Below are 72,089 nucleotides of genomic sequence, written 5' to 3' on the forward strand. Positions count from 1 at the left end.
AAAAATCATCAAAATGTACATTTTAAATGGGTAAAATGTAGCATACATGACCTATATCTCAAAAAAGGCGTTAAAAATATGGTATGATCAAGTATCATTTATATCAGTAGTGCAAAGTTGGTTAACCATCATAAATACATTAATGAAATTTCATCATATTAGCTGGCTAAAGTGGAAAGATTTACATAATCCATCAGTTGATATAGAAGCAGAATTGGTAAGCTTACCAAGTATGATGAAAGATCATTAAAAAATTAAGAGAGGGGTCAGCCCCATTGCTGAGTGGTTAAGTTCACATGCTCCAGTCCAGTGGCCCAGGGTTTCACTGGTTCAGATCCTGGACACGGAAATGGCATCGCTTATCAGGCCATGTTGAGGCAGTATCCCACATGCCACAACTAGGAGGACCCACAGCTAAAAAAATATACAACTATGTGTTGGGGGGATTTGGGGAGAAAAAGTAAAATGAAATTGGCAACAGCTGATAGCTCAGGTGCCAATCTTTAAAAAAAATCTAGGAGAAAGAAGAGAAAATTTTAACTTGTTAAAACTTACCTATTCAACATCATATAGAATTTTAAAATCTTTCAAAGAATTTCTCTTAAGGCTAAGAACAAGGCAAGCCTTCTGCTCTTACAGCTAGAATTCAACAGAATCCTAGAAGTACTAAAATGATAAAAAGAAATAAAAGATAGAAATTTTGGAATGGAATAGACAAAATTTTCACTACTCACAAGTGATATGATTGTTTACATAAAATTACAGTGAATCAATAGAACTATTAAAATAACAAGAAAGTTAATCAACTATATTGGTAAATTATCTAATTATCTATTTATATGGTCTTTATTCTGTGCATACACATGCCTGACGGTTCTCTTCTTGTGTCCAAATTTCCTCTACTTATCAGACACCAATCAGATTGGACTAGGGCCCACCTTAACAGCCTCATTTTAAATTAATCACCTCTTTAAAGGCTCTATCTCAAAATACAGTCACGTTATGAGGTACTGGGTATTAGGGCTTCAACCCATAAGTTTTAGGGGACACAGTTCTGCCAATAACAAGGTCATACAAGGAGGGAAAAGTAGATGAAATCTAAGAACTACACAAGGTGAGAATCTAAAAGGAGATCTCCCTCCCCAACCCATAAAGCTAGAATCTTAAAGAATTAAATGTTCAGTGTAAGTGTGAACAATTTAGAGATCTGTGAAGGTTTAGCAAGACAGATTACCTGTTTTACCTTTGTCACTGGCGAAAGGAACCTTAAAATTACACTACCTATGTGATCTTAAAAAATTCAAGCAAAGAATTTAAAGTACTCTGAAATGGGCAGCTTCCTCACAGACTGTTGAAAGAAAATGTGAATAACTAGAAAGAACACAAACATTCATCGTTATTAGGATAAAAAAATAAATTATGGTGTTATATAATAGAATATTATACAGCAAAAAATGAACTGCTGTTACATACAACAGCATGAACAAATCTCACAGACATAATGATATCAAACCTGAAGTGAGTTTGTTCACCCGTTGCACAGCAAGCCAATCTCTTACACTGGATGTGGTAGAAGAAAGTAGGAATTTTATTATTGCACAGCACTGAGAAAGGAGAGAGGGCAGCTAATGCTCAAATCCCAAACTCCCTAAAAAGCTAAAAGGAAGGGTTTTTATTTGGGGTTTTAGGTAGGGGAGGGGGAGCATATGGCCTTGCTGGTCGGAGCTTTCCCACCAGCCTGTGTTTGGCCTTGAGACACTTGCAGAGAGGAGGGAGCCCGTGACCTTGCTGGTCAGCAGCTTTCCCACCAGCCTGTAACTCTCTGTGGGGATGAGATAATGAATCCAGGTGCTTGTCCTTGGCTGTGTCTGTCTCCATGGAGGATAGTGGATTCTGGAGGCAGGAAGCCAGAGAGTAAGCAGGGAATGAGTGCTTTGGTTTTAACCCCGTATATGCTGGGTTTAATGTAGGGAAACTGATATCAGGGTCGGTATCAATAATGCTGAGCAAAAGAAGCCTTTACATAGTCTGTAAAATTTCATTTATATAAAAGTCAAGAACCAGAAAAACTAATCTACCGCAATAAAAGTTTGAACCTTGCTTATCTTTAGTGGTGGGATGTTGAGTAGTAAGAGACAATACGGAGCCTACTGGAGGACAGAAAATGTTCTACATGTATGCATTTGTTGTTAGTGCTGTGGAGTTGATTCTGACTCCTAGCTATTCTGTGTACAGCAGAGTGGAACCCTGCTGGTTCTTTTTGCAGTGCTCCACTGCTATTCATAGGGTTGTCATGGCCATTTTTTCAGAAGTGGGTGTCCAAGTTCTTCTTCCTAGTCTGTCTAGTCTGGAAACTCTGGTGAAATCTGTCCACCATGGGTGACCCTGCCAATATTTAAAATACGAATGCCATAGCTTTCAGCATCCCACAACACATAGCCACCACAGTATGACAAACAATAGATGGGTGGTGTAGTTCCTTGACTGGGAAACAAACCCAGGCCATGGGCCTTGATGGTGAGAGCACTGAATCTTAACCACTGGGCCACCAGGGCTGACTACATGCATGTATACACAAGTAAAAATTTGATGAGTTGTATACTTAAGATTTCTATAGTTTGTTGTATGTAATTCTTTTAAAAAGCAAATGCAAATCTCTAAGAGGAAATGCAACTTAAAAGGACTCAAAAATGTAACACAAAGTTCCAAGAAACATGATCTCACATTCAGAAATCATAATCAGAAACAATGGATAGCAGAATAAGTTCCCCAAAGATTTTAGTTACTGAAATAATCAGAGTCAAACTATACAAGAAATATGTATATTCTGTTCACAGAATAAAATTAAAGTTACAAATCATAAACATGTATCAAAAAATCAAAGACAATTAAACAGAATTGAAAAGTAACTAGATATCCTAGGAAGGAAAATTATGAGTATTTAAATTAAAAGAATCAATGTGCTTTCTTGAGAAAACTTCTAGTTCTGACCAGGATGGAGTATTTTATGTTTTACCAGCCCTGTTTCATATAAAACATACGTGTGTGTGCGTGCACATGTGTGTAATAAACAGCTTATATAAAGCAAAAGTTTAAAGGCATTGGAGAGCAACCGATGGAGTCAGGAGTTGAGGGACTATGATTCTTGTGAGAAGAAAAGCATATAAGGAGAGATTCATATTTATCCTGACCTATTTCTTGAGGGCTTTTTCCAAGATGTGGGACTGTATTCAAAGTATAAAGTATAGTCATTAGGAATGAGGAGGCAGAGATTAAAGTTCAGAGATCCCAAGTGGCTAGGACTTAGGAAAATTCCCAGAGAGAAAGAAACCATAGAGAAAGGAGTCCAGCTATAAATTCACCTCAAATCATTGGCTAAATCCTTAGCTGCACATACAAGGAGCAGGAAATTTAGTAGATCCAGCAGATAACAGCATCTGGGAGGTTGACAAACTGAGCAAAAGTTTTAGCAGCCATGTTTTACTAATGAGACAGATGAGGTTAGAGTTCAAAGCTTGCCAGCTGAGGGGGTTTGGGTAAACATTCAGGCTTTCAGTTGAGATACCAAAATGGCCACATCCTAAGAATATGGACCATGCCCTAGAAGTAATAATAAAACTGAAATGGCCTAGTCCTAACAAAGTCTCAAACTTACCTTCTACAAAATGGTTCATTGGTACTCCATCTGCTTGCCAGAAGAAAACTTAATTCTTTAAATTTTTTTTATGCACAACCTCCAGCATCTGGTAAAAAATTATGGGACACTCTATAAAATAAGAACAAGTAACAGAAACAAAGAATGAAAATATACAAAATATACAATAAAACAGACCTGGAAATGATTCAGATTTACAGTATATTTTAAAGTATGATTAATAGACACATAGGTATAAATTTAAAAATGGATAAAAGATTTAAATTTAAAAATTTACTAGAGATATAGATATCAAAAGAGTAAAATGGAAGTTCTAAAACAGACAACTACTAAAATTAAAAGTAAGAGTTTGATAGATTGGTAAAATACTTTATTAGACATTATTGTACAGAGGATTAGTGAACTGGAAAATAGGAAAGAAGAAAATATCCAGAATAAGCACACAGAGACAAAAGGATAGGAAATGTTAAATAGAGCATAAGAGACATATGGGACACTTGATAAAAGCTCTAACATAAGTGTAATTGGAGTACAGAAAGGTGCAGAGGGAGTGAAAGAGAGAAAGAGGGAAATTGAGAAGCAATATTTAAAGAAATATTCGTGAAGAATTTTCCAAAGTCAATTAAATCAAAATACAGATTCAAGAAGCTCTATAAATCCTAAATAAATTAAATACAAAGAAAACTACACCTATGAACTAAACTTTAAAATTCACTTATCATTTCTTCTGCAACATTTAATCGTCCATTAATGCAAGCCAGTGTATTTTTCCATTTCAGCACTGTAGCTTTCCTTTCTGGAAAATTTTATTTGGATCTTTTTTTATATCTTCCATGTCTTAACTTTGAATATATGGTACATAGTGATAATATTTGTATTAATATTCTTCTTTGCTAATTCTAATATCTGAGTCAGTTTTGCTTGAGTACTTTCATTATGGATCATATATTACTGCCTCTTCATATGTCTTGTAATCTTGGATTGAATTCTAACATGTGACTTTTACTTTGTTGGGTACTGGATATTTTTGTATTGCTATTCATTTTCTTGAATTATGTTCTGGAATACAGTTATTTTACTTGGAAACAGTTTGATACTTGCAGGTCTTGCTTTTATGATTTATTAGGTAGATCTGGAGTGTAGTATTATTCTATACAACACCTAGGAAATATGAGTTTTTCCAGTTCAGATGTGGGAACAGGCACTGTTTCCAGCCCTGTGTGAGCATCAGGTACTATTCCCTCTGCTCCTTTTGGATCATTCTTTCTCCAGCTTCTGATTGTTTCCTTACAAGTACGTACTTATCAGTACTCTGCTGAATACTTATGAGGGACTGTTTGCAGATCTCTGGGGGATCTCCTTCTATGCAGTTCTTTCCTCTCTCTAATAGTCTATTCTATCAACTCTAGCTACCTTGTTTCCTGAACTTTCAGCTCCATCTTCTCAACTCAGCTAGTTTACCATTCTTTGCCTCAGTTCTCTCTCCCTGAGCTGTGTGATCTGGAAACTCTCTCAAAGCAATAATCTGAGGCAACTGTAAGGCTTACTTCATTTATTTCCCATTTTCAAGAATCACTGTCAGTTACAAACTGAATGTTTGTGTCCCCTAAAATTCATATGTTGAAACACCCCTCCACCCATATAGTGATATTAGGAGGTGGGGCCTTTGGGAGGTAATTAGGGTTAGAAGAAACCATAAGGGTGGAGTCCTCATGAGTGAGATTAGTGCCCTTACATGAGTCAAGAGAGCGCTTGTTCCTCTCTGCCATGTAATGATACAATGAGAAGTCAATAGCCTGAAACCCAGAAGAGGGTCCTCACCAGACTCTGACCATACTGTCACCCTGATCTTGGACTTCCAACTTTGAGAAACGTGAGAAATAAATTTACGTTTACCCATTTTATGGTATTTTGTTATAGCAACCAGAGCTGACTAAGACACTGTACTTCATTGCCTGATTCCAATGTCTTGAAAAGTGTTATTTCATGTATTTTTGTCTGGTTGCTGTTATTGTTCTTGCTCCAAGTAGGACGGTAAATCCTATCCTACTCTAACTTGTCCAGAACTGACTTTACAAAGGTTGTTGATTATCTTTGCAGTCAGTTCTGATATAACATGACATACACTTTCCTAAAAATCATCACCCTATGCAAAATTATACAATAAAAACCCATTATGCCCACAGGAAAATGAGATTAGGAGCACAACACCAAAAAACTCTGATGCATTAAATAAAAAGATAGGAACCAAATAAAAAAATGAAAGGACAGGTTTTAACACATTAAACGGTTAATACATACATAAATACTATAATAAACATGGCTCTTTACCTTGTAAAATACCTGAAATTTATTTGTGGAAGTTATGTCCCTTCTCCTGCCAGCCTGCACAGCTCCCACCCCCACCATGCTGCGTGTATGAGAAAAAGAATAAAAGAGAGATTTTTTAAAAAGTGAAAGAAATGGGAATAAAGAGAGAAAAATAATGGAGAATATAAAGAAAAGAGTACAAATAGCCTGGCAGGAAACCAAGGAATATTAAAGAGAACGTATGGGGTTAAGAAGCCAAGATGGCCATCTGAAGGGCTACAACTTGTGAATTATTGTTAAGTGGTGGAAGGAGGGCTATCTGAAATAAGGTAGAAAGTTGTAACACCAGATGTGGATCTGTGTAGCTCATTGTCCTTGAGGTGTGTGGGAGAGTGTGTTTTATGTCTTAAGCTTTTCAGTACAGTCTTTTGCATTCACCTAGTGTTTCTTAGGTTCAAAGTTGTGCTTAAGGAAATATAAAATTCACATAGTGCTCAAATTCTTCTGTAATATATATACTGCATGGGAACAAATCGTGTTTTCAAAACAAGCATTATAGAGAACAAACTGCACAACTCTTATTTTTTTCAGTATTTCCTGGAATTTCTTTTCTCATTAGTTTTGTATTTAATCAAAAATATTTTTAATGTATGTCAGAGGGAAAATCTTTATGAGGCTTTGTATGTCATATTAAGTGACAATTTTCCTGGATATAAGTTTCTTGGTTATTTTGGGAAATTTTGCAAAAATTTTGAAATGGAAAAAAAGATGACCAGTGTTCTTTCACTGGAATGCTGGACATTATCCAGAAGATGAGGGTTATCAGATTCTATAGGGTCTGCACTTCCATTATCTTGGGTCAATTTTTCAACTCTTTAGTAATAGAAGTTAACTTGTAGAGGGCTGATGGTGATGATGCAAATGGTTCTTCTTCATGGAAATGCAAATGAATTTTGTATGGTCAAGATGCAATTGATTCCACACCCCTCCTTAAACTTCTATGGAAGAGATGATTTCAAATATTATGTTTTGTTTTATTTCCCTGTTGATATTGACCAATTTTACATCTATTATTAAATTCACTTAAGTATTCTCCATTGCTTAAATAGATACCTGTTCTTGGGATTCTGTTTTGAAGCCATTTTAACATCCTAGTGGTTCCCTCATTAATTAATGAGTTAAATGAAACCATTAATATATATTCATTTAATTTTGCATGAGAGTCATAATTTTACCTTTTTTCAATCATCCTTTAAAAGTTCAAAATTCCATTATATTTTTTCTGTTCTGTTCTGTTGAAATATTTGATACCAATATCATTTTTTTAATGCTTGCTCATTGTGGGAGGCAGACTCTAAGATGGCCTCCAATGGTCCCCATCTCCAAGTATTCATGCTTTAGTGTAATCATCTCTTTTTGAGTGTAGGCTGGCTTAGTGACTTTCTTCTAACCAACAGAAGTCATCAAAGATGATGGGATATCACTTCTGTGTTTAGGTTACATAAGATTATGACCTCCATTTTGGTAGTAGACTCTCTTCCTTGTTGACTTTGATAAAGCAAGCTGCCAAATTGGGGAGGCCCTGAGAACTGCAGAACTGTCAGCACACAAAGACTCCATCCAAACCTCTGCAGTAAGAAACCATCAAACTCTAGCACGAGTTCTAGCAGCATAAGGCTGTGGCCCAAGGATGACCTTAGGCCCCCATTGAAATGCCTGCCTAAGAAAGCTCAATACTGCCAGAATTCACTGTTTATTTTAACCAATACCTAATGATAGGCCCCTGACCTCCCTTTCTTAGAGCATTTACTCAAAAGGGCTTACAATTATGAATCATTCCTCTGTTCCTTGGAGATGTATATGTATCTCTTACAGCTAAGATGTGTCTTTCTCAAGGACATGAAAGTCATTGCTTTGAAATGTAATCATCAGGGAGGATAGAGCACTTGTCTTCCAGTCTCGATGGGAGAATAGAATCCTAACTTTGATAATTGCTAGCTAGCAGACACAACTGGCCTAACAGCATTTATACTGACCACTTTGAATTTTTCACTTCTCTAACTCTACCTGAGCTCCCACTCACCTCTCCCTCATTCTCCCTTTAAAACACTCAATCACTTCTCCACAAATGAGGGTGGACCTCAGCTCTTTCTCTTACTGTCAGTAGTTACTGAAGAAAATCTGGTTTTGCCACTTTAACTAATGTCCAGCTGTGTTTATCTTTGACAGCCCACACAGCAAGGAACTGAGAGCAACTTCTGGCAAAATAACCAGCAAGAAAGTGAGGCCCTCAGTCCAACAGCTGCAAAGAACTGAATTCTGCCAACAACCCAAGAGCTTGAATTTGAATCCTTGCTCAGTTGGGCATTCAGACAAGACCCAAGCCCTGGCCAACACCTTAATTACAGCCTTGTAAGAGACCTTAAAGCAGGTGACTCAGCTAAGCTGTGCCTGGACTTTGACCCACAAAAACTGTGAGATAAGAAAAGTGTGGCTTTTTTTTTTTTAGCTACTATACTTGTGGTAATTTGTTATGCAGCACTATATAACTACTAGATTCTTTCTCTCTGGAAGCTTTGAAAACTTTCTTTTAGATATTCTTAATTTTCACTACTTTTAGGCATTTTTTTTCTTAGCTCCCCTACTCATTGCTTTATGGCTCTTTTTGTCTGACATCTTTCTACTTTCTTTAATCCTGGAAAAAATAGTTTTTATTTAAAAAAATATTTGTTTTTATTTTTCGCCTTCGGTAACTCCTATTATTCAGATATGGGCACTTCTACTTCTATCTTACACAAATATTAATTTTTCTTTTTATATTTGCTTTCTTTTATATTTCCTTTATTACTGTCTTCCAACATTTTCCTCAATCTGTTCTCTCAGTTCCTTCAGTTTTTGTTTAGCTGTATGCATTGTACTATTTATCTCATCTAGCCTGTTTTTTATTTTAACTCATGTATTTCAGACCTAATATGTTCGTTTTGTTCTTTTTTGTAATTTTCCTTGATAGGGTTTCCTATTACTTGAATTTTCCTTATAATCTTAACTTGATTGATAATGCATATTTAAAATTTTGGTTTTAGTAGCTCTTCTTCAGATTGTATTGTGTTTCAGTCATTCCATTTGTTTTCTTCTGAGATGGTTGTACTCTGTAAGTTTTAAATTACTCTGGTTTGTGATGTCATATTCTCCTTGGTTTTGGCTGCTTTACCTATAATACATTACCTGCATTACTGGTAATGTGTTTTGGGCAAGGGCCAAAGGCCTGACCCTTATCTATGTAATTTTCCATTAAAATTAAGGAGGGGTAGTGTAGGTTGAGCTCTGGGACACAGAACTGTAGGTATCCCCAAACCAGTTGATCATTTCCACTTGCCACCCCCTCAAAAACCAATTCCTACAGTCAGGGTTTCATTGGACTTCAAGAAGGTGGAGTTTTGGAGGAGGCTGTACCCCTAGACTGTAATCTATAAGCCTTAAGATTTTGAGAAAGAGAGAGATGGAGAAATGAGTCTAAGCCTCATAAACCTAACCTATTTTCTTCAACTCCTCACTTTAGCAGTGCTCTTTTGCTGGCCTGATATTACCATCATGAGCAGTTTCACCAGGGATCTGGACTATTTCTTTAAATTTCTTCTGAGTGGCCGCACATTGATTGTACCAAGGCAACGTGGGAAAGAGACAACAGGAATAACTTAAAACTCCATTTCTCCAACCTCTTCTTTCACTATGTCCTCTAGCTGCTCCTCTCCAAACTGCAGCTACCTTCTTCCATTGCCACACATATTCATCATTTTAAGACAGTCTTTGGCTGCCTCAGTTTTCAAAATTTGTGTTTCCCTTTTATAATTTAAAGAACCAGCAGCTCATGGTAGTTCATCACTGTAGCAGAATCCAGCAAGTGCTGAATCATAATTGCTCATAATACTTGCAAAGAAAAATCTCTGCTGTATTAATAGTTATTTTCCCCCTTTTCAGTCTGTATTTTGCTCACTTGTATCTTCTTTTCTTCTTAATCAATCTTGATAGAGGTCTATCTTTATTATTGATCTTATCAAAGAACCAGTTTATGCCTTTTTTCATTTACTGCATCATTTTTGTTGTTGCGTGCTTCACTTATTTATTCTTATTCTTGTTTCTTTTGATTTTCTGTTGCTTTTTTCAATACTTCTCAAATTGAATGCTTAACTCATTTCTTTTTAACATTCTTACTTTATAACAAATGTATTTAAGTCTCTTAGTTTCTATTATTTCCTCTTTAATCCAAGAGTAATTTAGTAATAGGTTATTTAGTTTCTAAATGTCTTAAAGGTATTATTTATTATCTGAATAGCTCATTTAATCAATTTATATTTAGAAAACACAGTCTGTTTAGTATCAGTTCTCTGGAGTCATCAGTGTTTTCCTTATAGTCTCTTATATGGTTTACTTTGATACATATTCTGTGCATGCTCAAAAGTAATCTTAAGTACTTAATGAGTGGAGAGTTATCTACATATCTAATAGCTTGATCTCGTTTATTATATTGTTTAGAAATTTGATGTATATGCCTATTTTTTGTCTACTTCAACTATTAATTTCTCAGAGATGTGTAAAATCACACTCTACATTTATTGACTTACTAATCTACTCATTTCTGTCAGTTGTTTCTTAAATTTGTCACTCTTTTAGCTAACAAGATCTATATTTTAATATGCTCTAATTTCTTTTTGGTATCACTGTCATCTCCTTATCCATGCTGTTATGTTATTCTCTGTGCATCAGTTTCTTCATCATATGTAATAACTTTTACTGGTCGTTAAGAGTAAATGAGTTAATATTTGTAAAGCACTTAGAATAGGACTTGGCACATAGTATTACATAAATGTTTGATTTGTATGATGGGTAGAGGTGGTAATTGAAGCCATGGGCATGGTTGAAATCAATTAAAGAGACAGGACAGTTTGAGAAAATAAGAGGATCAATGACCAAGATTTAAGAAACTTTTTATTTAATTGCTGAGAAGAGAGGAATAAACTTTCAAAAGAGACTGAGAAGGAGTAGACAAAAAGGTAGTAGGAAAACCAAAAAAGTATATCGCCAATGGCATCAAGAGCAAAGGACTAGTACTAGTGCTGCTGAGTAAGGAACTGAATGAATGTGAGATAAACAGCATCAATTGCAACAGCTGAATGAGTGATTTAATGTGGACAGTGGATGCTGTGATGCCGATCTCCCTTGAGGAATGAAGGTCTTATTCCACCAGTTGTTGGGACTGCTGCCAGCAGTCATGCATTAGCTATCAGCCTCCTTGAATAGTTGCCTTAGCTAAAGAGATACCCTGTGCCTCAGGTCATACACCCTTCCTTGGCAAAGCTTGGATCCCCACTGGGGAAAACTTTGAACGTTCTTATCAGTTTTAGAGATGTGGGATAGGATGTGCTGAGACTGGGCATTAAAACCTAACTTCTCCGTCTGCCCAATTTTGCTTCCTTTCCTTCCCTTCCACAGATACATACTGATCCCTAATAAACTTCCTCATACCAAAATCCATTGCAAGAGTCTTGCTTCCCAGGGAAATCAACCTGTGACAACTTTAATTTATAGCAAGTGCTGATGGATATGAGAAGCTAGACTGCAGAAGGTAAGAAACGAATGGTGAGAAAATGGAACAACCAAGAGTGGGCAACTTGTTCAAGCAATTTTGCTTTCAGATAGGAGGATGCCAAAACCAAGACAGCATTAAGGGCTCACCACTCCACCCCCTCTTTAGTATGGCAGATATCTGACTGAAAGATAAATGCCAGTTACACATACAGGATTCTATATCGTTGAAATTAACCTTCAACAAAGAGTGAACAGTAGTTAAAAAGTATCTCTATTCGTTAATGTATTAGGACATTAAGTTCTTTAACCAGTACTAGCTCATTGAGGAATTGAGGGAATGAGTAACCCGCATTTTGAAAAGACCAACGTAAACCTTTAAATAGGTTCCCTTACATAAGTCTCCTAAATTCGAACACTGTGAGCCAGTTTACACAGGTACTGTCTATACCTGACAAAACTGGGTCTTCTAAACCACTCATTCCACAGGTTCCTCCTAGCCCCAGCTGAACTAGAATGTCTACCCCTTAACCAGAGACTGAACCTGTTTCTCGGATAAGTGACTTAACAGCAGGACAAAGAGACTTCTGAAAAGCTTTTCTCTGGAGATCCAAATAAAGATGCCAAAAAAAAAAAAAAAAATTTACGTGGGGACTGAAACTTATAGAGAATGAATGAACTAACTACATGACAATGATACTTTCGACCAAGGCATGAGAGTAGGGTGGAGACAGAGGTTAGGTTAGAGACAAAGTTTCAATAAAGAGGAAAACAACGATAAAATCCTCAGGAAGTAATAATACGGCGCTGTCAACAGGCAGACGTCTAAAATTTTCTCGAACCACGACTTCATGACGACTCCAAAAGACCGGAGGGAGAGGAAAACGTACACCAGCGGCGAACACAAATGCAGAAAATTTTCGATTGACCCCGGAAACATTTTATTTTGCGTAGGTATCCAGAAAATTTTCTTTTGCGATTCGTTACTTGATCCGGAAGAAAAGACAGCAAACATCCCTTGCGATTGGAGTGTACCATAAGGGCGGGGCTTTAGCGAACCAGTCACCTTGGCAACCGGATGTGACGATCCCGGAAGCCGCCGGCGGCTTCGGTGGGCGGGGTCGGCCGAGCCTGTGTGGCGCGGTGTTCACCGCTGACCCGGCACTGCTGGGGGCGGCGCCATGAAGGCCACGCCTCTCGCGCCGACTCTGGCGGCTCTGGAGCTATGTCGTAGGCTCTGAGGGGCGGAGCGTTGGACCGATTCTCTCAGCCTACGGCTGAGCGGGCGTCGTCAGCCGCTTCGGTTCTTCCGGTTTCTGGTGGCTGCGCCACCTCCCTCCGAAGCCTGTGGATACGCCCTCTCGAGAGCTCGCCGTCGCCCTCCTTTCAGGATCGAACCCCTCAGAGTTGCTCCGGGGCAGCTGCAGCCCAAGATTCTCTCGCTGTGGTCTCGCCCCTTGGAGGATCTCGGCCCCACACTGCCCACTTTCCTGGATGTGGTGGCCCCTCCCACCCCTCTAAAATGTCCAATAACCTACAGAGGGTCTTCCTGAAACCCGCAGAGGAAAAGTCAGGCAACGCCTCGCATTGGTAAGTACCGGTTTCGACTCTCCTTCGACACACCCGCCCCTCGCCCGTCTCTTAGCAGGAAGTGGAGTCGGCCGTCGTTTCCTGACGTTCTGCAATTCAGATGAGTTTGACCCTGCGGCCGGAGCCGCTCCGGGGGAAGTGCTCGTCCCTTTGGCACTTAGAGCCCTTAGAGCGCGTCCCTCTTGGAAACGTAAAACCTCCTCAGAGCCTCTGCGCTGGCTCCGCGGGACTCCAGCGTCTCAAGTTTCCTAGGCGGACAGAGTAGATCTCCACGGGAGAGGAAAAGCAACATGGCCGACGCTCCTGTGTGACCAAAGGCTTCTGGAAGATTCTCGCGTACTCGCAGAAAAACACGCAGCAGTCAGCGCGGATTAGGAAGTGCAGCCCAGGTGGCGCTGGACCTTCAGTGAAGATAGCTCTAATTCCAGAGTTAGTGAGAAAGGAAGGATCTATTTTTGTGCAGTTAATAGGAGTATATGAATTAAGAAGCTGAAAATTTATTCTAGGATAAGGGAATCGAATTTTTTAAAGTTTCAAATGATAGTCCTTATGAAGAGAAAGAAAAGTAAAAATAGAGGAATTCTCATGTAAAAATCAATCCTCTGGAACAGCTTATTTGAAGCGAGTGTAATGAGAATCCCGTCTCTAATTGGCTGTAGAGGAACGATCTTTGAAGTGGTGAAAGACCAACATTTCTTAGAAATGCGTACTTATTTGTTAATTTAGAAAATAGCTTATCAGTAACTCAGTCGTTTTTTCCTAGGCTTATATTAGTCAAGATGAAATGGGAACAAAACTGTTAGCCGCGGTAGAATATTTTGAGTTGTGTTCTCCATGGTTAGTGGATGGCTAGTAAGTGGTGAGAAAACAGTCACTGGGTCCCCGCACAAGGAAAATGTGAAGAAGAAAGCATGGAAATTAAGACGTAAAAGTCATGGAAGAGGATTTATGTTTGAAGAAAATCAGGTTGCCTAGTTTTAATCCTAGCTTTGCCAGTAACTGTTTTGAGGCCAAGTGCCTCGGTTTCCAGTCCCGTAAATAAGAGCATCTAGATGTATTTTAAGGATTAAAAGAATGAATATACATCAAATACTTAGTGTAGGAAAAATAGAAAAACACTATTTAAGTGTTAACTATTATTATAACGATACAACTTTACTTGTATACCAATTTTAGCTCAGGAAGTAGGTTTATTTTTATTACAAGTAGATACAAAACCTAATTGTAACCGACTTTTTTAAAAGCATGCACAATGTTCTAAAAAGAAATGGTCACTCAACGCGGTGAGCTAAAGCAATGTTGAAGAACTGCCAAGAAAGAACCGTTGTGTTTCAAATCATAAAACGAGCCGGCTGCTGTCTATCTGTGTGGTTTCTTGGTTTATTTGTGATGGACTTTGGGATGAGAAGCAAAGATGGTGCCCAGTATAGATATGCAAAAGTAGAAATACTTTTTAATAATCGTTCATTTCTGCTATGTTGTTTTAGTACCTGAATGTTTGATGACATTTGACTTACTCTGACCTAACACAATTTGTTTTAGGATTGCATTCTTTTTCAACATCAGAAATAAGATAGAGTAAGAACTTTACATTTTTATTTACTGTGTGCTTTAACTCTTTTATCCAGTTTCTAATCCTTTCAGACATCTATATTTGGCATTTTTTAAAACATTACAAATTAAATTGTTTTGATTACGCTAATAAGTCGTTTGGAGTTCATTAATTCATTGGTTTATGCATTGTTTTCATCGTCTTCAAATGTATGTATTTATTCAGATCACTGAGGCCTTACATCATATATCTGGGACATTTACCAGATGCCTTTGTGAAGCTATTTGAATGATTTGGGTTATCGATTGCATATTTGATTCTATTTTGTTTTCTAAGTAACAATCCGCATGACATCCACATCTAATTTTGTAATTCATTTGATTGATATCAGCTCTTTAGTTTATTGGAAGCTTAGTCGTCTTATTTATTATTCTGACATAGTTTTGGTGGTACTAAATCATTTATTTCTTCATAAACCTAAAATGACTATATGATTTTCTTATTTTCTATAGATACTTGAATTTTTCGTGAGTTACTGCTTTTGTAAAATTTTTCAGTAATGCGATACAGAATGTTTATTGTTCAGTGTCTAATTCATCAGGGTATAAAATGCAAAACCCAAATTTAATCTTATAGTACAAAGGAAAAATCTGGAAAATATTTGTGATAGTAGGCATTAAGTTTATTTAGATTTGGGCTTTGTTAGTGAAGAGCAAAGCAGGAGTCAGTATATTGCAATAGGAAGAAGATAAGCTTTGGAGTTACAGAGACCTAGGTTCATATCCTAGTTCACCAGTTATTATCAGTATAGTTCAATCATTTGGTTAAGAAATATTCACTGTTGCCTAAACCATGTGATAGACTGTGCTAAATGGAGAGACTGACTAAAGAATAGAATATGGGTCATGCCCATGAAAAACCTTAGAGTCTAGGGAGGAGATGGTGTAGCGCATTTTTTAATGGTATTATGCACAGGGTGCTGTGAGAGCATAGAGAATGGGAATTATAGGAAAGGTTTCTAGAGCAGCTGAATTGGGAAATGTAAGTATTACCTATCCAATTAAAGATTAATGCAGGCTATGGCTAGGCAGAGGGAATTGGTACGTAAAACACCAGTATGGCTTCTTACCAGCAATTGGTACTTATTGTTTGATCTCTGCTACAAACAAGCAGGATAAATAGATAGCTCTTAAGAGTTTGGTTTGCCCTGCTGAAGAAGTTAGACTTCATCTATTGCAGACGAGAGGATTTTAAGAAAAGGACTGTCATGGTCAGGTGCACATTTTAAGTAGGTGATGATAGTGTGGATTTGGGGGTGAGGGATCAGGCATATAAGGATTCTATTTCAGTTGTACCTTCAGAGATTCTAAGGACCTAAACTAGCTAATATTGAGTAAAGTTTGGATTCAGAGAATTAAGGAAAGGAAAAATAGGCAGACCTTGTCAGTGAATTGGCCCAAAGAAAAGGGGAGCAATTATGATGCCAGTTTTCTGCATAGATATTGGTAAATTAATTGAGATGAAGAACACACCAAGAAAGCAATCAGAGAGAGATTTGAAACTCAGGAAGGGCCAGAGCTGAAAATAGAGACTTGTGAGTCATCAGCTTAGAGCTGTTATAATAAAAACCTGTGACAATACAGCCCACAATAGTAGGAAGTAGTATGTCATGTGATTGGCAGTTGGCTTCTATCCACTCTTAACCGTTTGTTCTTATATGAGTGTTTTTGCAGGGGGCTTGGTTTGGTTAGAAAAATTATGTTTCGTTGTCACTTCAGTGTGCCTTTAGTTTTGTATAGTGTAAGTGTTGTTATCTTTATTTTTGTGATTTGTCTGTGTGTGTAAGAGAAAAAGAGAGACAGGCATACATACCATACAGGCTAAATGAAATCTGTTTCTCATTAATCTCTCAGTTTATGCAATTTAATTTTTTGGACCTTGTTATGTTGGAGTAATGCTAAAGTAAATACAAGAAAGTGGACGGCATTGCCTAAGAGAGCATGTAATTCTGAATAAGTTATTTAATATTACTAAACCTCCTTTTTCTCGACTATAAAATAGGAATGGCAGTACCTACCTTGCTAGGCTGTTTATTAGGATTAGAGCTAATGACAACTATTTATAATAATGTATCTGTTATGAATATAATGTTATATGGTATATATTATAGTATATATTATTACATTATGTACTTATGCATATTATGTATGTACATAATGTTAAATAATAGATAGTAAGATGGAAAAAGGTCTTCTGGAAGTTGAAAAAATATATTTTGCAAAAATATCTACAAAATGTTCATTAGCCTGCAAAATTTTTCATTCTGTTTCTGTGAATGCTTTATATCAATATTAGAATAGTCAAAAATGTCAGAAGTTATACAAAATTAAAAGTGTGTTTAATATACCTTTTATTGAAGTTTTCATACCTTTTTATTGAAGTTCTTACAAGAGTACCTGATTCATTTACTTATTCTTGGACACCAATTGTATATTTTAATGAAAGATGATAATTAGTATATATTGGGAGCTTATCATAATCCCAACCAGTTATTTCATTTACTACTCAGAGGAAGCCATATTATCCCCATTTAACAAATGAGGAAACAGAAATTCAAAGAGGATAAGTAAATTTACCTTAGTCAATCAACTAATAATTAGAAGACCAGGATTAGAAGCCGATAATTTTTCTAATATAGTCCTCTTTTCTCTTAAAGTCTTAAACTGTATTATTTTTCCAATGTAGTGTTTCATTTCAGACACCAGCTAGTTTAAAGTAATTAGCATGTTGATGAGGATTCTTTTTAAGTGACCAAACCAGAGCACAGGATACAGAATCTGGTTCTAGTTTTAGTTCTAACATTAGCTGGCAGAGTATGATCTTTAAGAAAACAGAATGTTTATCAGCTTTTAGTTAATCTCTTAAATGGAAGGTAACATCTAGATCTGAAAACAATATATATTTGTTGAAGAAATATGAATCTCACCCTAATTTATCACATCTCTCCTTAGCGTTCTGCTTTTCAGTTTAATTTTTAGAACTGATTCCATTTGTTACTAGGAAATCATGGTTTTGGTTTTTTTTATTATAGCTTATAAGATTCAGTTCAGTCAACAGTATTGTCTACAGTGTACCAGTTGCCCTGTTATGTGTAGAGGATAAAGATATGGATAGGATAACCTATCCTTAAGGAACTTATGATCTCTGGTAGATTATGTGACTTTCTACTGATATACTGACATAGAAGAAGTTGTATTTTCCTTCTCTTTTTGGAGGGGAAATGGAGAAGAGAAGAATCAATGATTAGATTTGAAAATAATTTGTGTGATATTCATAAATTTTTTTGTAAAGCAGAAATGTAGAGGTCGGGGCTGGCCCAGAGACATAGTGATTAAGTTCACATGCTCCACTTTGGTGGCCCGGGGTTCATGGGTTCAGATCCCAGGCATGGACCTACACACCACTCATCAAGCCATGCTGTGGTGGTGTCCCACATACAAAATAGAGGAAGATTGACACAGATATTAGCTCAGCGACAATCTTCCTTACCAAAAAACCCCACGAAAAACAAAAAAACAGAAAGAAATGTACAGGTTGTATAATGAAGTATGTGAATGAAATATCAGAAGCCTATGTGATTTGTTTAAATATTTTGCCAATTAAAGCATGCTTGTCCCTACACAAATAATTATGAAAGCATATGTTCTGGTCTGTTGAAGTTTCTCATCTGTTAGCCAGATGTTACTGACAAATGAAGTACATAAATAAACCAAATGAGACTAAACAATAAAAGGTATTGAGACAGTTCACTTGAAGTGGAGATTCAAAAGAGCTGCATTATTTTTTCTGTAACTTTTTGATGGCCTACTGTGCTTGGTATTGGAAGAACAATTATAAAATAAATGATATAGTCTCTGACCGTAAGGAGTTTTGATCTCATTGAGCAAAACCATGCTCACTTTTTAAAATTAGCTAATAGATCAAGGCCAATATAGAAGGCATTATATAGCTCCTAGCATTGGTGGCACCAGTGGGAGTGCTTTAGAGATTTCAAGTTGGAAGAAATTGATGTGACCTTGAATGACTAGCAGATATTTCATGGAGAAGATGGAATTGATCCTCAATTTATAACTATGTTTTAAATTGTTGGAGAAGAAAAAAAAACTTGAAGAATACTTAGAGTAAATAATGTACATGGGATATTCTAGAATAGCGAAGAGTTCGCTGGTAAGACTGAAGATTTTATGCTGAAAAGTTATAGGTGGTACTGTAGTAGAGATTGGTTGGGGCTGATTGTAGATAATTTTCATGTCAAGCTGAACTGGCAATGATGAATTATTGAAACTTTGAGTAAGTAGGTGATAGGATGAAAACAATGATTTTATCTGCCAGAGATAATAATAATATTGGCTACAGTCAGAAAAAGTAGTTTAAAAATCCGAGCAAAAATATAAGGATGAGATAATGAGGACTAGACACAAAGTGACGAAGGTCTGATCTAGACAATAGAAGAAAGAGAAAATGAGTAAGAGCTGTAAAAAGAAAAAAACCGTATATACTCGGTGATTCATTGTTTACATTTATTGAATGTTTACCCTTTGTAAGCATCTATACAAGGTGCTGTGAGTGAGTCAAAGGTGAATAAGAAGGATGGTAAAAATAAGTCAGAGGTGACTAGGTGGTTTAAAACCTAGGTGACTTGGAAAATAATAGTCCTGACACATGACTGGATGGTAGGATAAACTAGTTTTCAGTAGAGAGTAATTTTAACTTTAATGTGATGGTATTAAAATGAAAATGTTTGGTAAGACATCACAATTGTGGAACTGAGGTCAATATTAGGAGATAGAAGTAAAGGATATGACTTTGAGAGTCATTACTGCAAAGGAGATAGTTGAAGGAAATAGTTGAAGCCATGAAAATTGCTTCAGTCTTTAAGGAAGAAGTCTTGATGGAGAAACAGGACGGAGAACCGTGCTTTGGGGAATAGTTATAGTTGGATGTTTAAAATGCAGAAAATGAATAAGAAAGGGGACGTTAAGATAGACAAAAGAAACAAATTGTGCATGGTGGAAATCATGATAGGAAAAAGTTTGAGATGGATAATTAGCTAGCAGTGTCAGTTTCAGCAGAGAGCACCTAGGGAATGAGAATAGAGTAAAGACATTTAACTGTGGGTACGTATTTGATAATCTTTGAGAATGAGATGGGGTAGAATAATGGGAAAGAAAACAGACTGCAGGAGAGAGTGGGCTTTGAGACAACTTTCTGGCATATTGCTGACAGGAAGTTGATAGGTGGTCTTAATTGTGGTTCATTAATGCTGTCTACCAAGTTCCTCTCACTGAACTTGGCGCCTGGATCACCATCTTCTCTCTAATTCTACAGGACTTTAACACCTATATGGATAACCTCTTTGTCAGCTGGTCTTTCAGTCCAAAGATCTTTTTCTCCAGTGCTCTTATTCTCCAGTCTGTCACCAGCCGTCTACTTCTGTAATTGTTGTTATCAGATGAAGTAGCTGCCTCTACAGAATTCTTGGTTTAGGCATCCTGCTTTCTAATCACTAGTTCCTATATTTCTAACTTAACTTGTTTAAGCACTCCCACTCCAACTGTTCTTTATCTGGCCCTCCAGTCCAATAACCCTTTATTTTCTCCTTATACTTTAGCTTTTTATATTCTCATTTCCTTCCCATCTAGTTTAGATTCTGTTTCATCATTTTAATAATTTTTATCAATATCTTAACCTCTTTTGCTCCTTTTTGATTTATGTTGTACCCTTCTTCTGAAGCCACCCCAACTCTGGATGAACTCCATGATTTGCTTTCTCTTTGCCTATAACTGGTGAAATAAAGAAAATCTCACAAGAGTGCAGATTGATATCACTATAAATTCATAATCACTCCCTATCTTTTGGGCCATCAACACTGCTTGATGATTGTAATATTTTCTGAGGTCAGCTTATTCTCTCACAAAGACTGTTTCAGTTCTTTTTGATTATCCTTAAATTTCCCCCTATTTTTGCTCTTAGCAGGTGATGTCACATCCTTTTTCATAGAGAAAATAAAAGTCATTAGATCAGAATTACCTCAACCCTCTAACACCAGACCTATAAACTTACCTGCAAACGCACCTAACCCCTGCCAGCTCCAATGAAAGGAGATATTTCTCCAGCTCTCTTTAAGGTTCAATCCCTCCTCCTGTCTTCTGGATCCCATTTCCTATCTCCTTATCAACCCTTACACTTAATTATCCCTATTTCTCCTTTACTACAAATCTCTTCCTCTTAATGACTCACATGAGTATTTACCTACGCTGTGGTTCATCTAACCTTAAAAAAAAAAAGGAAAAAAGCAAGATCTCTTCTTTGACCTCATTTAGCCTCCAGCTACTTGTCAGTGTTCCTCTTCCCCTTTATAGTCAAGGTTCATAAAAGAGTTGTCTGTACTTGCTGTCTTCATATCCTTTCTTCATATTCACTCCTCAGCAACATCTTTCCCCACCAAACTGCTCTTTTAAAGCCATCATTGACCCTCATGCCATTCATTCCAGTGTACATTTTTAATCTGTATCCTACTTCGCTTCTCAGAAACTTTTGCTGGAATTGCCCAATTTCCTTGAAACTCTCTCTTCCTTTGCCTTCCATTGCATCAGAATCTCTTGGTTTTATTTCTCCTGCTCGAAGAAAATGGGGAGCCATTGAAATGTTTCAAGCAGGGAAGGGCCTGCTTTAGTATGCTGCATGATTTGGAGGGGAGAGGATATGACTGAAGAAAAGAAGACTCGTTATGAAGCTACTCTAAAAGTCCAAGCCAGAGATGATATTTGCTTGGACTAGAGAGGAGACAGTTGATTTGGAAAGAAATGAACAGATCAAGGGAAATTTAGGAGATTACATCAATAGGATTTTGTGATAGATTGAATATAGATTGTAAGAAAGCAGGAATTGTTCTGACTTAGGCATCCAAGATAGATGGGATGTCATTTACCAAAGGAAAAAACAGTGGAAAAGGCCTTTCTGAATGGAAATGTCATGAGGGAAGTTGGATATATAAGCCTGAATCTCAAAAGAGCTAAGATATAAATATTCGAATTGTTGATTTATAAATGGTAACTTAATTGAAGTCATGCATGTACAAAAAGTCCTCTAGGGAAAGCTAGTAGAAAGAAAATTCAGTTTAAGCTTTGGTGAATTCCAATATTTGAAGGTTGATTCAAGTAAGACTGAGGAGTTACTACAGAGGTAGGAGAATGTCCCATCTAGGAACCCTTGGAAAGAGAATGTTTTAAGAAAAAGAGTAAGCATTGTTGTATTCATACAAATACATCATTTATGTCACTTAATGATAATTGCACATTAATATGTCCATGTATCCAGTGGTTTAAGTTATTTTAGGGATTGTGTGTTGAACTGGCTTGGAGGTGAGCAAACATTTTCTGTAAAGGGCCTGATAGTAAATATTTTAGGCTTTCCAGGCTATATGATCTCTGCCGTAACTACTCAACTCTGCTTTTGTAGCACGAAAACACACATATACAATACATAAAAAATGAGTGCGACTGTGTACTAATAAAACTTTATGGACAGCGGAATTTAAACCTCATATAATTTTCACGTATCACAAAATATTATTATTGTGATTTTTAAAAAATCATTTAAAAATAATAAAACCAGTCTTAGCTTGTGGGCTGCACAAAAACAAGGAGGGGGCCAGATTTGGCCCACAGGCTGTAGTTTATTGGCCCTTTCCCCATAACTGAGCCTGGTGCCTGAACCGTAACAGACACTCAGTAAATTTTTGTTTAATAAAATTAAAGTTGAATAAGTTCTGATCCAGTTTATATGTGCTTCTTAGGGGGTAGAGAGGTGATGATGGTGGGTTTTTCTCTTTAAGCCCTGAGAGCAAAAATTGAATTTTTGGCTTTGATTTTTATTAATACCTGGGGTTTTAAAAACACCTGTAGGCTGTAACACACCTTTAAACTGTTGAGAATTCTAATTATTATTGTATTTTGCTCTTAAATTTTTTTCTTCATTTTTAAGATAAAAGTAAAGTAAGATCTCATATAAGGCCATACTGGGTCTATAGGACATGGACTCTATATTCATATTGCTAGAGTTTAGCGTGAGAGACAGTCTATAGACTAGTGAACAAACAGATTAAAGTATGATGATAACTTGTGATATGTACTGCCAAGGCAATTAACAGATGCAATATTACAGACTAATAGTGAAGGAGGGTAAGGGTAGTTAAGGTGGTCAGAGAATGTATCTCTTGGGAAGTATCATTTATGCTGAGACTTGAGTTATGTGAGTAGGAAATGAGTACCTAGGTAGAGAGGTAGCACGTGTGATGGTCCTGAGTCCCATGAGGGCTTGATATTTTCCAGGAAATGAAAGATGGTTTTAGGTCTAAATAACTCGAGGTGTCTACATTCAAGAAATCTACAAATAATTGATTATACAAATAGAGGTTTGTATATATTATATTTTTTTAAAATCAGACCATCTGTACTAAGAAACAACTCATAAGAATCAGGATCCAAATTGGCTAGATAAAAAAAAAATATTCACTTCCAATGTGTTCTGCATTCATTGAAAGCCATTCAGGTAAAATGGCATTGCTATTATATATATATGGATTGGCAAGCAATTGGAACTAATATGAATAATTGCCATATCAAGGGCCATTTAGCACCAAACTTCAAATGTGCTAAAACAATCAATAAATCAAAGAAGAAAATGGTTCCTACATGAGTAACTCAATTTAGTCTCCAAAAATGTGGCACACCAAGGTATCGCCAGAAGAGATGCCTTAAGCAAAGGAGAAATGGCTGACAGTAGAACTTGTGAGTCATTGTCAGTGGGAAGAGCACAGAACAGATCCGGTAGAAGGGAGAAAAGAGTGAGGGAAATAGAATAAGCATAAATGGAGGTAAAACGAGAATCCTGGTCAGTACTAGTAAAGGAGGAAGTCAAGAGGAAAGAATTCAAGGAAAGGGAGAAGGGAGGATGCTAATAGTGTAAAAGGAGCGGCGTATTCTAGTAGGCATAATTTTGTACAAGGTAAAACCTTGGAAAAGTCTACTTTTAGTTTTAGGAATATGTGTTAATATCTCATGCTCATTGCCTAATCATGTGAGAAGATCTAAATCAAAGCTGACCATATCTTTGATTATCTTCACTTTCTTCAAAATCTTTGTTTTGCAATATTTCACTTTGAAACTCAAAGTGACAAATTATATACTTTTATTATATTTTATATATCTTTAATGTTTGCAAATATTTGTTTTTAAATAAAGTGTATATACCATATAGTATGTTGTATTTATTTACTCAATGTTCTTTTAAGTGTTTCAGGCTGCATGTACCAAGTAGTTCAGACGATTGGCTCGGATGGAAAAAATCTTCTGCAATTACTTCCAATTCCTAATTCCTCTGGAAATCTTTTGCCACTAGTTCAATCTTCAGTCATGTCTGATGCTTTGAAAGGGAATACAGGAAACCCATTTCAAGTTGCTTTTCAGACTCAGATTTCCAGCTCTTCCACAAGTACATCAGTTCAATTGCCCATTTTTCAGCCAGCCAGTTCTTCAAACTATTTTCTTACAAGAACAGTAGATACAGCAGAAAAAGTTAGAGTTACTTCTGTGGGAACTGAAAATTTTACCTCATCAGTTTCTAAAGTTCAGAGTCATGGTGTGAAAATTGACGGACTCACCATGCAAACATTTGCTGTTTCTCCCTCCTCAACACAAAATGATTCATCTTATATTTTAGTAAATACCCAGAGTCTTCCAATGACTGTGAAGTCTCCAGTTTTGCCTTCTGGGCACCATTTACAGATTCCAGCCCATGCTGAAGTGAAATCTGTACCAGCGTCATCATTGCCTCCTTCAGTTCAGCAAAAGATACTTGCAACTGCAACCACAAGTACCTCAGGAACAGTTGAGGCCTCCCAAATACCAACCGTTATTTATGTATCTCCTGTAAATACAGTGAAAAATGTAGTGACCAAGAACTTTCAAAACATTTACCCAAAACCTGTTACAGAAATAGCAAAGCCAGTGATCTTAAATACTACACAAATTCCAATGAATGCTGCTAAAGAGACACAGTTAAAAGGTGGTCAGCATTCTCAAGCTGCTCCAGTGAAATGGATTTTTCAAGAAAATCTACAGCCTTGCACTCCATCTCTTGTTCCTGTTAAGTCTTCAAATAATGTGGCTTCAAAGATTTTAAAAACTTTTGTAGATAGGAAAAATTTGGGAGATAATACTATAAATATGCCACCATTGAGTACCATCAGTCCTAGTGGGACACAATCCAAAAGTATGCCTATTAAAGATAATGCTTTGGTTATGTTTAATGGGAAAGTCTATCTATTGGCTAAAAAGGGGACAGATGTTTTGCCATCACAAATTGACCAGCAGAATTCTGTTTCTCCCGATATTCCACCAAGAAAAGATACATCACAGATAGTGAGTTCAAGTCCAGTCACAGAAATATCCAGAGAGGTTGTAAATATTGTTTTGGCTAAAAGTAAATCTTCCCAGATGGAGACAAAATCATTTTCAAATAACCAGCTTGCTTCCATGGCCAATCTAAGGGCAGAGAAGAATAAGAAAGTGGAGAAACCATCTCTTTCTACCCCAAACCCACATAATATGAACCAATCCATTAACTACTTAAAGCAGAGTAAGACTTTATTCACAAAGCCAGATTTTCCAGATGGATTTAGTACAGGACAGAATGCCCCCAGAGAAGGAAATATCATCCAGAGCATAGAGAAAATAAGTTCCTCTGTTGATGCAACAACTGTTACTTCACAACAGTGTGTTTTCAGAGACCAAGAACCAAAGGTAATTTTCCCATGTCAGGGTGTTCTTTTTATCTATCTATATAGATTTTTTTTTTTAATTTTCAAAGTTAATTATTTGTAATACCTCTTTCTACCCTCCTCTCCCATCTTCCACTCCATTACACACCTACCCTACACACAAGAATGTTTAATTTAGAGTTTTCATCTGAAGAAAATGTTTGAGCAGGAATATAATTGAGAGACTCCAAGCAGTATCTTTCTCTTGAATCATTTGGCATGCCAAGTCTTTAAAATAAAATCAAACAAACAAAAACTCACAGAGCATCAAGATTTAGAAGAGTTTTAGAAGGATAATGTGAATCCAAAGCTTAGTAAAACAGTAAAACTGTGCGTGTGTGTGTATACACATATGTACATACATTTGTACATATACATATGTATACATACATATATATTTAGTAGCCTACTTTTAGTATATGAAAAGATCAATATTAAGCATATAGGGGAGGCTGGGGATTTTTGTGTTTTTTTTGTGTGGTGGTAGGGAGATATCTGACAACTTTTTTAGTAGATAGTGGAAGGGGTAAGACAGAGCTAATCAGTACCTTTCAGTCATTTATGGAATTAGGATTTACCAAATATTTGGGTTCTTTTTTTGAAGTAGATAAGTTTCCTTTTCCTTTTTTAGCCCTTCTTTCTGATTCCTCATCTAATTACCCAACATAGCCACATAGTTACCTTTCTCTTCTACTTAAGATATGTATCTGTGCTCACTAAATATTTGTACCCACCTTTTCCTTACTTAGAGGTCTGTTTAATAGTGTCAGCATTTCTCCCCTTCAGTACAGAATTATTGAACTCCAAAGAGGGAAGGAGGTAAATTCTGATTAAGTTTAAGATTGATTAAAGGCGGAAGACTTTTCCGAAGACTACAATTTCCAAATAATGCCATATAGATTATTTTTAACTTGTCATTAGTCTGTATTCTCATTTCAGTTGTTTGACAATTGACTACCTGTTACCTTTCTAGTGCAAGGAAGTAAAATAAATGACAAATTGTAAGGGAACATTTTAAGTTTGTACTTAGTTAAGTTCAGTTTTTCAAGTGCGGGTGGTAAGGCAAGGGCGATGCGAACCAACCATTTAGGACTTTAAAGCATGATGTTTTAAGTAAGATGAGGTAATCACTTAGTTCCTAGTTTGATAAATAGCTTAAGTAATTGGCAGTATTGTTTGTGTGTTTTCTTTTCTTACTTCCAGATCCAGTATGAGATGGCATCAAAAGTAGAAAAAATTACTCAAGAAAGAAATGACAAGAAAAATTCTCAAGGGAGAAGCAATAAAGCATCATATCTGAAGAATGATGCTGAACTTAAAAAGATATTTGGTCTCACTAAAGATCTGAGAGTGTGCCTTACTCGGATTCCTGACCATTTGGGCTCTGGAGAAGGTTTTGATTCCTTTAGCAGTTTGGTGAAAAGTGATACTTACAAAAGGACAGAGTTTATAGTGAAGGAGGAAGAGAGGAAACAGGTAATAGATTTTAATATGTCCTTTGTAGGTACTCCAAAAATACATGAATGTATTAATTTTGTTGATTTGGTTTTTAGTCTTGTGCGTTAATATGAATGGTAGTTACTACCAAATTCGCATATATATGTATTATACCAAAACAGTTTTAAAAAGAACCATATATGAATAGGTAAAAATGCATCCCCCAGTTAAAGATGTTGTCTTAAGTGTTTTTATTCACCTACTGTTTGTTTCATCATAAAATTAGAAGAAAATGGTCATAGCTTTTCAACTAGTTATCCTACTTTGAAAACTCTATCTAAAATAAATAATCCAAGTGTAAGGAAAATATAAGCAGGCCAGTGTTCATTGCAGTATTACTCTTAATACAAACATTTTGAGAAATATACATGGTCAATAATGACGAAAAGAAACATCCCTATAACTTTGCCTACTGTCATTCTACTTATGAATATATCATGATTATATTGTTTAATGTCCTGAACTTCAGATCAGAGACCAGTCAACCTTTCCCAATGAAAATCTTCCATATGTGCCTACCATGCAAAGGAAAATAAATGAATAAATAAATAAATTCTATTTCTCAGGCTCTTCACAAATGGCTCTTATATTTTGGTAGTAGACCAATACAGCTTCCTGAGTTGAGCAGGAAAATGTGAATTAAGCATTTTATTCTCAGTGAATATCATGAAGCTATTGCTATTCATTTTGGTACCATAGAGTGGTAAACATTAATTTCTTGCTGTAGTTGTTCTCAGTCTATTGTGTTGAGTTGAATTTAATTGCTAAATATTTGTATTTGCAAACTTTATTAAATTTGAGAGCACACTATATATATGGCAATAATATTTTCTCTTTTGGAATCTTACTCAACATTGCAACAGAGTTTTGATAAGAAAAGAAAAGCAAAAATCATTAAGAAGATGGATCACACAAAGAAGAGAAAAACTGAGAGTGCTTATAACACAGCTGTAAATGGAGGAATTAATCTCACCAGTTCCCAAGGCGTTAGCAGTGTTTTACCAACTTCAGATGTATCACGTCATAACATTCTCACAAGCTGCAACAAAACCAGAGAAGAAAAGAGAACTGAGGTAGAACACTGTACCGGTGAGAAACAGGAAAAAGGCACATTGAGTTCAAATGCAGCTTTTGAACAAAGTCCTTCCTTTAATAAAAATTATACTGAAGATATTTTCCCCATGACACCACCAGAGTTAGAGGAAACCATTCGAGATGAAAAAATAAGAAGACTTAAGCAGGTGCTGAGAGAGAAAGAAGCAGCTCTTGAAGAAATGCGTAAGAAGATGCACCAAAAATAATAAAACGTTCCTCTACTTAAAGATTTCAATGAAATAGCTGTTTTTTTTAATATACTTTTGCATTGTTGGTTATAGATACATTTTGAAGGTGTCTTTGAATATGAAATTTGTTTTTTCCTCAATTGATTATAAAATTTTATTTAAGGAATACAGAAAGGGTTGATTCACATATGACTCTTGTGAATAATCTACATGGGGTATCTGAATCTTTGTGTAGATACCTTTATTTGGAAGGAAAAATGTTCTATTTTTCTGTTATTTTAACTAGAATTTCCCAAGTTTGAATATTTGTGCTGAGTTTTTGTTATTGTTTGTAGCTTTAGCTAAATTGCTCAGGTGTTATTTTAACAATAGATAATTATTATGTACTATTGAAATTTTACAATCCAAGAAAGGAAATCAGCTCTAAATTTATCTTTGCCAATGAACTTGTGTGTGTACTCAGAGTTTACCCATAAAAATGATGATACCTTCTACTTGTAAATTTTAATTTCAAAGAAAAATGTATTATAGCAGCATTACTTAAAAATTCAAACTTTTCTCAAGAGTGAGGGACACTTGTTTTGTAACTTTTACAAAGTAGTTTCATATAATCCAAAATGGGTTTTAGAGTTCAGGCTACATAATGTATTGTTTGCTTAAAGTGATGTGTTATTATTCCTAGGCAAATGCATCTTTTTCTTTTTGAATATGTACATATGTGACTTACATTGTGTGAAAAGTAGATCTGAACAATGGCCATATTTAATGCTTTTTAAAATTGTAAAGTGTAGTTTTTCTTAATAGAGACAGACATTTTTCTATCTGGTTATCTTTAATTTGGAGAGTGTGGGAATGGTGTGGGGGTAGGGATTCAGGGGAAGGAGGAAAACTATAAAGAAAAGTATTAAATTCCTGGAAGTAAGATCAAGTAAAACCTGTACATTGGCAACAAAATAGAAGACAGTTAGTCAGAAAATCAGCATGTCAGAGAGAGTAGAACAAATCGAAACTGACCAACTAGATTCTCCTGCCTTATTTTTTTTGTAGCAGCTTTATTGAGGTAATTCACATATAAAATTCACCCTTTGAAAATATATAATTCGGTGGTTTTATTATATTCACAGAGTTGTGCAACCATCAACATGATCTAATTTTAGAACATTTTCATCAACCCCAAAAAGCCTCATACCCGTTAGCAGTCACTCCCCAGACCCTCCATCTCCCAGGTGGAGACAAATCACTGATACCCTTTCTGTCTTTATGGATTTGCCTCTTGTAGACATTCTTGTGCATAGGATGAATCATTCAGTATATATTCTTTTATAACTCATTTCTTTCCCTTAATGTTTTCCTGGTTGATTCATGCTGTAGTGTGTATTAGTACTTAATTCTTTTTTAATTGCTGTATAATAATCCACTGTATGGATATACCACACTTTGTTTATCCATTCATCTGTTCATGGACATTTGGGTTATTTATACTTTAGGGTGCTAGGATGTCATGTTGCTATGTTGCTATGAATGTTTGGGTGCCACTTTTTGTGTGGACATATGTTTTCAGTTAGCTTGGGTATATATACCCAGGAGCGTAATTGCTGGGTCATGTCCTAACTTTTTCTTTAACATTTTGAGAAACTGCCAAACTATTCCAGTCAGGTTTTGCTCTCCGTACTCCACCAAAATGGATTGTTTCAAGGACACCAGTGACTTCCACGTTGCTAGATCCAGTGATCAATTGTCAGTCTTTTTAATTTATCTATCAGTGGGAACATAATTTCATGAATCATTATCTCCTTTGAAAAAAATTTAAACATTTTCTTATTGAAGAAGCAGTACATGTACATTGTAGAAAAATAGAAAAGACAGTAGCTGAAATACTAAAAACTAAAACTTAATATTCCCATCAAGCTAAAATAGTAAATGTTGGGGCTAGGAGATACTTAAAGGCTATCAGTTAAGAGATATTATTTGAAGTTATAGGTCTGGATAACATGACTTAGGGAGATAGTATAAACAGAGAAGAAGATAAAATTGTGGGCTCGTATCTGAGTGCATTTAAAGGTAAAGACCATCTCAAATGAATTTTGAGGATTGGAAGAAGAGAATATTGAATTCTGTTTATAAATCCTTGAATAGTGCCTGACACATAACAATATATAAATGTTTGTTAAATAAAATAAATTCAACTAAGGTCATCCTAATAGATACATTACCTTCATCTTCCATTTCATTTCATTTTCTTACCTCTGTTTCAGCCTACTTGCTCCTTTTGATTTTTCTACTTTATTAAAATAGGCTTTGCTGCTCATGAAATCATCGCACATCCACATTTCTTCTGATATTGTATTCCTTGATTCTGGAATGTGGCTTGAATCTTCTACGGCAAAGATTCCAAAATTTATTCTAATGATCTCAAACTCCTGCCTACTCGTTCGGAAATTCACTCAAATTAGGGTTTTATCTTTACCACTCCGTTAAGGCTGTTGCTTTCCAGGTCTCCAACAACCATCATACTGCTAAATCTAATGGTCAATTCTTAGTCTTTATCTTACTTTACCTGTCGGTAGCATTTGACACTTTTTATCAGTCTGTCATTAAAATCTGTTCTTTGCTCTGTTTCCAAGACACCATATTCTCTTTCCTACTACCTTATTGACTTCTCTTTCTCAGTCTCTTTGGCTGACTCCCCACCTTCTCCGTGATCTCTGAATGTTGGAGTTACAGCTCAGTCCTTGTAGGTCTTTTATTTTGCATCTCTGCTTGTGTGATGATCTCATCTAGTTCTTATGGATCAAAATACCATCCATATTCAGGAACTCCCCTCTGAATTTCAACGTATGTCTAACTGCCTTCTTGACATTTCCACTTAGAAGCCTAATGGGCATCTCAAAATCAACACAGGCCGAACCCAGCTTCTGATTATCATCCACACAAAATTTGCCTCAACTAAGATCTTCTCTTTCAGTTAATGACAAATTCAGGCTTCCACTTATTCAAGAGGAAACACTTGGAGTCCGCCTTGGTTTCTCTTTTTTTCATACCCTACAATGAGTCTGTTAGGAAATTTTTTTGGTTTATGTTCAAATTATACCTGGAATCCAACCATTGCTCACTACCTGTATTGTGACTAGCTTGTATTATCTCTCATGTCGATTATTGAAATAACCAACTGTCTCCCTGCTTCCACTAATGTCCTCCTACAACCTGTACTTAGTACAATAACTGAGTGATTTTGTTAAAAGTATAAGTAAAGAGGAAGAAGACCAAAAACCCAATAGAAAAATGAGAAAATGCGTGAACAATTCACCATTAAAGATATAAAAGTGACCTTCAATCATGAAAAAATGCTCTAATTCACTCAAAAGTAGATAAATGCAAATTAAAACTACTCAGATAGCATTTCTTATAATGTCAGACTGGAAAAGATTTAAGAATATGACAACACATTCTGTTGGCAACACTGTGAGGAAACAGGCATGTTCACACATTGCTGATGGGAATGCAAATTAGTACAGTTCTTCTGGAGGGAAATTTAGCAATGGCCAACAAAATTACAGATGTATTTGCCTTTCAACCAATGGGGCCAGCAATTCTATTTCTAAGAATCTATCCTTGAAGACATGACTCCAACAATGTGAAATTATGTATGGAGAAGTTTTATTAATTATTGTTTTTAATTGCAAAGTATTGGAAACAACCTACATGCCCATTCATAGGAGAGTTGTTGAAAAAACCATGGTATGTCCACACAGTGGAATAAGAAGTAGCTGTAAGAAAAGAATGAGGAAGAGCTCTATGAACTTACATGGAGCTGTTTACATCACATTCTATGAAATGAAAAACAAAGTACAAAAGAATATCTGTAGCATGCTATTCTTCATATAAGGAAGAAGAGATACAAGAAAATACATAGACATCTGTTCATTTGTAGAAAAAAAAAAATGAAGGCTATACCAAAAACTAATGAGACTGACTACTTAAGGGAAAAGGATAAAAAGAAGAGGGGAATGGGAATGAGTTCACAGGGATGAAGTGGAGTAACATTTCTCTGATTATATCTTTTTGTATAACTGGCTCTTAGGATCACAGTCATGTCTTGCATACCCTTCATATAACCCAAAATAAACAAATGATTAAAATCAACCAGGAAATGGGGGAAACCCAAATTGGAATGCAAATACTAACAAATGAAAGTAAATGTATGACAAAAGAATAACGTGACCACACTTAAGGGAATGGGAAAGAAAATAACTAACCTAAGTAACTTAGAAAGCAGTATCTTCACTGAGCACTGAAAATCTGAAGACTTAAGTGCTGTAATCTAGTTAGTAAAAATGTTTCTCACAGGGGTATGAATTAGCAATCTTGAAACGACCTTTACATGTATACTTACAATTGAACCAAAAAAGTACATCAATTATAGATGGTGAGAGCCAGGTTTCTCGCTTTTGGAGGAAGATATTATAAGGAAAGGAAGAAGGCTAACACAAACCCTGTGGCATTGGATTAGAATAAGAAGCAACAGTATAAACTCATGGTTTTTAATATACAGATAGATATGTTAAGAAATATACATATGGGTGTATGTGTGGGTGAGTATACATGCATGTATTTCCCCTGAGAGGGCCTAGAAGTAGTGACTCTCCAGAACAATGAGCACACCTAGCACTAGAACTTGGTTTCTAATACCATTCTTCAACACAAGGAACCAGGGCTCCTTGGAGCAGTTGATTCCAGGGTGGGCTGGGGCATAGAAAATACAAGATGAGCCTAGAACATCTTGTAATGTCATAAGGTAAGGAAATGCTCCCCTAGAAGATGGAGACATCAAAACAGAAGAGTCAATCTGAAGGAGCTCCTAATGGCCCAAACTGGAATAATTTGAACAACAATAAATAATGATGGTGTTTTACTTTAATCCCTAGAATAAAATATACCCAGTGAATCTATACCAATATAAAAATCAAATACGTAAGTGGAGGAGAAGTGACAGCTCTTCTTTAGAGTTGAATTCTAATTGATGAATATAGATGGAAAGGGGAAATAGAGAATCATCACTGCAAATGTCCCAATAATAACTGTTGCAGACAAGATTCACCAGTGGATGGTAAAATGAGTGGGCAAAAGTTGGGAGAAACAAGATTTGCAGTTTCAAAGTATCTCTCCAAAGAGGCTTATTAACTATAAAGGGAAAACTAGTAACTTTATAATGGCAAAAACTAACAGACACCAACCTATCCAAACGATCAAGGTAAATATCACCAGTAATAAGACATATTGATATCATGAATCCCTTGATATGATGTGTAAGACTTTTGTGTGTATGGTAGTTTTTCCAAAACTACAAAACCTTTCTGTTAAAGGCTGAAAGTGCTACCTCCTAAAAATTCTTACGTTGACGCCCTAACCCCCAGTGGGGCTGTATTTGGAGATGGGACCTCTAAGGAAGTAATTAAGGTTAAATGAGGTCATAAGGATGGGATCTTAACCCAATAGGGTTAGTGTCCTTATGAGATGAGACATCAGAGCACCTCCCCTCTCGCACTACCCACCCATCCCCCTCTTGATACTGAACCTGAAGTGAGTACACTCACCCATTGCACAGAAAGCCAATCTCTGACACCAGATGTGGTGGAAGAAAGTAGGACTTTATTATTGCACAATGCTGAGCAAGGAGAAAGGGCAGCTAATGCTCAAATCCCAAACTCCCCAAAAAGCTAAAAGAAAGGGTTTTTATTTGGGATTTTAGGTAGGGGAGGAGGAGCATATGGCCTTGCTGGTTGGAGCTTTCCCACCCGCCTGTCTTTGGCCTTGAGACTACTTGCAGAGAGGAGGGAGCCCATGATCTTGCTGGTCAGCAGCTTTCCCACCAGCCTGTCTCTCTTCACAAGGAGGAGATAATGAATCCAGGTGCTTATCCTTGGCTGTGTCTGTCTCCATGGATGATAGTGGATTCTGGAGCCAGGAAGCCAGGGAGTAAGCAGGGAATGAGTGTTTTGGTTTTAACCCCATATATGCTGTGTTTGAAGTAGGGAAACTGATAGCAGGGTCAGTTTCACTCCCACAGTGTGAATGCACTGAGCCAGCATACTTGAACTGAAAAAGGCCATCTGAAGACATAGTGAGAGTGCAGGCATCTGCAAGCCAGGGAAAGAGTCTTAGCAGAAACTAAATTGGTTGGAACCTTGAAATTGGACTTTTAGCCTCAAGTACTATGAGGAACAGATTTCTGTTCGTTAAGTCACTCAGTCTGTGCTATTTTTTTATGGCAGCTTGTGCCCACTAATACACTTGCCAAGCATGAGAAATATCAGAGAAACCCCACCTGGAGGGCATTCTACAAAATTACTGATTAGTATTCTTGCCAAGTGTCAGGGTCGTGAAAGATAAGGAAGAGAGTGAAGAACTGTTGTAGAGTGGAAGAGAGTAAGGAGAGGGAAAAAAACCCAAAACAACTATGTGCAAGTATGGGACCTAGGATAGGATTCCGGAATGGAAAAAGGACAGAAGTGAAAAAAGAATACATGAAATTTGAATAAGATCTGTAGCTTAGTTAATAATATTGCACCAGTGTTAGTTTTCTGTTCTTGATGTTGTGTTAACATTGGGGAAGTGGGATAAGGGATATAAGAGAACTCTTTGTACTATTTTTGAGATTTTTCTGTAAGTCTAAAATTAGGTCAAAACAGAAAGTGTAAAACAGAAGAAAAGCTTGTAAAAATGTAAAGCACAACATTCTCTCCCCTGTTCAAAAACCTCTAGTGGCTTACTATCTCACTCAAAGTAGATGCCAAATTCTACACAATGGCCTAAAGCCCTCTACTAATTGTCCCCCTGTTTACTCTCTAACTTCATCTGCTACTAGCACCCCCGTCCCCACTGCACTTCAGCCAAAGAAGCTTTTTCTATTCCTTGAGCATAGCAGGCACATTCCTGGCTCAGGCCTTCATGTTTGTTTTCCCCACTACCATTCGTTGTTCCCCTGCTAGCTAACTGCATGGCCTAGTCCCTCACATTTTTTGTCTTTACTCAAATGTCTCCTTATCAGTGAAGCCTTCTCTACCACCCTGTTTAATTTTGCACCCACCAGCCTTGTGGAATTCTATTTTCTGATATTATTTTTTCCCATATTAATATTCTGCCTATTTTACTTATTTAATTCTGTAATTATATGTTGACATACAATAGAGTTTAAGCTGCACCTAAATTTAAGCTAGAGGAGAGGTTTTGTTCACTGATGTTCTGCCAATGACCATGAATGGAGAATGAATAGTTTGGGAGGTTGTCTCACCTACAATGTTTCATTCCAGTTTGAAGAAAGAAGCAGTAAGAAAGAGATATATTAGGAAAACAACATTTCTCCATTTGTTATTGGATCACTGGCCAAACTGTGTTACATAGCCACCTCTAACTGCAATGAAGACTGGAATTTTTTTTTTTTTTGGCTAAGAATAGTACTATTTAAACAAAATTTAGCTTCCATTGGTAAAGAAGAGAGTGAGTACTGGGTAGGCTACTGATAATGTCTGTCATAAGAACCGTATCTATCACATTTTGACAAAAAGTTTAGGTTATAAGGACAATTAATGAATACTATAAACTATTCAGACAAGAAAATTAGTTACCTAAAAGGTAGCCAAAAACTTTCAAGAATTTCTTTTTCTTTTTTTACAGATTGGCACCTGAATTAACAACTGTTGCCAATCTTTTTTTTTTTTTTTCTGCTTTTTCTCCCCAAATCCCTCCAATACATAGTTGTATACTTTTAATTGTGGGCCCTTGTAGTTGTGGTATGTGGGATGCTGCCTCAGTGTGGCCTGACAAGCAGTGCCATGTCCACACCCAGAATCCGAACTAGCGAAATCCCGGGCCACCAAAGCAGAGCTTGCGAACTTAACCACTTGGCTACCAGGCCAGCCCTATGCATTTCTATCTTTGTTTCAGCAATACTAAAGGGAAAAAACAGCACAACTTTTACAGGGTTCTGAGGAGGGAAAAATGTAAATCAATGATTTTCTACATATCTAAGTTTTGAATGATGTATAATATCAAGAAAAAGATATTCTCAGATATTCAAGAGCCCAGAAAATATACTTCCTATTTTTTCTTCTTGAGTAAAATTACTTAAGCATGTCTTATTAAAACTGCTCATTGTATCTTCTTTAAGAAAAATATTCCTACCTCTGGTGGCCTTGTACTATGTCAACTTGACTAGCTGAACTACATTTCCGAGAATTCCCTTTTGTGTATAGTGTTTCTAGTTAGAGTGGCCTGCAAGAGAGATTCTTGTGGGAGAATAGGAGAGCAGAAGTGAAGCAGCAGCATTTTTGTAGCCCACACAGATTGTCTCTGATCTACTAGCTCATCTTGTTGGCATGAGTCAGTGGCCAGGTCCGAAATTACTTCATCTTCCCCTGTATCTCTCTTCAGCTTCTCTTACTCCTTGACCAGGTGACTGTATTTAGTTAGCTCTGTGAAAAAGAGCCCTGGCTTCTGAAGGACACATGTACCATCAAGTCAGAGACAACAAGAACTGACACAGATTTCAATCAGTCCTCATGGCCTTCAGCCTGTGTGTTCCAGCTTGTTCTTGCTCTCCCTCATACTACATTCATCTTTCCTTCCTGCCTTCCTGCCTTGTGGACTTCAAGTTCCAGGATCAGATGGGAAGACAATAGCTCCTCATGAGGAGGCAAGGAAGTCAGACTCCTGGAACAAATCCTTTTACACACACACACACACACACACATTCTACATTCTAGTGGTTCTACTTTGAACTCTGACGGATACACTACCCTGAATTTATAAAGAAGTTCACCAATAATTTCTTCTAAGAGTTTTGGAATTTTGTTTTTCAAAGATTGGTCTTTAATTCATCTCATATTGGTTTTTGTATATAATGTGAATAAGGACACCAATTTCATTTCTTTGCATATGGTTAACCAATTGCCCTAGCATTCTTAATTGAAAATCTGTTCTTGACCGATATGTAATACCAATTTTATCGTATAGCAAGTGTCTCATGTATGTGTGGGTTTATTTTCTGGTTCCATTGGTATATCTATGTCTCAGTGAATGCTTGTGTGTTAATTAAAACAGCTTTAATATAACTCTCAGCAAGTACCCTATCTTGCTCTTCTTCATCAAAAGTATCTTGACATTCTTGATCATTTGCATTTTAATATAAGCTTTAGAATTATGTTGTCAAATTTCTTAATGAAATCTACTGGGCAGGTATTGAGGTTGAATGGAATCAACAGATAAATTTGGAGGTAACTGATGTGTACAATGTTGATAGATACAATCTCTAAGCATGGTACATTTCTGCATTTATTTAGTTCTTCTGTAATGTCTTTCAATTGAATTTTAAAATATTCTCTAAAAAAAGGTGTTGCACAACTTTCGGAGATTTAATTCTAGATAATTGATAGTTTTGATATATTAAAAATAACAGTATTTTTGGTGTGAAATATAACTCTAAAAGTGCTTAATGGAAGCATACAGTATGTATTTGTCGGTGTGCTATTTTTTCACTCAATATTATGTTTGAAAGATTCATTCATAAGTTCGTTCATTTTCATTGCCATGTGGTATTTCATTGTATCAATATGACACAATTTGTCTATTCTGTTGTTGATAGACATTATAGCTTTTCCCAGTATTTGGCTGTTATAGACAAAACTTCTGTAAAACAGATTTTGTACTTGTATCCTTGTGCATGTAAGTATGCACTTCTGTAGGATACTTATCTAATAGAGGAATTACTGCATCATAGAAAATGTTACACTGTTGTACAGAGGGTTTGTATTAATTTATATGCTCAACAGCAGTGGGTAACATTTCCCAATATTCCACATCCTGTCCAACATGGGAACTAGTCAGTTTGTTTTTTTGTTTATTTATTTATCCAAAGTGATATGTATATGGTGATATCCTATTTCCTTGATTCCTAATGAGTTTGAGTAATTTAACATATATTTACTGGCCATTTGAATTTCCTCTTATCTGAAGTGCAATGTCAAGTCTTTTTCCCTTTTTCTATAGATGGATTCTATAGGTTTTCTATAGATTGTATTTTTTATTCATTTGTAGGAATTATTTATATATTCTGAATATGAGCTTTTTGTTGATTATATGTGATGCAGATGCTTTATCCTTTGCACTTTGTTCAATATTTGGGGATATTTTCTGATAAGTAGAATGTTATCAAATTAATCAGTCTTTTCCTTTCGTGCTTATTGAGTCATGTTTTTGAGAAGTCCTTATCTACCCCAAGATCATGAAGAAATTTTCCTATATAATCTTCTAAAAACTTTATGGTTTTTCCTCTCATAGTACATATTTATTTCACCTGGAATTGATCTTTGTAGGGGTACATTTATTTATTTATATATTGATACTGAAATGTCACAGCACCATATCGTAAGAAATCCATCATTTCTCCAGTGCACTATAGTGTCACATCTGTCATATATCAAGTTTCCATATATGCATGAGTGTGTTTCTGTATTTTGTCTTCTATTCCATTGGTCTAACTATTTATCCTTATGCCAATATTGTGTTGTCTTGATTACCTTAGCCTTATAATGTTTTTATATTTCATAAATCATCTTCTACCATATACTTCTCCAAGAGTATCGTGTCTATTTTCAATTCTTTGAATTTCCATGTGAATTTTAGAATCATTGTTAGCTGTTAACTTACACATACTCACACAATATTGTGCTTTTTTTTAAGTTAAGCTACCATTGGTTTATAATATTATATAAGTTTCATGTATACAACATTGTAATTCCACTTTTGTATACACTACCAAATGCTCAGCAGCAAAATCTAGTTTCCATCCATCACCATACAGTTGAGCCCTTTTACCCATTTCACCCTTCCCTCTTCTCCTCTGATAATTGCCAATCAACTCTCTGTATGTATCTGTTTGTTTCGGTTTTGGTTTTTGGTTCATTTATTTTTTTCTGGTATTCCACATATGAGTGAAATCATACAGCATTTGTCTTTCTCCTTCTGGATTATTTCACTTAGCATAGTACCCTCAAGTTCCATCCGTGTTGTCAAAAATGGCAAGATTTCATCTTTTTTTTAATAGCTGAGTAGTATTCCATTGTATATATATATATATATCCACACACATCTTTATCCATTCACCCATTGATGGGCTCTTAGGTTGTTCTCATATCTTGGCTATTGTAAATAATGCTGCAATAAACATAAGGGTATATATAACTTTTCCAATTAGTTTTTTTGTATTCTTTGAATAAATACTCAGAAGTGGAATAGCTGGATCATACAGTAGTTCTATTCTCAAATTTTTGAGGAATCTGTATACTGTTTTTTATAGTGGCTGCACCAATGTACATTTCCAATAACAGTGTACAAGGTACAAATGTACATTCTCTCCAACTATTTCCTGTCTTTTTGATAATAGCTATTCTAATGACAATGAGGTAATGTCTCATTGTGGTTTTGATTTGCATTTCCCTAATGATTAGTGATGTTGAACATCTTTTCATATGTGTGTTGGCCATCTGTATTTCTTCTTTGGAAAAATATCTATTGAGATCCTCTTCCCATTTTCTAAGTGGGTGGTTTGGTTTTTTGTTGTTGAGTTGTATGATTTCTTTATATTTTGAATGTTAACGCTTTATCAGATATATGTTTTGCAAATATCTTCTCCCATTTGGTAGATTATCTTTTCATTTTGTTGGTGATTTCCTTTGCTGTGCAGACGCCTTTTAGTTTGATGTATTCTCATTTGTTTATTTTTGCTTTTGTTTCCCTTGCCTGAGGAGGCATATCCAAAAAGATATTTCTAAGACCTAAGTCAAAGAGTGTACTGCCTATGTTTTCTTCTAGGAGTTTTATGGTTTCAGGTCTTACATTCAAGTCTTTAATCCATTTTGAGTTAATTTTTGTGTCTGGTGTAAGATAATGGTCTAGTTTCATTCTTTTGCCTGTGACTGTGCAGTTTTCCCAGCACCATTTATTGAAGAGACTTTCCTATCTCCATTGTATGTTCTTGGCTTCTTTGTTGAATATTAACTGTCCATAGATGTGTGGTTTTATTTCTGGGCTTTCAATTCTGTTCCATTGATCTGTGTATCTGTTTTTCTGCCAATACCATGCTGTTTTCATTACTATAACTTTGTAGTATAAAGTCAGAAAGTGTGATTCCTCCTGGTTTGTTCTTTTTTTCTCAGGATTGCTTTTATTTGGGGTCTTTTGTGGTTCCATACAAGTTTTAGTATTTTTTGTTCTATTTCTGTGAAAAATGTCATTGGGATTTTGATAGGGATTGCACTGAATCTGTAGGTTGTTTCAGGTAATATGGACATTTTTATAATGCTAATTCTTCTAATCCATGGGTGCAGACTATCTTTCCATTTCTTTGTATCTTCTTAAATTTCTTTCAATGTCTTATAGTTTTCAGTATACAGGTTTTTCACCTCCTTGGTTAAGTTCATTTCTAGTATTTTATTCTTTTTGTTGCAAGTGTCAATGGGATTGTTTTCTTAATTTCTCATTCCACTATTTCATTGTTAGTATATAGAAACAATTAATTTTTGTATATTGATTTTTGTACCCTGCAACTTTACTGTATTTGTTTATTATTTCTAATGGTTTTTAGATAAGTCTTTATGGCTTTCTATATCTAAAATTATGCATCCACAAATAGTGGTAGTTTTACTTCTTCCTTTCCTATATGGATACCTTTTATTTCTTTTTCTTGCCTAATTGCTATGGCTAGGACTCCCAATACTATATTGAATAAGATTCAATGGCAAGAAAGGGCATCCTTGTCTTGTTCCTGATCTTAGAGGGATAGCTTTCAGGTTTTCACCACTGAATATGACAGTAGCAGTGGGTTTTTCATATATGGTCTTGATTATGTTGAGGTACTTTTCTTCTACACCCATCTTATTGAGAGTTTTCATCATAAAAGGATGTTGAATATTGTCAAATGCTTTTTCTGCATCTATTGAGAGGATCATATGATTTTTATCCTTGATTTTGTTAATGTGGTGTATCATGTTGATTGATTTGTGAATGATGAAGCATCCTTACATCCCTGGAATGAATCCCACTTTATCATGGTATATGATCCTTTTAATGTATTATTGTATTTGGTTTGCTAATATTTTGTTGAGAATTTTTGCATTTGTGTTCATCAGAGATATTGGCCTGTAAGTTTCTTTTTTTGTGCTGTCCTTGTCTGGTTTTTATATCAGGGTAATGTTGGCCTCATATAATGAGTTAGGAAGCATTCCAGTGTCTTCAATTTTTTGGAGGAGCTTGAGAAGGATAGGTATTAAGTCTTCTTTGAATGTTTGATAGAATTCACCTGAGAAGCTGTCTGGTCCTAGACTTGTTTTGGGGAGGTTTATAATTACTATTTCAATCCCCTTACTAGTGATTTATTTATTCAGATTTTCCATTTCTTTGTGATTCAGTTTTGGAAGGTTGTATGATTCTAAGAATTTATTTATTTCTTTTAGGTTGTCCAATTTTTGGCATATAGCTGTTCATAGTAGCCTCTTATAATCCTTTGTATTTCTGTGGTGTACCTTGTAACTTCTCCTCTTTTGTTTCTGATTTTATTTACTTAAGCTGTCTCTCTTTTTTGCTTAATAAGTCTAACTAAAAGTTTGTCAATTTTGTTTGTCTTTTCTAAAACCATCTCTTAGTTTCATTGATCTTTTCTATTATCTTTTTAATCTCTATTTCCTTTATTTCTGCTCTGTTTTTTATTATTTCCTTCCTTCTACTGACTTTGGGCTTTGTTCTTCTTCTGTTCATTTATGTGTAAGGTTAGCTTGTTTATTTGAGATTTTTCTTGTTTCTTAAGGTAGGCCTGTATTGCTATAAACCTCCCTCTTAGAACCACTTTTGCTACATCCAGTAAATTTTGTATGTCATATTTTCATTTTCATTTGTCTTCAGGTATTTTTTTTCATTTCCCCTTTGATTTCTTCATTGACCCAATAGTTGTTCAGTAGCATGTTGTTTAGTCTCCACATATTTGTGATTTTGCCAGCTTTCTTCTTGTAGTTGATTTCTAGTTTTATACCATTGTGGTCAGAAATGATACTTGATTTGACTTCAATCTTCTTAAATTTATTGAGACTTGTTTTGTGTCCCAGTATATGATCTATCCTTGAGAATGTTCCATGTGTACTTGATAAGAATGTGTATTCTGCTGCTTTTGGATGGAATGTTCTGTATATATCTATTAAGTATATCTGGTCTGGTATTTCATTTAAGGCCAATGTTTCCTTGTTGACTTTCTGTTTGGATAATCTATCCATTGATGTAAGTGGGATGTTGAAGTCCCCTACTATTATTGTGTTGTGGTCAGTTTATCCCTTTAGGTCTATTAATAATTACTTTATGTATTTTGGTGCTCCTATGTTAAGTGCATATATCTTAGTAAATGTATGTCTTCTTGATGAATTGTCCCCTTTATCATTATATAATGTCCATCTTTGTCTCTTGTTTCTTTTTTGGCTTCAAGTCTGTTTTGTCTTATATGACGATAGCTACGCCCACTTTATTTTGACTGTCATTTGCTTGGAGTATCATCTTCCATCTCTTCACTTTGAGCCTATGTTTGCCTCTAGAGCTGAGATGAGTCTCCTCAAGGGAGCATATATTTGAGTCTTGTTTTTTAATCCATCCAGCCATTCTGTGTCTTTTGATTGGTGAATTCAATCCATTTACATTTAATGTGATTATTATTATTATTTCTTAAAGATTGGCACCTGCACTAACATCTGTTTCCAATCTTTCTTTTCTTCTTCTTCTTCTCCCCAAAGCCCCCTGGTACATAGTTGCATATTCTAGTTGTGAGTGCCTCTGGTTGTGCTATATGGGATGCTACCTCAACATGACCTGACGAGCAGTGCCATGTCTGCACCCAGGATCCTAACTGGCAAGACCCTAGGCCTCCAAAGCCCACGTGAACCTAGCCACTTGGCCACAGGGCCAGCCCCTAAGGTGATTATTATTTATATGAGAACTTAGTACTGCCATTTTATCTTTTATTTTCTGGTTGCTCTATGTTTTCATTGTTTCTTTTTCCTTGTGTTTCTGTCTGCCATTTTAATTTGGTGGTTTTCTATGATGTTTTCCTCAGTTTCCTTTTTTTATGTTTTATGTCTCTGTTCTAGATTTTTGTTTTGTGGTTATCATGAGGTTTGTATAAAACATCTCATAGATAGAATAGTTCTTTTTCTGCTGATAATATCTATCTTCATTTGCCTATACAAGTTTCATTCTTTTACTCTTACCTTTTTATATTATTCTTGTCACAAATTATCTCTTTTTATGTTGTGAGTTCATTACCAAATTGAAGTATAGTTATTTTTAATGATTTTTCTCCTTTAATTTTTTTTTTTTTGAGGAAGTTTAGCCCTGAGCTAACATCTGCTCCCAATCCTCCTCTTTTCCTGAGGAAAACTCTGAACTAACATCTGTGCCTATCTTCCTCTACTTTATATGTGGGACGCCTACCACAGCATGGCCTGCCAAGTGGTGCATGGGTCACCACTTGGGATCCAAACCAGTGAATCCCGGGCCGCCAAAGCAGAACACGTGAACTTAACCACTGCACCCCCAAGCCAGCCCCTTCCCTTTAATCTTTATGCTATAATTAATTGTTTAACAACCTATTCTGATATAGAGCTGCAATTTTCTGATTCTATCTATTATTTATCACCTTATTCAAAATTTTGTGTACTTCCGTCTTTTTGATTCAGGTAGATGAACTCCTTTCCACATTTCTTGTAAAGCAGGTCTAGTGGTAATGAACTCCTTCAACTTGTCTTTGTCTAGGAAAGCCTTTGTTTCACCTTCATATCTGAAGGATGACTTTGCTAGATAGAGTATTCTTGGCTGGCAGTTTTAATCTTTCAATATTTTGAGTACATCATTCTACTCTCTTTTGGCCTGTAGAGTTTCTGCTGAGAAATTGGCTGATAGCCTATGGGAGTTCCTTTGTAGGTTATTGTCTTTCTTTCCCTGGCTGCCCTTAAAATTCTTTCTTTATCATTGACTTTTTTTTTTTTAAAGATTGGCACCTGAGCTAACATCTGTTGCCAATCTTCTTTTTTTTTCTTTCTCCCCAAAGCCCCCCAGTACATATTGTACATTTTAGTTGTGGGTTCTTCTAGTTGTGGCATGTGGGACACCACCTCAGCATGGCTTGATGAATGGTGCCATGTCCACAACCAGGATCCAAACCAGCTAAATCCTGGGTCATTGAAGTGGAGCGCGTGAACTTAACTGATCAGCCATGGGGCTGGCCCCATATCATTGACTTTCGATAGTTTTAATATAAGTGTCTTGGAGAAGGTCTTTTTGCACTGAGATAATTAAGTGTTCTATTAGCCTTGTAGACTTATATATGCAGTTCCTTTCCCAGGTATGTGAAGTTCTTAGCTATTATTTCTTTAAATAAACTCTCTGCTCCCTTCTCCTTCTCTTTTCCTTCTGGGATACCCATTACCCTTATGTTACTTTTTCTAATGGAGTTAGATAGTTCTTGTAGGGCTTTTTCACTTTTTTAAAACCTTAGTTCTCTCTACTCTTCCACCTGATTCATTTCTTGCTTTCTAACTCTGAGATCACTAGTTCTCTCTTCCATATGGTCTGCTCTATTTCCAATGCTTTCTATTGTATTTTTCATCTCATTTATTGAGTTCTTCAGCTCCGGAATTTCCATTTGGTTCTTTTTTATAATTTAAACCTCTTTGGTAAAGTTTTCCTTCTGTTCATTAACTTTACTCCTGAGCTCACTGAACTGCCTTTCTGAATTTTTCGTTGAGTTTCTTCACGATAGCTATTTTGAATTCTCTATCAGTTAGATTACAATCTTCCATAACGTTAAGTTTGGTTTCTGGAGAATTGTCGTTTTGTTTTGTGATACCATGTTACCTTGGTTTTTCATGGTGCTTTCTGAGTTGTTCCTCTCTTGGTGCATTTGAAGTAGTGAACACATTTCTTATTTAAGTAAAGCTTTGTTTACTTTCATTCTAACAGTTCAACAGGTTGGTAATTAGAGGTCTTTCTTTTGTTTTTCAGTAGGTGGCGCCATAGAACAATCTTTTTGTTTTCTCTTACCTGAGCTGCCTCTGGCTGTGTTTGCGAATCCTCACTTTCCACCCTCCACCACACCTGCCAGAGGTGTCACTTGGTGCCCTCCTCACTGCTGCTTGTGCCTTTAGGATTGCTGGTGCCTTTGCTGCTGCTGGTGTCACTGCAGTTGCTGGCATCACCACTGGAAGCATGGGGATAGCAGGTGCGTTTGCCTCATCCAGGGTTGCCTGGGTTGGGGGTGCTCCTGCCACAGCAGCGGGCAGGAGAAGTTGGGAGACAGCCAGGGTCATGGTCACCTGTGCTGTGTCTGTTTGTCAGGTTTGTGAGCAGGGCTAGCTGGAGTCCTGGGCGCTGCTGCATCTGGATGGACCGGGGTCACAGGCCCCACCACTGCCTCTGCCCACTTCCCTGTGGCTGTGGGCACTGCTGCAACTAGGAGGCCAAAGTCGTGTGTGCCACTGCTGCTGCACTCCTGGGTTCCTTGGGGCTGCAGGCTCAGCTATTGTGGCTGGGGGACTGAGATCGTGGGCACTGCCTCTGCTCTTCCTCTGGTCCTGCCTCTTCTATGTTTTAATCCAACCCCCTTCAGATAGACAGATGTCTGGATCTCTCCAGCATCCTGGTGTGTTGGACAGAGGCACTTTTGTTGCATTATGGATGTTTTACTAATTGTAGATTGAAGGGGAGAGACAAAAGGAGTGTCTCAGGCTGCCATGATGCTGATGTCACCCTATTGTGTTTTTGAGTGTTGTAACATTAAAACTATAAGTCAATTTGGAGGGAATTGACATTTTTATCAATCTTTTCAATCCATGAAATGGGGTATCCATATACTTAAGTCTACCTTAACTTCTTTCAATAAAGTTGTGGTTTTCTCTATATAGTTCTTATACTTCTATTATTAGATTTTTTTATTTACTTGATTTTTAAAATATTTTAGATCTTACAATTTCATTTTCTACCCGATTGTTGTTGGTATATCAAAATGCAATTGATTTTTGTATATTGACTGTATATCCAACAACCTTGCTAAATTTACTTACTACATCTAATAGTTTATCTGTAGATGCTTTGGACTTCCTACATATACAGTCACATATCATATGTAAATAATGGTAATTTTGTTTCTTTCTCATCCTTTTATCTCATTTATTTCATTTGCCTTATTCTCTTGCTCTAGTGTAATAATAGTTATTTTTTTCTCAACATCCAAGGGAAATTTTTCAACATTTCCCCATGAAGAATGATGTTTGCTGTATGTTTTTTGTTTTTTGTTTTTTTGCAAATACTCTTTTGTAGGTGTATTAGTCAAGGTTCTCTAGATGTATATAGATAGATATACATATCTATCTATATATATACATACACATATATACACATACATATATATGTAGAGAGAGAGAGAGATTTTAGGAAATTGGCTCATGGGATTGTGGAGGCTGGAAAGTCTGCAGAGTCAGCTGGAAGGCTGAAGACCCAGGGAAGTTTGCAGTTTAAGTGTGAAAGCAGTGTGTGGACAGAATTCCCTTTTCTTTGGCGGAGGTCCCTCGTCTTCTTAAGACCTTCAACTAATTGGATGAAGACTACCCACATTATGTAGGGCAATCTGCTTTACTCAAACTCTATGGATTTAAATGTTAGTCCCATCCAAAAAGTACCTTCACAGAAACATCTGGAATAGTGTTTGACCAAATATCTAGGTCTGTGGCCTAGTCAAGTTGACATATAAAATTAACCACCAAAGCAGGTTAAGAAAGTTTCCTTCCATTACTATTTCATTAAGAGGTGTTTGGGTTTTTTTAGGAATGAGTGAAAGAAACTTTAGCAAATGCTTTTTCTGCATCTGTTTAGATGATCGTGTTTTTCTCCTTTACTTAGTTAATGTGGTGAATTACATTGATTTCTAATGCATTCCCAATATACATTTAACGTCATCATGAGGTTTTATCCAGGAATTTATTCCAGGATTTATTATGTTAATATTTTAAGGTTTTTTTTAAGATTTTATTTTTCTTTTTTCTCCCCAAAGCCCCCCGGTACATAGTTGTGTATTTTTAGTTGTGAGTCCTTCCAGTTGTGGCATGTGGGATGCCGACTCAGCATGGCTTGATGAGCGGTGCCATGTCCACATCCAGGATCCGAACTGGTGAAACCCTGGGCTGCTGAAGTGTAGAGTGCAAACTTAACCACTTGGCCACGGGGCTGGCCCCTTGTTTAGGATTTTTTGCATGTGTGTTCACGACTGAGAATGGCTATAATTTTCCTTTCTCATATTGTTCTTTTTAGGTTTTGGTATCAAGTTTACCTTGCAGAGTATTCCATCTTCTTCTATACTCTGAAGGGTTATTTTTTTGTAAAATTAGAATAATTTCCACTTAAATATTTGGTATAACTAACTAGTGAAGCCATCTGGGCCTAGATTTTCTTTATGAGAATATTTTAGACTATTGATTCAATTTTGTAAAGAGTTATGACCATGTTATCTAGTTGAAATAGTTTTGATAAATTATTGTCACAAAATTTTTTCTGTTCAATTACATTTTTTAATGTATTATAAAGTTATTCATGAGACTTTTATTTCTGTTTCATGTCTCTGGAATCTTTAGTAATATCTCCATTTCATTCTTCATATTTGTAATTTGTTCCCTTTTCTCTTTTTTCTAGCACAATCTTACCAGAAATTTTTCATCTGTACTACATTTTTTTGAGAAAGATTAGCCCTGAGCTATCCACTGCCAATCCTCCTCTTTTTGCTGAGGAAGACTGGCCCTGAGCTAACATCTCTACCCGTCTTCCTCTACTTTATATGTAGGATGCCTTCCACAGCATGGCTTGATAAGCAGTGCATAGCTCCATGCCCAGGATCCAAACCAGTGAACCCTGGGACACCGAAGCGGAGCACATAAACTAAACCATCACACCACCAGGCGAGCCCTATGTACTAGATTTTTTTAAAGAATCTATTTTTAGTCTTTTTTCGGGGGGGGGGAGAAGATTAGCCCTGAGCTAACTGCTGCCAATCCTCCTCTTTTCGCTGAGGAAGACTGGCCCTGAGCTAACATCCATGCCCATCTTCCTCTACTTTATATGTGAGACGCCTACTACAGCATGACTTGCCAAGTGGTGCCATGTCTGCACCTGGGATCCGAACTGGTGAACCCCAGGCCACTGAAGCAGAACGTGTGCACTTAACTGCTGCACCACTGGGCCAGCCCCTATTTCTAGTCTTATTGACTCTATCTACTACATATTGTTATCTCTCTAATTCCTGCTTATATTTTTATTATTCATTTTATTCTACTTCTTTCAGGTTATTTTGCCATTCTGTTTTAATTTCCTGAGTGAATACTCAGCTGTTTAATAGTCAATTATTTTTTCTCTTATAATATATGAATTTAGAAAATAAATCTCAGTGTAGCACTGTTTTAGCTGCATGTAATACTTTTTTTTTCCTGCTGAGGAAGATTTGCCCTGAGCTAACATCTGTGCTAATCTTCCTCTATTTTTTATTAGTATGTGGGCCACCAGCACAGCATGGCTGCTAACAGAGCAGCATAGGTCCATACCTGGGAACCAAACCTGGGCTACTGAAGCAAAGCCAGCCAGACTTAACCACTAGGCCACAGGGGCTGGCTCTGCAGCTAATACTTTTTATCTGTTCTGAAAAATTCTCAGCCACTCTCTCTCAATAGTACTTTTGTTTGAGTTTTAGTTTAAAAAATTTCTAATCGTCATTGTTTACTTCTTTAATGCATGGCAATTTAGGAATGTACTTCTTAATTTCCAAATATATAGACTTTTTGACTCTCTTTTTGTTACTGATTTCTAACAAAATTGCATTGTGGTAAAAGAATATTCTGTATCATTTTAGTCCTTTGACTTTTTTGAGACTTGATTTATGACCCTTGTATGTAGGCAAATTTAGCAAATACTCATTTATGTGGTAGACTGAATAATGGCCCCCTCAAAGGTGTTGATGTCTAAATTCCCAGAATCTATGAATATGTTACCTTACATGATAAAAGGGACTTGGCAGATCTGATAAGCTAAGGACATTGATGTGTGGATGTTATCCTGGATTATCCAGGTGGGTCCAATGTACTCATAAGAGAGAGAAAAAGGGAGCTTTAACTATAGAGTGAATAAGACAATATGAAAATGGAAACAGAGTTTGGTGTGATGGGGCCAGGAGCCAAGGAATGCTACAGCCTCTAGAAGCTGAAAGAGTAAAGGAACAGATTCTGCCCTGGATCTTCCAGAGGAACCAGACCTGCTAGCCCCTTGACTTTAGCCCCTTAAGATCCATTTTGGGCATCTGATATCCAGAACTGTAAGAGAATAAATTTGTGTTGTTTTAAGCCACTAAATTTGTGGTAATTTGTTACAGTACCAATAGGTAAGTAATATTAGGTGCATTTGAAAATAATTTATGTTCTTCAGATTGCATGAGCAGCATTTCATATGAGTCTGTTAGGTCAATCTTATTAATCACGTTTCCTAAATCTTCTGTACTTTACTGAATTTTTACATCTATTTGTTCTATCTATAACTGAAAAAAGTTTGCTAAAAATATTCCACTATAATTATTTATTTCTCCATTTCTCCCTGAGATTACATCAATTTTTGTTTCTATATATTTAGAGACTGTGATTAGGTACATAAACATTTTAAATTATTATGTATTTTTTCTCTGTTAACTGAAGTTATCCTTCCCCTTTTATAATGCTGTTTTCCTGGAAGTATTTTTTTTGCTTGATTTAAAGACAGATTTTGTTGTTATTTTTGTTAATTTTGTTTTTATCCAATGTAATAATTTTTTTAAAAAATTGGACTGTTAATTATTTTACATTTAGTGTTTCTATTGAAATATTTGGGCTTATATTTGACATTTTATTTTGTGCTTTCTACTAGTCCCACCAATAGAAAAGTGCTTTCTTGATATTTTTGGACTAAATAAATATTCTTTAAAATCATTTTTTTTGCCTCTACTAGTTTGGAAGTAAGCCATGATATTTCTGTATTTTCACTGGTTACTAAAGCAATGACAACATGCAAACTTAACTTATCAAAGTCTTAATTTAATCAAAACCTTTACTCACCTCCCAGATAACACAAAGCACCAATTTGTACTCATCTGAAGTACAACTTTTAGAGTTTTTCTTTTTTTACAGCATTTTTGAAGTATAATTGGCAAATAAAATTATAAGATATTTAAAGTGTACAATGTGATGGTTTGATATACATATACATTGTGAAAAAATTCCCCCCAATGAGTTAATTAATGCATCCATTACATCACGTATTTACTTTTGTTTTTCTTTTGGTAAGAACATTTAAGTTCTACTCTCTTAGCAATTTTCAATTATGCAATGCAGTGTTATCAGCTATGGTCACCGTGTTATACATTAGATCCTCAGACCTTACTCATCTTACAACTGAAAGTTGGTACCCTTTTACCAACCTCTCCCTAATTCCTCAAAACTCCAGCCCCTGGCAACTATTTTCTTACTCTGTTTCTGTTTTTTACATTCCACATATAAGCAATACCATGCAGTATTTGTTTTTCTCTGTCTGGCTTATTATATTTAGCATAATACCCTCCAGGTCCATATATGTTTTCACAAATGACAAGATTTCATTTTTGTTATTGAGTTCATAATAGTTTACATCATTGTGAATTTCACTTATACATTATTTCTTGTCCATCACCATAAAAGTGCTCCCTTTCAACCCCTGTGCCCACCCCCAGTCCCCTTCCCCTGGTAACTACTGAACTTTTCTCTGTCCGTGTGTTTGTTTATCTTCCACATATGAGTGAAATCATATGGTGTTTGTCTTTCTCAGTCTGGCTTATTTCACTTAACATAATACCCTCCAGGTCCATCCATGTTGTTGCAAAATGGGATGATTTTTTCTTTTTTTATGGCTGAGTAGTATTCCACTGTATATATATACCACATCTTATTTATCCAATCATCTGTCGATTGGCCCTTGGATTGCTTCCATGTCTTGGCTATTGTGAATAGTGCTGCAATGAGCATAAGGGTACATAGGTCACTTTGGATTGTTGATTTCAAGTAGTTTGGCTACATACCCAGTAGTGGGATAGTTGGGTCATATGGTATTTCTATTTTTAGTTTTTTGAGGAATCTCCATACTGTTTTCCATAGTGGCTGCACCAGTTTGCATTTCCACCAGCAGTGGATGAGGGCTCCCTTTTCTCCACACCCTCTCCAACATTTGTTATTTTTAGTCTTAGTGATTATAGCCATTTTAACAGGTGTAAGGGGGTATCTTGGAGTAGTTTTGACTTGCATTTCCCTGATGATTAGTGATGTTGAGCATCTTTTCATGTGCTATTGGACATCTGTATATCTTCTTTGGAAAAATGTCTGCTCATATCTTTTGCCCATTTTTTGTTGTTTAGTTGTGTGAGTTCTTTATATATTATGGAGATTAACCCCTTGTCAAATATATGATTTCTCCAATTAGTGGGTTGTCATTTTGTTTTGATCCTAGTTTCAATTGCCTTGCAGAAGCTCATTAGTCTCGTGAAGTCCCACTTGTTTAATTTTTCTTTTGTTTCCCTTGTCTAAGAAGACATGGTATTTGAAAAGATCCTTTTAAGTTTGATATCGAAGACTGTAGTATCTATATTTTCTTCCACAAGTTTTATGGTTTCAGGTCTTATCTTCAAGTCTGATCCATTTTGTGTTTATTTTATTTGTGTCATGAGATAATGGTTTACTTTCATTATTTTGCATGTGGCTGTCCAGTTTTCCCAAGACCATTTATTGAAGAGACTTTCCTTTCTCCATTGTATATTCTCGGCATCTTTGTCAAAGATTAGCTGTTCTTAGATGTGTGGTTTTATTTCTGGATTTTCAGTTCTGTTCCACTAATCTGTGTGCTTGTTTTTGTACCAGTACCATGCTGTTTTGATTACTATGGTCTTGTAGTACATTTTGAAGTCAGAGATTGTGATATCTCCAGTTTGGTGGTTTTTCTCAGGATTGCTTTAGCTATTCGGGGTCTTTGGTTGCCCCATATGAATTTTAGGATTCTTTGTTCTATTTCCATGAAGAACGTCATTGAGATTCTGATTGGGATGAGGATTTCATTATTTTTTAAGGCTGAATAATATTCCACTGTATGTATGTGTGTGTGTGTATATATACATGACATTTTTTAAATCCGTTCATCCACCAACAGACCCTTAGGTTGGTTGTATACCTTGGCTATTGTGAATAATGCTGCAGCGAAAATGAGAGTACAGATATTTCTTCAAGACAATGATTTTGTTTCCTTTGGTTATAGACCTGGAAGTGGGATTGCAGTATCATATGATAATTCTATTTTTAATTTCTTGAGGAACCTCCATACTGTTTTCCACAGTGGCTGTACCAGTTTACATTCTCACCACCATTGTACAAGAGTTCCCTTTTATCCACATCCAGGCCAGTATTTGTTATCTCTTGTCTTTTGATAATAGACATCCTAACAGGTGTGAGACAATATCTCGTTGTGGTTTTGATTTGCATTTCCCTAATGTTGATGTTGAGCACCTTTTTATGTACCTGTTGGTTATTTGTATGTCTTCTTCGGAAAAATGACTGTTCAGAGCCTCTTCCCATTTTTTTAATTGGGTTTTTTTGCTATTGAGTTGTATGAGTTCCTTGTATATTTTGGATAATAATTCATTATCTGATATATGGTTTACAAATATTTTCTCTCATTCCATAGGTTACCTTTTCATTTTGTTGATGTTTTCCTTTGCTAAGAAGCTTTTTCCTTTGATGTGGTTTGCTTGTTTCTTTTTGTTTTTGTTGCTTTCGCTTTTGGTGTCAAATCCAAAACAATCACTACCAAGAGCAATGTCAAGGCGCTTACTCTCTCTGTTTTCTCCTAGGAGTTTTCTGGTTGTAAGTCTTACGTTAAAGTCTTTAATCCATTTTGAGTTGATTTTTGTGTATGGTATAATATAGTGATCCAGTTACATTCTTTTGCATGTGGTGATCCAGTTTTCCCAACAACATTTATTGAAGAGACTATTTTTCCCCCATTGTATCTATTTGGCTCCTTTGTCATTAATTAATTGAAAATATATGCATTGGGTTTTTTTTCTGGGCTTTCTATTCTGTTTCATTGATCTATGTGTCTGTTTTTATGCTAATATAATACTGTTTTGATTACTAAGCTTTGTAATATAGTTTGAAATCAGGAAGTGTGATCCCTCCAGATTTGTTCTGCTTTCTCAAGATTGCTTTGGCTATTAGGGTCTTTTGTGACTCATAAAAATTTTAGGATTGTTTTTTATATTTTTGAGAAAAAGATCATTGGAATTTTGATAAAGATTGCAATGAATCTGTAGATTGCTTTGGGTAATATCAAGATTTTAACAATATTAATTCTTCCAGTCCATGAACACAAAATATCATTTAATTTATTCAGGTTTTCTTCAATTTCTTTCATCAATGTCTTGTAGTTTTCAGTGTATTTTACAACTCCTTAGTTAAATTTATTCCTAAGTATTTTATTCTTTTTCATGGTCTTGTAAATGAGATTGTTTTATCAATTTCTCTTTCTGAGAGTTTATTAGTATATAGAAATGCAACAGATTTTTGTATATTGATTTTGTATCCTGTAAGTTTACTGAATTTATCAGTTCTATTAGTTTTCTTAGTAGAGTTTTTAGGTTTTTCTGTATATAATATTATGTTATCTGCAAATAAATATAATTTTATCTCTTCCTTTCATACTTGGATGCCTTTTATTTCTTTTTCCTGCCTAATTTCTCTGGCTAGGAATTTCAGTGCTATGTTGAATAAAAGTGGCAAGAGTGGGCATCCTTGCCTTGTTCCTGATCTTAAAGGAAAAGGTTTCAGCATTTTATTGTTGAGTATGATGTTAGCTATGGGTTTGTAATATATGTCTTTTATTATGTTGAAATACATTTCCTCTGTACTCAATTTTTTGAGAGTTTTTATCACGAAAGGATGTTGAATTTTCTCAAATGCTTTTTCTTCATCTATTGAGATGATCATATAATTTTTATTCTTCATTTTGTTAATGTGGTGTATCACATTGATTGATATGCGGATGTTGAACCATCCTTGCATTTCTGGAACCAAGTGGGCTTGATCATGGTGTATGATCCATTTAATATACCTTTGAATTTGGTTTGGTTGAATTTGGTTTGCTAATATATGCCTGAGGATTTTGTATCTATGTTAATCAGGGATATTGGCCTGTAATGTTCTTTTCTTGTAGTGTCCTTGTCTGGCTTTGGCATCAGGGTAATGCTAACCTCGAAAAATGAAAGGAATGTTCCCTCCTCTTCAATATTTTGGAAGAGTTTCAGAAGGATTGGTATTAGTTCTTCAGATGTTTGGGAGAATTCATTAGTGAAGGCTTTTAGTCCTGATGTTTTCTTTGTTGGGAGGTTTTTGATTACTAACTCAATTTCCTTACTAGTAATTGGTCTATTCAGGTTTTCTGTTTCTTCATGATTCTACTTTGGTGGGTTGTATCTTTCTAGGAATTTATCCATTTCCTCTAGCTTGTCTAATTTTTTTTGCGGGGGGGAGCAGATTAGCCCTGAGCTAACAGCTGTCAATCCTCCTCTTTTTGCTGATGAAGACTGGCCCTGAGCTAATATCTGTGCCCATCTTCCTCTACTTTATATGTGGGACGCCTACCACAGCATGGCTTGCCAAGCGGTGCCATGTCCACACCCAGGATCCAAACCGGTGAACCATGGGCTGCTGAAGCAGAACATGCACACTTAACCACTGTGACACCAGGCCGGCCCCTAGCTTGTCTAATTTTTGACGTATAATTACTTATACCAGTGGCTTATACTTCTTTGTGTTTCTCTGATATCAGCTGTAATGACCTCTATTTCATTTATAATTTTACCTGAGTCCCTTCTCTTTTTTTATTGGTAAGTCTAGCTAAAGGTTTTTCTACTTTGTTTCTTTTCAAAAAATCAGTTCTTAGTTTCATTGATCTCTTCTATTGTCTTTTTAGTCTCTATTTTATCCATTTATGCTCTTATCTTTACTATTTCCTTCCTTCTACCCACTTTAGGCTCCATTGTTTTCTTCTTTTTCTAGTTCCTCTTGGTCTGAAGTTAGGTTGTTTGTTTGAGAATTTCCTTTTTTCTTAATGTAGGCATTTATTGCTGTAAACTTCCCTCTCAGAACTGATTTTGCTGACCCTATAAGTTGTGGTATGTTGTGTTTCCACTTTCGTTTTTCCAAAGATACTTTTTGATTTCTTCTTTAACGCATTGATTTTTCATGAGCATATTTTTTAATCTCCAGATATTTTTTAATTTCCAGTGTTCTTCTTGTAATTGATCTTTAGTTTCATATGTTTGTGGTCTGAAAGGTGCCTAACATTATTTTAATCTTCTTAAATTTATTAAGACGTGTTTTGTGGCCTAACATATGATCTATCCTGGAGAATGTTCCATGTGAGTTTGAAAAGAATGTGTATTCTGCCGCTGTTGGATGGATGTTCTATAAATGTCTGTTAGGTCTGTCTGATCTAACTTGTAGTTTAAGTCCAATGTTTCCTTATTGATTTTCTGTTTGGGTGATCTATCCATTATTAAGTGTAGAGTATTTAAGTCCTTTCAATATTGTGATTTATAAGAAATATATTTTGGTCATATATTTCTCATATGTATTTGGTCTTCATTCATGATTCCTGGCTCATAGCTCCCAAAACCATTGAGATTTCCTGAGCAGTAAGAGCAATGGGTTTATCTTTTGTCATAATATTTGGTCTCTTGTCCTCAGTCCTTGAAATTGCTTCAGAGCCATAAAGGTGAAGTGGGAGTATTGTTATTCATAACAGGCCTCTTTCCACCACACCTGGGTTTATGTTGATGAGGTGACATTTGGAGGCTGTTTGCCCAGGGAACCAACCATGAGCAGAGGATTGGAACTTTCAGTCCCACACCCTGATTTCTGGGGAATTGAAGGGGGCTGAAGATTGAGTTCACTCACCAATGGTCAATGATTTAATCAATCCTGCACCTGTATGAAGGCTCCATAAAAGACCATAGGGACAGGGTTTGGAGAACTTCCAGGTTGGTGAACACGTAGAGATCTGGGGAGAGTGGCTCACTTAGAGACAGCATGGAAATTCCATGCCCTTTTCCCGTACCTTGCCCTGTGCATCTCTTCCATATGGCTATTCCTGAGTAATATCCTTTTATAATAAACTGGTGATCCAGTAAGTAAATGTTTCTCTGAGTTCTGTGAGACACTCTAGCAAATTAATTGAACCCAAGGTGGGGGTTGTGGGAATCTCTGACTTATAACCAGTCAGTCAGAAGTCCAGGTAACTACCTGGACTTGCAACTGGCATCTGAAGTCTAAGGAGGGTGTCATGGGAACTTCCAGTCCATAGCTGGTTGGTCAGAAGCACAGGTAACAACCTGAGCTTGTCATTAGCATCTGGTGAGGGTGCAGTCTTATAGGACTGACCCCTTGGGATGGGAGTCTATCTTGGGGTAGACAGTGTCAGAATTGAGTTAAATTGTAGGACACCCAGCTAGTGTCCAAGAATTGTTGTTGGTAGTGGGGAAACTCCTCATTCTACAGTGGAATTGGGTGATTAGAACTGTTTAGTCTCCTACTATTATTATATTACTATTTTCCCCTTCAGATCTGTTAATATTTGTTTTATATATGCAGGTGCTCCTATGTTGGGTGCAGAAATATTACTAATGTTATATCCCATTGAGGAATTAACCCTTTATCATTGTATAATGACCTTTGACCCTTGTTACAGTCATTGGCTTAAAGCTTATTTCACTTGATAGTATAACTACCCCTGCTTTCTTTTGATTTCCATTTGCATGGAATATCTTTTTCCATCCCTTTAGTCTCAGTCTATGTGTGTCTTTTAGGCTTACATTGTGTATCCATTAATAAATTATTGTAGCTATAGTTATTTTTAATACTTTTGTCTTTTAACCTTCACACCAGATTATAAGTGATTTACCATCACCATTAGAACATTAGAGTATTCTGAATTTAACTATATATTTACCTTTATCTGTGAATTTTGTACATTCATATGTTTTTCTGTTATTAATTAGAGTTCTTTTGTCTTTGTTGAAATTCTCATTTTGTTCTTGAATTGCTCTCCTGACCTTGCTGAGCATCTTTATAACTATTATTTTGGAGTCTCTATCAGGTAAATCACGTCTCCATTTCATTAAGAATTGCTTCTTGTTCTTTTGTATGGTACATATTCCTCTGTTTCTTTATTTTCCTTGACTCTATGTGTTGGTTTCAGTGCATTAGATAAAACAGCCACCTCTCTCAGTCTTGACAGACTGGTCTTGTGTAGGAGAAGAACCTCATTTATTGGTCTGGCAGAAGCTCATTTGTCTCTCAAACTTTTATGATTGCCTAAGCCTCCTTCTTTGTTCTCAGTGGCTCCCAGTAGTTTAGGGTGTGTCGAGACCCATCAATATCCCAAAGGGGAGGATCAGAGTCCGCTCCCAGATGGAGACTGATTAGAAGCTAGATCCTCAGATAGCAGCTGGGAAAGTATGCATTTAAGCCCCTTGAAGGGCTAAACTTGGAGATGACAGATGGCCTTTGGCCTGCTCCCTCTGTGCTGATGCAAGGTATATAACCATGGAGGAGGGGGTACTCCTACACCTTTTAAGAACTGTTTCTTTGTTTGTTACAGTGTGGTGGAGCTCATGAATACAAGCCCCATTGGCTGTCAGAGCTAGGTGATCCAGTGACTTGTCCCTCAGGTGGGAGTCACAGAAGCTGAGGGACCAGATATGTGTATACGCTCCTTCCAGGGAGATAGTGTTGACTTAGTTTTATTATTGGAGAAGACTGGAGGGAGAAGATGGAATATGTATCTGCTGGCTTTTTTGGTCTCTGGGGATGGTTGCAGCCTGTCCCTAGTGCCAGCTAAAATTAGAAGCCTGGCTCTCAGGCAGCAGCTTTTAAAGTTTGCAGATAAACCTCTTTTAGGGAAAGACTGGGAGATGGGTGATTTTGCCTGCTGTCTCTGCGCTAAGCCTTATGGGGTAGCCTGTTAGGAATTGCTTCTTTGTTTGCTACACTTCTGTGGGACTTGTGAATGGAAGACTGGCTATCAGAGCCAGATAATCCAGGAATGCATCTCTTGGGCAGAAGCTATAAAATTTGGGGTGCACAGGTGTGTACAAGCTCCTTTGAGGCAGGTATTGGCAACTTGGAATGGACTGAAGGGAGAAGGTGGGATAGGTGTCTGCCATCTTCCTTGGTCTATGGGGAGGATTGCTACCAGCCCCTAGTACCTGCTAAATTGGAATCCTGGCCCTCGGGCAGTAGTTATTAAGGTATGCAGATAACCTTCTTTCAGGGAGAGGCTGGGAGATGGGTGATTTTGCCTGCACCGTCTGTGCTAAGCCCTGGAGGGATAGCTGCAGTGAGTGCTTGCATGCCTGTTAATAGTTGCTTTTTTGTTTCCTATAGTCTTGTGGGTCTCTTGAACATGAAGCCCACTGGGTTTCAGAGCTAGATGTTTGGGGAGCCTGTCCCTCTGGTGAAAGTCTTAAAAGTTGAGGTCTAAAATTTGGGGAGTCCAAATTCTTTGCTCCTCAAGAAGAAGCTGGAAGTTGGGGTTCCCTCCAAATTGTGCGGGGTGAGGTTTCTGGTAAAAGTGTGTGTTAGCTTTTCCTATCTGTTTTGAGGTAGGTATTTTCTCATTTGTGGATGTGTAGGAATCACTCGGCTAGCTTACGGATCTCTTTCAGAGGGAATTTCTCTGTGCGTAGTTGTACATTCAGTGCATCCATGGGAGAAGGGGAGCTCAGGAGCCTTGTATGTCACTGTTTTAGTCAACTCCCAATCTAGAGTTTCTTTTAATGAGGTTTTGCTGGTAATTTGCTGGTAATACATGCTCCTATTATCTTTGTCTCAAATTGTCATTATTTCACTTTTGGTTTTTTGTTACAAACTATTTTTTAGAGCAGTTTTAGATTCACAGCAAAGTTGAGCAGAAAGTACAGAGAGTTCCCATACACCTTGTGTCCCCATACACACACATCCTCCCCACTACTGAGATCCTTCACCGCAGCAGTACATTTGTTAAAATTGATGAGCCTACAGTGACACATCATGATCACCCAAAGCCCATAATTTACATAAGAGTTACTCTTGGTGTTGTACATTCTTGTTTTTGACAAATGTGTAGTGACATGTATATACCATTATAGTATCATACAGAATTCGTTCACTGCCCTAAAAATACGCTGTTCTTGGCTTATTTATTTCTTCTTCCCCCGAGCCCTCCAACCCCTGGTGATCACTGACCTTTTTAGTGTGTTCATAGTTTCACCTCTTCCAAGATATGTGGAATCATATAGCATGGTAGCCTTTTCAGATTGGCTTCTTTCACTTAGTAATATGCATTTAAGGTTCCTCTATGTCTTTTCATGGCTTAATAGCTCATTTCTTTTTAGCATTGAATAATATTCCATTTTCTGGGTGTACCACAGTTTATCCACTCACCTACTGAAGGATATCTTGGTTGCTTCCAAGTTTTGGTAATTACAAATGAAGTTTCTATAAACATTCATGTGCATGTTTTTATGTGAACATAAGTTTTCAACCCCTTTGAAGAAATTCCAAGGAGCACACTTGCTGAATTGTATAGTAAGACTACGTTTAGTTTTATCAGAAACCGCCAAACTATCTTCCAAAGTGGTTGTGCTATTTTCCGTTCCCACCAGCAATGAATGAGAGTTATTATTGCTCCCCAGCCTCACTAGCATTTGGTGTTGTCAAGTGTTTTTGATTTTGGCCATTGTAATAGATGTGTAGTTGTATGTGTTATTTTAATTTGTGATTCCCTGATGACATATGATGTTGAAAATCTTTTCATATGCTTATTTGCCTGCATGTCTTCTTTGTTGAGGTGTCTGCTCTGATCTTTTGCCCCTTTATTAATCAAGTTCCTCATTTTCTTATTGTTGAGTTTTAAGAGTTCTTTGTATATTTTGGATAATAGTCCTTTAGCAGATGCATCTTCACAAATATTTTCTCCCAGTCTGTGGCTTGTTTTCTTATTCTCTTGATCACTTTCATTTTTGAAAGACATTTTCCATGAGATATAGGGTTCTAGTTTACCAGCTATTTTTTTTCTTTTAGAATTTTAAAGTTACCACTCCATTGTCTTTTAGCCTTCAGAAAATTTCAACCTACCTATCATTTTCTTGAAGGTAATCTTTTACTCTTTGGAGGTTTTAAAGACTTTTCTCATTGAGTTTGATTTTCCACAGTTTCACTACAATGTTTTTTATCTATGGATTTTTTTATTTATTCAGCTTTATTGTTTCTTTAATATGTCCATTCCTGTCTTTTATTTGTTCTGGAAAATTCTCAGCCAGTTTTTACTATTACTTTTTATATTCTTGCTCTTCTCTCCTACAGCTCTGATTAAACATTTGTTTAACCCTTCATATTAAAAGATATCTTCTGGGGCTTGCCTGGTGGCATAGCAGTTAAGTTTGCACACTCTGTTTTGGCACCCCAGGGTTCACAGGCTCAAATCTGTGGTGCAGACCTAGCACCTCTTGTTAAGCCACACTGTTGTGGCATCCCACCTAAAATAGAGGAAGACTGGCACAGATGTTAGCTCAGTGACAATCTTCCCCAAGCAGAAAGAGGAAGCTCAGTGACAATCTTCCCCAAGCAAAAAGAGGTAGATTGGCAACAGATGTTAGCTCAGGGTCAATCTTCCTCACCCAAATAAAATAAAAATAAAACGATATCTTCTATTTTTTCTACCTTTTCTACAGGCTACAATGTGCTTTCTAAATAATACATTCTGTTCTAATTTGTAGCTCACTAATTTTCCCTTTTGCTGTATCGAATTTGCTTCAAAGTAAATCCACTGAGATTTTAATTTTATTTATTGTATTTTTAATTTCTAGAACTTATGCTTCTGCTGTTTGTTATAGTCTGTTGATATTTTCCTGTTTCCTGTAGGCATTTTAAAGTTTTTTAACGTAGTAATTTATTTTTTTGAATGTAGTAAGCAGAGTTATTTTTAAATCTGTATTGTTAATTTCAATATCTGAAATTTGTGCAGAGCTATTTCTGCTGTCCATTGTTTTTGCTGGTTCTCACTCATGTTGCCATATTTATTGAGTGTCTTTCTATCTTTGGCTGTTCGCTTGTATTTAATCTTGAAAAATTAGCTCTGAGAGCTCTTTAGGGTCACAGATGGAAGTTCCTTCCACTAGAACAGCATCATTGTTTACTTTTTCCAGGCACTTGTAAGTACCACTAGTCAGGAACCACCTCAGAGTAAATCTACAGCCTGAGATTTCTTGGCTGACCTAAGCTATTGCTAACCCAGCTGTAAACCTGAATGAGGGTTAGACCATGGGCCCAACTTCCTATATCTAGTTTTGTCTTTCCTAATTTTTATACTCTGCTTCTGCCAGAGCAGCTGTTCTACAGGCTTCTCTGTGGTGGGGGTGGAGGGAGTGATTTTTCTTCTGGTTGATTCTTAATCTGAGTGTGTAGTCCTTTAGGGTCCCAGTGTAATGTGGGAAATATCTCCAGTAAGATTTTTCACCTGGGCAAGTTCTTCCTCTGACTTCTCCACTCTCCCCATGAAGACTCTGAACCAAAGCCCAAGTGTGTAAGGTGTCCAAATGCCCAAGACATTTGTGTGTACTGATATTTTGCTAACCTTTCTCATTACAAAATTGGCCTTGGAATTTTCTTTCTGTCTTTTCAGCTTTCCAGTTATTCTAAGATGATTTAAAACACATTTTATCTAGCATCTTTATTGTTTTCAATGCAATAGTTGATACAAATAACTTAGTCACAATGACCAGAAAACCAATCTTTGTTTTTCTTTCTTTTATAATTCTTTGTTACTAGTGTATAAAATTTAATTAATTTTTGAGTTTAGATTTATTTGTCAACTATGATACAGTTTTTTTTTTTTGGAGGAAGATTAGCCCTGAGCTAACTGCTGCCAATCCTCCTCTTTTCATTGCAGAAGACTGGCCCTGAGCTAACATCCATGCTCATCTTCCTCTACTTTCTATGTGGGATGCCTACCACAGCATGGCTTGCCAAGCGGTGCCATGTCCGCACCCAGGATCCGAACTAGCAAACCCCGGGCCGCCGAAACAGAACATGCGCACTTAACTGCTGTGCCACCGGGCTGGCCCCCACGATACAGTTTTTAATATTTTATCTTTACAATACAGCTCAAGCAACCAAGTTCCTAGCATACCATAGATTCTCAATAATATTTTACATGATTATTTAGCTATGTATATATATCAATGATATATATATATATCAATGTATATATACAAATATATTATATATGTATATACATATATATACAATACATATAGAATGTATATACAATACATATACATATATGCCCATATATATACAATGTATATACATATATATACACACATTGATAGCAATATATATATATAGCAATGTGTGTGTATATATATATACATATATATATACACCAAACCATTACTTTGTACGCCTTAAATTTACGCAATGTTATATGTCAATTATATCTCAATAAAGCTGGAAACTTATTTTAAAATAAATAAACAAGTTGAAAACAGAAATTGTAGTACAGATTACCTTATGGTCAATTTTTGCAAATGTTTCATGTGCACTTGAAAAGTGTGTGTATATATAAATTTGTTACAGGGATTTGACTTTACACAATTGTGGGAGCTGGTTAAACAATCTCTGAAAGGTTCTTGTCTTCTCATCTGATGTTAGAGCTTGAAGTCTGCAGGGCAGGCATTTGGGAAGGAAAGATGGATGTAAAGTGGGAGAGATCAGGAACAAGCTGGAAACTACTAACATGAGCTGGAACCTAAGAGGAAAGACTGGAACAATGTCAGTTCTCACTACTCCAAGCATAACATAGGTGTCCTGAAGGAAAAACTACTGCTGTTTGTCCTCAAGCTGAACATACATCTGGCTCAGCAGTTGGAGAACCTGAAGGAGGATCCAGTGGAAGGTGAAAGAGCTGCAGGACTAGCAGCTGCCCCACACCAACAAGGTGAGCCAGCAAATATGTGACATCTGGTGACCGCCCTGAACTTGTGCGTGTGAAAATACAGTGTGACTGCTGCTTCACTACATCCTCTGAATCTCAGGCATAAATGTCCCTTGTGGCCCACCGTAACCAGAAACATGCTGAACAGGGAATTCTGGGAAATGTAGTTCAGCTTAGACAAGTTGAACAAAGACACAGCAGGATTGTACAAATGTAAAATTTTATATTTTTCTTATAAGTTGAAAGTATATATAAAATGACCCTCTTAATTTCTATAAGTGCTGTTTGCCTTGAGATCTATTTAATATAGCTTGTCTGGTTTTCTCTTGGTTAGTGCTTACAAGATATTTTTCCATCTACTCACTTTCAGTTTCATTATCTTTGTGTTTTAGATCTGTCTCCGGTAAACAGCTTATAGTGGAATTCATTTTTTAAACAGCCTGGCAAGTGTTGTCTTTCTACAGGTGCATTAGAATATCTACATTATTTGTAATTACTAAGATATTAGTATTTATTGTGATCATCTTATTTTTATTGCTTTCTATTTTCCACCTTTCAGTATTTCTTTTTTTTCTATCTTATTATATTCCCTTGAGCTGATTTGTTTTTTATCTCTTGTTTTTGATTTCTCTACTAATTTGGAGTTATATGTGCTGTTTCTCTGCTTTTAATGTTTTCTCTAGTTAATGTAACATGCATATTTAAACTTATAAGCCTATAGTTAATTAATATCTTTATCTTCTTTCTAAATAATGGAATTACCTTTAAGCACTTTAACTCCATTTGCCACCTTTCCTGTATCTATGATATTCTCAACTTTGCAAGACATTATTATTATTATTATTATTGTTATTATTATTTAGATTGGCCCAGAGATAACATCTGTTGTCAATCTTCCTCTTTTTTCTTTTTTTTCTTTCTTCTCCCCAAAGCACCCCGGTACATAGTTGTATATTCTAGTTATAGGTCCCTCTGGTTGTGCTATGTGGGACGCCACCTCAGCATGGCTTGATGAGTGGTGCCATGTCCACGCCCAGGATCCGAACTGGCAAAACCCTGGGCTGCTAAAATGGAGTGTGTGAATTTAACCACTCGGCCACAGGGCCTGCCCCCAGACATTATTATTGTTGTTTATAAAATCAAAATGTGTTTAGATTACTTATATAATTATCATTTTACTGGCCTTTTATTTTTTTCTGGCATTTCAGGCTTTCCATCTGGAATCACTTTCCTTCTGCCTAAAGTACATATTTTAGAATTTCCTTCAGTAAGGATTTGCTCTCGGTAAATATATTCAGTTTTTGTTTTTCTGATATGATCTTCATTTTACCTATATTTAGAAAATATTTTACACTACGTATAAAATGTTATGTTGACATTTATTGTCACCTACCACATCAAAGATATACTTCTGTTATCAAAAATATGCAGCTATGCTTTTTCTGTTAGCTGTTGAGAAGACAGCTGACCGTCTGTTGCTCTTTTGAAGTTAGGTTGTCTTTTCATTCTCTTTGCTTTTATTATTTTTAAAAACTTTTAAAATGTGAAATATGTAGAAAAATGAATAATACGTATATGTGCATTTTAACACGTGGTGGTTAAGGAAATATTGGCCTTATATACAACACTCAGATCAAGAATGGAACATTACTTGCAGACCAGTGCTAGTAATGTTTTCCTTTTCTTTGTTTTTGTTTTTAATCTTGTAATATGTTGAATTTCACTGATTTTTAATGTTAACTTCATTCCTAAGATAAGTTCATTTTGGTCATGATATATTTTCATTTTTATATATTTCTGGATTTTGCCATTCTATTTTCTAGGATATTTGCATCTATATTTATTGCCTATAATTTTCTTCTGTGATCTTTTCTCTGTTCAGTTTTGGTATCAAAGTCGTGTTAATCTCACAGTTGAAGTAAGGTATGTTTCCTCTATTTCGCTTCCTTAGAAGAGTTTGTGTAAGATTGGGATAATTTTTTCCCTGAATATTTGATGGAACTTAACAGTGAAGTCATTTGGCCTGATGTGTTCAAGAATACACTTTTAATCATTGACTCACTTACAAGTGAGTTGATAATTATAAGTTTATAAGATTGTATGTCTATTTGGGTTTTTAAATTTTTCTTGAGTGAACTTTTGTTAGGTACATTTTTCAGAATTTGTTTATTTTATCTAAGTTTTCAGATTAACTGGCATAATTTGTTAATAATGTTTTCTCTGGTAGTCATTAGAGCTGTTTGCCAAACATCTCTGGTTCTTTAATCTTCTTGACACATGGGAGAATTGTACTTTCTGGCCCTTTTGTGCTTGGATGTGGCCACGTGATTAGTTTGGGTCAATGAATTGTGTACTAAGTGATACATGTGACTAGTTTGGGTCAACGAATTGGGAGCTAAGTGTAAGAAGTATGTCACTTCTGACTGGAGCATTTAATTAAAGCAAGATCCTCCAGAGCTCCTCCTTTCCCCTGTAAAATAAATAGTAACATTTTATATAGTATCTTCTCCATTAGCCAAGGTGTCTGAGTGACTTCCAGGAGAAGAGTCCCTCTGCCAACAATAGGCATGTAACACAAGCAAGAAATAAATCTTTGTTGTTTTCTGTTACTATAGCGTCATCTAGCTTTTCTGATAGATGATGCTCTTATCTGTTTAATGTCATTGTAGCATCTGCAATGATATTCCCCTTTTCATTCCTGATATTTGCCATTCAATCTGTTTCTGCCTCTCTCTCTCTCCCTCCCATATCCCCTAGTCTCATCACCACAGATTTGTCAATTTTATTAGTATTTTCCAGGAACAAACTTTGGGCTTTGCTCATGTTTGTTTTCTATTGTTTAACTTCTGCATTTTAATTTTCTTCCTTCTGCTTTTTAAACATTGTTTAGGTTTCCTTTTTTGCAATTCTTTTTCTAACTTCTTCAGTTAGCTCATTTATTTTCATTCTTTTTTCCCCTAATATAGGCATTTAAGGCTGTAAATTCTCCTCAAGATTCAACTGCTTCCCATAGATCTTGATATATACTATTTGTGTTATCATTCAGTTCAAAATGTTTGCTAATTTCTATTATGATTTTTTCTCTGATCCCTGGGTTTCTAGGAAGTGTATTTCTTAACTTCCAAATAAATGGATATTTTTTATCTTTTTTTAGTAGATTTCCATTCTAAATGAATTATAAACAAATAGACGTATGCTATATATTTTAAGTCCTTTGAAATTTTAAATATTTCTCCTGTAAACAATTCGTAAACAATATATAGTTTGACTTACATTTTTTTTCTTCTTCTCCCCAAAGCTCCCTAGTACATAGTTGTATATTCTAGTTGTAGATCCTTCTAGTTCTGATATGTAGGATACCGCCTCAGCATGGCTTGATGAGCAGTGGTAGGTCCATGCCCAGGAGCCAGACTGACAAAACCCTGGACCGCTGAAGCAGAGTGCACGAACTTAACCTCTTAGCCACGGGGCCAGACCCTGACTTATTTTTTTTTAACCCATTGTGATAATTTTTGTCTTTTGACTAGTTAATACAGTCTATTTATATTACCGATATAGTTACCGATAAGTTAAGATTTAGTACTAAGTTACCGATTTAGTTACTGATTTAGTTACCAATAAGTTAAGTTTTCTTTCTACTCTCTTATTTTGTTCTTTACGTTTATCATATATGTTCACTCTTTTTCTTTCTTGACTTTTCTTTAACTGACTAAATATTTTATCATTATTTTATTCTATTGGAAGTTTTAAATTGCTCTTTCTCTTATTGTGGTGCCTACCCTAGAAATTATAACGTGTACACTTTATCAAAGTCTGAGTTTAAAGAATATTTACCCACTGCTTAGATATACAATGAACACTTTAAGTCCATTTATCCTCTTCTTGACTTGTTCAGCATTTTAAATCTTATCTTTTTTACCCCAACAATACATTACTATAGTTGTTTTGTAGAAGCAATGGTCATTTGCATTTGTCCACACATTTACCACATATTTTTCCCCGTGATTCTTCTTGTAGTTCAGATCTTCCATCCAGCATCACTTTCTTTATCCCTGAAATTTATCCTTTATAATTTTCTTTACTTAATGTCTTCTGATGACAAATTCTCTTGGCTGTTATCTAAGAACATTCTTATTTCAACTTCAGCACTTTGAAGTGCCCTGGAGAGAGTTAGTACTGATAAGTCAGTGGTCAATGTAACTGTCGTTTCTTCAAAGATAATCTTTGTTTTCCCTATGGCTGTTTTAAAGATCTTTCTCTGTCTTTGGTTGTCTTCAGTTTTCCTATGATGCTTAAGAGTGTGGGTTTAGGGGCCAGCCCGGTGGTGCAGCGGTGAAGTGTGCATGTTCCGCTTCAGCAGCCCAGGGTTCACCAGCTCGGATCCCGGGTGCGGACAGGACACCGCTTGGCACGCCATGCTGTGGTAGGCGTCCCACATATAAAGTAGAGGAAGATGGGCACGGATGTTAGCTCAGGGCCAGACTTCCTCAGCAAAAAGAGGAGGATTGGCAGCAGTTAGCTCAGGGCTAATCTTCCTCGAAAAAATAGAGCGTGGGTTTATTTTTATTTATCCTTCTTGAGATTAAGTGGACCTTTTCAATCAATGCATTGAGGTCTTTCATCAATTTTGTCATGTTCTCTTCAAATATTGCCTTTGGCCCATTTATTCCCATTTATTCTCTCTATTCCTTCTAGGACCCTAATTAAATGGATTCAAAATGTATTTTCTATGTCTCTAACCCTCTCTACATTTTCTGTATTTTTGTATCTGTGCTGCATTCTCAATACTTATTTCTGTTCTGTCTCCCAGGTCACAAATTCTGTCTTTTGTTTGTGTTTAATCTGTTGCTAAACACATCTATTGAGATTTTTTAATTTCAGGGGTTTTTTTTTTTCCCCATTTCTAGATGTTACTTGGTTCTTTTAAAGTCTGTGATTTTTTTATGGTTTCCTAGTCCCTGTAGAAATTTTAAAATTTGTGATTTACTTTTATAACATGGTATAGTTGACTTAAAACATGTCTTAAAAGTCCAATATTTGAAGTCTGTGCAGGTCTGTCTCTGCTGACTGTTGTTCTCATTGGTTCTTGCTCATGCTATATTGTTGTTTTCTTTTATGACTCATAAGCTTTGATTTCTTGCTGACTATTGTCCTTAAAAAATTATTCTTGGGCATTTCCTAGGCATAAGATGGATTTTCTCTCCTCAGAGAGGTTTTCGGTTTGCTTCTCTCAGGTCTCTGGCGTATGTTTAGTTGGGATGACTTCAGACCGAATTTAATTTGAGAGTCCAACGAGGCCTTACTTACCTGGTGTGCAAAGATATGGGAGACTTGGTCTGTCATCATAACCACACAAGGAGGTTTCCTTTTGCTTTTCCTGTTTTTTTCCATTCCTACCTAGTTCAAAGCCACAGTAGCCCATTCTGCAGTTCTCAGAGTTTGAAAGAAGTATAGTGGGTCAAACTCTGGTTTGTTCTGACTCCGAGGGTGGGGCTCACTATGAAGATGTCCCATCTGATCCCCTCCCCTCCCATAATGGTGGATCCTGTCAAAAAATCAAAACACAAGTTTTTGTGATAGTAGTTCATGCTTTCTGGATATAGGCAATTTTAGTGCTCTAACATTCCACTTCTATTTGCCCATTACTAGAACCCTAACTTCTATGGCTGTTTTTAAATTGTTTTCTTTGTTTTTACCCAGGATGACCATGATATGTCTAAGTGTAATTTTCTTTCTTTTTTTTTTTTTATTAATGTTATGATAGATTACAACCTTGTGAGATTTCAATTGTACATTTTTGTTAGTCATGTTGTGGGTACACCACTTCCCCCTCTGTGCCCTCCCCCCACCCCCCCTTTTCCCTGGTAACCACCGATCAGATCTCCATATCAATATACTAAATTCCACCTATGAGTGGAGTCATATAGAGTTCGTCTTTCTCTGACTGGCTTATTTCACTTAACATAATACCCTCGAGGTCCATCCACGTTGTTGTGAATGGGCCAATTTTGTCTTTTTTTATGGCTGAGTAGTATTCCATTGTGTATATATACCACATCTTCTTCATGCAATCATCAGTTTCTGGGCATGTAGGCTGGTTCCACGTCTTGGCTATTGTAAATAATGCTGCGATGAACATAGGGGTGCAACGGACTCTTGAGATTTCTGATATCAGGTTCTTAGGATAGATACCCAGTAATGGGAAAAGTGTAATTTTCTTTTCTCCCGTATGAAAGTAATTTATTGGGCTTCTTATTTGTGGATTGAACCGTTCATCAATTTTGGCATATTTTCAGCTGTTATAACTTCAAATGTTGTTTCTACTATGCTTTGTATCTCCTCTTTCTGAAACTCCAGTTACACTTATGTTAGACTTTCAAACTCTGTCCTCATCATTTCTTAACCTCACTTTCATATCTTCCACTCTTTCCATGTGCTGTGCTACTGTATTAGTTTCCCAGAGCTGCTGTAACAAATTACACCAGCAAATTTGGTGGCTTCAAACAGCAGAAATTCATTCTTTTACAGTTCTGAAGGTTAGAAGTCCAAAACTAAAGTGTCCAGAGTTGGTTCCTTCTGGATGCTCTGAGAAAGAATCTGTTCCATGTCACTCTCCTACCTTCTGGTGGTTGTCAGCAATTCTTGATATTCTTTGGCTTGTAGACACATCACTCCAATCTCTGCCTCTGTATTCGTATGGCTTTCCCCTATGGGTCTTCTCCTCTGTATCTGTGTTTCAAATCTCCCTCTCCTTTGTCTTATAAGGACACTAGACATTGGATTTAGGGCCCATCCTAAATCTAGAACTTAATCACATCCACAAAGACTCTATTTCTTTTTGTGTGTGTGAGAAGATTGGCCCTGAGCTAACATCTGTTGCCAATCTTCCTTTTTTGCTTGAGGGAGATGGTTCCTGAGCTTACATCTGTGCCAGTCTTCCTCTGCTTTGTATGTGGAATGCTGCCACAGCATGGCTTGATGAGCAGTGTGTAGGTCCATGCCCAGGATCCAAATCTTCAAATCCCAGGCCATCAAAGTGGAGTGTGTGAACTTAACCATTACTCCACTGGGCTGGCCCCATTTCTGAATAAGTTCATATTCGCTGGTACGAAGGGTTAGGATTTGGACATACCTCTGTAGGGGACACAGTTCAACCCACTATAGCTACATTCTGATTAATTTTCTCATATAACTCTTCCTGTTTATTAGTCTCACTTTATTGGTATCAAATCTGCTGTTAAACCTATTTATTTAAGTTTTTAAATTTCAATTATTATATTTTCCTCTTTCAAAATATTTAGTCTTTCTTTAGGTTTTTTCTCTGCACATATTTTAAAGTTGTTCTTTATTTTCTTAAATATAGAAAAACATGGCTATTTATATTTTGTGTCAAATAACTCCAATATCTGAGGTTTTGTGGGTCAATTCCTATTGTTTGTTGTTTCTCTTGGTTCATAGTACCTTATTTTCTCATGTGTTTAGTGAATTTTGACTGGAAGTAGTTTAATTTCATTGAAAATTTGCTTTTTGAGATTCATGGAGAGCTGATTTTAATATGGGTTCTTTCAGAAAGCGTGTGCATTTTGCTTGTGCCAGAGCCTGGGATAACTTTCTGTGTGAGATTACTTTAAACTAAATTTTTATTTTGAGAGTTTGGGGATAACTCAGACACTATAAATTTGCATTTTGAGTCCACATGATAGCCAGATTATGGATTCAACTTTATATGGATGTTGCCTTCCTCTGCTAAGTTGCCAAGTTTCAGACAGATTTTCATGTAATCTTTGGTGAAAGTGAGTAGTATTACTAGTTCACTGCTATACTAAGATACAGCACTTCAGCATCTCTGCCTTCAAAGAGGAAAGATTTCTGCTTAGACTCCTCACCTTAGGCAGACCCTGAAATTTGCCTCCTGTACCCCATGTCCATAAGGCCATGAAAACTGAAATCCAAGTTCATCTAGTTTGGCAAATGTGCTCCAATTCCTCCTACCTCTCTGGTTCCCACAATCACTAGGTCTCTGGCTTGCATATTCCTTACTTTCTTTCCAACAGAACAGTGCTCTTAATAAAATATTTTAAAGCTTTTATCTAGCACATTTGTTGTTTATAGTGGGAAGTTTAATCTAGTAATAGTGTCTGCTATCTTATCAGAAACAGAAATCTTGCTTTACAAAACATGGTTATCATATAGACAATTTAATTTAGCATATAGATAATTCAATTTAGCTTCTCCTGACCCAACAAACATGGTGTGGGTGGCCACTTCAATGACAGCCCCCAATAATCTCCACCCCATATTATCCACACCTTGTGTAATCTCCTCCCCTTGAGTGTGGGCTGAACTTTTTGACTCACTTCTAAGGAATAGAATATGGAAGAACTAATGAGATATCACTTCTGAGTTAGGTTATAAAAGGACTGTGGCTTGTTTGGTGTACTTTATTTTATGCTGTTAGATTTCTTGCTATGGGACAAACCAGCTGCCATGGCATAAGGCAGCCCTGTGGAAAGGCACACATAGCAAAGAACTGAGGCC

General features: G+C 36.3%; 1 protein-coding gene across 3 annotated transcripts; it reads left to right on the top strand.

Annotated features, from left to right (window-relative positions):
• The first annotated feature begins 12,459 nt into the window (after nucleotides 1–12,459).
• On the top strand, nucleotides 12,460–29,173 carry LRIF1 (ligand dependent nuclear receptor interacting factor 1). 3 transcript variants are annotated; one of them, XM_005610341.4, is made up of 4 exons: nucleotides 12,460–13,138; nucleotides 24,046–25,555; nucleotides 26,776–27,048; nucleotides 27,933–29,173. In XM_005610341.4, exons 1-4 carry the CDS (start codon nucleotides 13,071–13,073, stop codon nucleotides 28,368–28,370), a joined length of 2,289 nt encoding a protein of 762 aa, XP_005610398.3. In that variant the 5' UTR covers nucleotides 12,460–13,070; the 3' UTR covers nucleotides 28,371–29,173. The 3 variants fall into 3 exon arrangements, with proteins under 3 accessions (XP_005610398.3, XP_014595667.1, XP_023497200.1); XM_023641432.2 differs by having other exon boundaries at nucleotides 12,650–13,138; nucleotides 24,054–25,555; XM_014740181.3 differs by lacking the exon at nucleotides 24,046–25,555 and having other exon boundaries at nucleotides 12,640–13,138.
• The last annotated feature ends 42,916 nt before the right edge of the window (nucleotides 29,174–72,089 follow it).

The sequence above is a fragment of the Equus caballus genome, chromosome 5, assembly GCF_041296265.1.
Source record: "Equus caballus isolate H_3958 breed thoroughbred chromosome 5, TB-T2T, whole genome shotgun sequence".
NCBI lineage: Eukaryota > Metazoa > Chordata > Mammalia > Perissodactyla > Equidae > Equus > Equus caballus.

Bases quoted from the DNA above. Each gene is read 5' to 3' on its own strand.
- LRIF1 (XM_005610341.4), top strand. From the start codon at position 13,071: ATGTCCAATAACCTACAGAGGGTCTTCCTGAAACCCGCAGAGGAAAAG. The intron at 25,556-26,775 runs GTAATTTTCCCA...TCTTACTTCCAG, and splicing joins TCAGAGACCAAGAACCAAAG to ATCCAGTATGAGATGGCATC. The intron at 27,049-27,932 runs GTAATAGATTTT...ACATTGCAACAG, and splicing joins AGGAGGAAGAGAGGAAACAG to AGTTTTGATAAGAAAAGAAA.